Below are 64,525 nucleotides of genomic sequence, written 5' to 3'. Positions count from 1 at the left end.
GGTTAGTAGTAGCTAGTTACTAGTGGATGTCTTAAGGCTTTAAATTTCTTTCCGAAGTCTTCATCAAGATTTTGATAATACAATTTTTTTTTTAATATATACTTTTCATTTAGAAATCTCCTTTAAATTTGAACTTAATTTTTTTTTCGTTTTCTTAATATAGTGAAATAATGAAGCGCGGTGCTAAATCATCTCGTCGTCTATATTACGATGATGCACCGAATGAGAGAAATCAACGTGAACACTCTCCTGCTAACTCGTCCAGTGCGGCCCTTCCTAATCCGCCACACATCGATGCACGAGACATGTTAAGAATCTTAGTCCCCACACTACAAACATCACAAGAGCGTATCCAACAAGCTATCGATGATGCTCGTAGACAACATGCAAGGCCTCACCCAAATGATGGTGTGTTTCAATTTGGAACGCCACCGCGTGCGGCTTCAAATATTCCACGCACCGACCCTCATTTAACTCCATCTGCACACCTACAACCGAAAACAGATTCAAATAGTGGTGAAACAGAGATTATTAGTACTGCTCATTATCATGGAGACCAATATGCTGAAAGTGAGGGAGAAGTCTGTAGCATGACATCTAACAAGGCTGGAACTACAATCAATGAAGGTAGGGTTAAAGAAGAAGCTAGTGAAAGAGATTGGGACGAAAAAAATGGTTGGTCGTGGTGAACACATATAAATCAAGAGTCAATATTTTAGAAATAAGGTCAGTTTATGTTCACAAATTCAACTTAGGGTAGTGTATGCATTTTGTTTTCTTACTTTTTTGGTTCCTAACGTTGGGGGTAGTCTAAATCATGTTGTGAATATATATTCAAAAAAAAAAAAAAAAAATCATGTTGTGATTACATTTCCTTTGGCATCATGTTGATCAATCGACACTTAATAACCTGCAAAAGAGTCTATCATGCATCCTCATTTGGAATAACTCATAAAAAAAAAAATTTCCCGAAATAATTATAATAACTAGATTTGGTAAACGTACCAAAAACTTCATTACATTACACATTGTACACATTACACCAGCTTCATCAATGGACTGATATAAGGTGAAACTAATCGATGTCTACAAATTGAATCAGGCTCATTCAATATAAACAAAATGACACATAATTTTACAAGACATAAAGCACTTGGAAACTGGAAATTCATGGTTCACCTTCAGAACACATCTGGTCTTCGGCTGTCGGAATGTCTGTCATATCCCATCTTCCCTCTACTTCATCATCCTCCATCATTGAATTGTCCAACTCTTGTGGCGGTACTAGGTCATGATTTGTGGTCATCCCCATAGCAAAGAAATCTCTAGGCGTTGTATTCACCGCAATATGCCACTCTTTCTCAATTGGATCTTGCACATAAAACACCTACTGTGCTTGTCCACCAAAAACCAAAGTGTCCGGAGGTGGTAGCAACCGTTCAAAGCTTACCATGGTGAATCCAAAATCATCCTTCTTAATTCCACTTCGATGAAGCCTTCCGTTCACCCAATCACAATCAAATAAAACTACTTTACGGCCATTCCGATAGTTCAGTTCTATTATATCTTTTAATATGCCATAGTATTCCACCATATCAGACTTAGGATTAGGATCATTGACCGTAGCATAATTATCTGTCTCCATTTCGACAAACACGCCACTATTCTGTATTTTACCATCGTCAACAGATTTAACATGAAACCTATATCCATTCATAATATACTTGGTCCAACGCCTAGCCCACCGGGTAGGACCTCTAGCTAGGGCTAAAAAATCCTCACTAATATCACCAACTCCATTCATGTAATCGTCATCAATCTGTGTTAATAAATACTCCAATATTATTATGCGATACAAGAACTCATGAGGGATGATGTCTACTAACAATTAACTCGTGCTATATGTGAAAATTACTTACCAGGTCGCCAAAGTATGCAGGGAAAGAGCAATTTGCTTGATTAGCCGCAGCCATTGCACTCACACGTGGGCCTATATTGCTTGTCTCACGTTCAACATACTCCCTAGCAACCAAAATATTGTTTTTAGGAACTGAGATATAAAGGAAAGTGTTCACAATATGGAAACTAAACAAGCCAGGAAAGAACAACCCTATTCAAATAGTACAAGAACAACCCTATTCAAATAGTACATTAAGGAATGTAGATGCTCCTATAACAAAAGTATACGTCATATGCATGAGGGATGATTGGAATTCTACTTTAGATAGAAATAACATCAAACATTATAGACCATTATCACCAAAGTTTACGTGCTGTTTGGAGCCCATCTTGTAGTACATTCCTAATTGAAACACTTGAATACATATCCTCATATTTACAATACATTGGAACAATATTCAGCAGAGCCACAACTCTGTACCAAAAGCAAGCCTATTACTCAGCATCATTTCATAATTATGTAATTTAAAATTCATTTTGAAAAATCGCTGTACTATACCAAATTGAACTTCCAGTTAACAAAAATATATAACTTGGAATGGAAATAATTTTGAGGAATGATTTTTGTTATGTAATTCAGATATATCAAATACATTAATCTCACCGTTTATATGGCCAAACTTTAGGTGTATTGTCCAAGACATGACGATGTGCCCTATTCCATTCCGCATCATCTAGCTGGAATAATTTAAACTCACCAAGTGATCTTCCAGGATTTGCAAACACAGATAGCCCAACACGTTTTCCACTGTCAGTTAAATCAGCATTCCGCCCCGGCCGATTTATACGTCCCACTGTGGTATCACCAAGATACATGCCGCAAAATGATAGGCATTCTTCCACAATGTAGCTTCTGCAATGCTGCCCTCAGGCCTAGCTTTGTTTAGATCATATTTCTTGAGTGTTCCTAAAAATCTGCATTGTAATATTACATCAATATATTATGGTGAGACGGGTTAATGAGAAACCAATTATTAAGATGAGGGTCTTGGGATAGCCCAAACCAAATTTAATTCCTTGGAAGGCATAGAAAAGATGAAACAATGTCTCTGAGATATGAATAAGGAATATCTTTGCAGCTAATTCATGCAAACAGCGAGCTAGCATTTTCTGTGTGCTTTACTATAAGTTTGAAAAATCACCAGAGGCATTACATGACATAACAGAATACCTAATGAGATAAACATATTTATCTAGCTCCTTTATCTTCTACCATAAAGCAACGATTGATTTGCAGTTCTAGGAAAACCAAAATGGCAGGAGGCATTTAACTCTGATTCAAACAATAAGTTATGTAAGTCTAAAACAAGTGAACTATACTTGCAAATTAATTTAATGCAAATATAAAGCTAAGCTGAAAGTAGCATAATAGATCACCTCTCAATTGGGAACATCCATCTGAAATGTACTGGACCAGCAATGGCAGCTTCATCAGCTAGGTGGATTGGCAAGTGAACCATGACGTCAAAGAAGGCTGGAGGCATTAAATGCTCTAACAAGCACAAAACTATTGCAATCCGTTTTGACAAAGAATTGAAAGTGCCAACAGTTCCCACCTTAGTACACAAGATGCGAAAAAATGAGCTTAGCTCTATAAAGATCCTTGCAACATATTTAGGGAGAGCATACCGGATAGCCAGGGGAAGCAAATACTGCATTATAATATGGCTATCATGGCTTTTAAGGCCTATTAACTTTCTCTCTCCAACTCTAACACATCTAGCAATATTAGAGGCTATTCCATCAGGAAGCTTACTTGAAGCCAATACTTCACAAATCATGGTCATGTTCTCAGTCTTCATGTTGAAGGCTGCCTTCAGAGGTCTAGCCCCTTCACTCTCTGGATGCAATTTTTTTTTAATCCCAAGATTCACACAATCCATACGAGCATTATAGGTATCCTTGCTTTTTCCATCAATAGACAACAAGGTCCCCAACACACTATCCGTGACATTTTTCTCGATGTGCATCACATCAAGATTGTGTCTCAATAGTAGATCTTTCCAGTATGGCAGCTCATAAAATATACTTTGCTTTTTCCAGGGTCCATCATAGGGCTTTTCCACAGCTGATCGCTTGCGCTTTGGGTTTTTCTCTGATTGTTTTATGTTTTTGCCAAACTTAAATCTCAAACTGCTTAATTCTTGCAAACATTGTGCACCTGTCATGGTAATGGGGGGTAACTGATGTTCTTGGTGGCCGTCGAATGCTACTGTCCATCTCTGAAACCTATGCAGAATTGGAATCCATCTTCGATGTCCTAGGTAGCAACATTTTTGACTATTAGGTAACCAATAAGACTTGGTACTATGGCCACAATGAGGGCATGCTTTATATCCCTTAGTACCCCAACCGGAAAGCATAGCGTATGCTGGGAAGTCATTAATGGTCCACATAACAGCAGCCCGCATGTTGAATTTTTCCTTCTTAAATGCGTCATAGGTTGGTATCCCTTCTTCCCATAGAATTTTCAACTCATCCACCAAAGGCCGAAGGTAGACATCTATATTATTACCGGGGCTTGTAGGGCCAGGAATAAGCAAAGACAACATAAGGTATGGTTTCTAATGCAGAGCCAAGGTGGAAGGTTGTATCCTGACATTACAACTGGCCAAGTACTATGAGATTGACTCATTGTGCCAAATGGATTAAAACCATCACTAGCCAAACCAAGGCGAACATTGCGAGCTTCACTTCCAAATGTTGGGTCAATACTGTCAAGTTGCTCCCATGCCTTGGAATCTGCCGGGTGTCTCAAAACATCATCTTTCGGTCTATGTTCAGCATGCCAAATCATGGACTTAGCTGTATATCGTGACAGGTAAAGATGTTGAAGTCTTGGGCCCAATGGGAAGTACCGTAATACCTTTTGAGGAACTCGAGAACGACTTGGATTCTCAGAATCTGCAACTCTCTTGTAACGAGAAGATCCACAGACATGGCAGGATGTATCATTGGCATGTTCTTTGTAGTACAACATACAATCGTTCGGGCAAGTATCAATTTTTTTCATATGTCAAACCCAAGTCAGTAATGAACTTCTTCACCTTGTAAAAGGATTCAGGCAAATCCACATTTGGGAACCACTGTTTTATGAGGGTCAACATTGCATTCAAGCATGAATCACTCATACCAAACATAATTTTGACCTGGTACAAACGAACCAAAAATAATAGTTTTGATTTGCCACAACCTGGATACAATTCTGTTTGGGCCTCCTCGACCATTTTGAAGAACTTGGCAGCATAGGGAGTTGGCCCATGTGGAGGAGAGGACTATTCATCAACAACATCTGGTTCAGCCATATAATCATGCATCCCAAAGGCATCAGCCAACAAGCTGGACATATCCTCATTCTGAAACATATGGTGAATTTCATCAGTTACATTAGGGACTGTCTCGCCATGCTTGTTCCAGATACCATTAGCATAAATATCATCCATTCCACTTATCTGTAGATGATCTTCAACATCTGTAGCTGATCTCTGATGTCTATTACCACAAACTTTACACGGACACTTGATGTTTCCATCAATCCCAGCAATAGCCACTGCATGGGAGATGAAAGGTCGAAGGCCAAGCAAATATTCATCACTACGCCGGTGCAAAAATACCCATTCTTTATCCATAATACTGAAAATGAGGCAGCAGAAGAAAAGGGGCACCTTTCAGCTGCAATGGTTTTTAATAAGAATGATTGTACAACACCATCGTTGTCATAGCTCTAGATTGTAGTGTAAGGGACATCCACTCTTGAGAAGCCTGAGACCTTGAATTATATAGAGACAAAGTTGCCAATGAACCCACAAATCTACAACCTACAGAAAAGCAAAACTTTCAAACAATTTCCACAGTGACATAAGTGGAAGAAATTTCAACATAACAATTAAAAGCATTACTGAATATGAATCTAATCAAATCAGAAACATAAATGAGAAACAAACCAGCTCAACAACTGAAATGCCTTTCAAACTTAGGATGGAGAAATTTGTTGACAGCCTAATGCTGTAAATCATAATCACATTACCATAGCTTTATTCAACATTCAAATTTCATTGTACTGAACTCACATTTCAAATTCACAATAGTATTGAAAAACACAAATATCCTTCCAAAACAATTTTCAAACTTCAGAGGGAACAATGTATGAATTGACAATTGATAATAGAACCCAAATTTCGACCTAAAATAAGTATTCCACTCAGATTACAAGTCCAATTATAAATGAACAAGGGAACTATAACTTTCAGTGCACAACGTCAAAGAAACATTGATAAACTTAAATATAGAGTTGGTGGGCACAAAGAAGAGATATCAAGCTTTGGAAGAACTGAATCAAAATTTTGCTCTAAAATGTCCCAAACTATCAAATTTAATTAGTAATTTTCATTAATAACTGAAACCCAATAAACCCATTAAACATGAGAATTAACTTTTCTACTTTCAAACTGACGGTATCATTGAGGAATGAGAAGCACCTTTGAAGGCAAACAAGAAGAGGCTAGGGAAGTGAGGCTTGGTGCTCTTTGCATACCCACGAACAAATTGGTGAGATGGCAGTTTGGAACGGGATCGATTCCGGAGACTCAGATAACCTGGGAACTTGATAGAATACTAGAAACAAGGACACGTGGTGGTAGTTGCGATGAGTAAAACGTTGATTATTGATTAAGAAGAACAATTTGGGTGGAGGGAGAAGAATGAGAGAGAAATAGATCTGGGTAAGAATGAGAGAGAAATAGATCTGGGTAAGAATGAGATAGAAATGGAGGGAAGAGATGTGTGTGTTGGCGCGAAAGGTTGTGAAGAAGTGGAGAGAGTTGACCCGAATATATACTTCCTTTTCTCTGTCTTTTGATCAGAGACACAATACACAATGGAAGGGGAAAGAGACTGAGATAAAATAGGTATCTCAGTGCGTATGTGGTATTTGTATCACATAGGGACACTTCTTCTGTCCCTTTTCACAGAGGAGAGAGAATGTGGAGATTAGAATTACATATTTGCAATGTGTATGTGGTATTTTTATCAAATGGGAACACTTCATGTGTCCCTTTTCTAACAAAAGGCACACATATCTTCTTATGTACCTATTGCTCACTTAGAGGCACACATCTTTCAATTGTCCCTATATTATGTGTCCCCTTAGGGCCTTTTTGTAGTAGTGTCAGTTTTTCTCCTATAGCCCTTTTCCCCTTTACACACTATTACCTTGTGAACTTCAACAGTATACATACTGTCATGTCCAGATGATTTATAATACAAACCTGGAGCATCGCCTTGTTGTGCAATTAACACACGAAATCACATTCTTGTGACCCAACAATGCCGGCGTGGACACGGTAGCCCCAGACTGTTACTGACTTGAGATCTTAAGGAACCTGACATCAGATCAATATCGAAGCTTCCAACATCGATGTCTTGGTCTCTAAGGCACAACATCAGAGAAAGGAAAAAAAAAAAAACTCATGAATAATAGTGACCCTCCATTAGGATCATGTCAAAAGCCACAAAAGCCAAACAACTGTTGAAGTCTCCAATATGATCATGCCAACTTTCACAAATTCAAAAGAATGAAGAATAAAATAGCTCCATTCATGTCTTCTCAAGTCTTATAAAAAATAGAAATATCTTTTAGGTGTATTCACAAATAATTGTAACATTGTGGCCATAAACGCTTTGAGCTTGCATTGAATCATTGATCCTCATAAGCATCAAAACATAAGCTCATTTGCAGCATCCTGGTAAGAGACAAGGGAGAAGGCCACCAAAGTAAAATGCTGAATAGTCAATTAACCTCCTCAGAAGTCAAAACAGTTGTTACCCCTGCCCTGCCAAAGTAAATAGATGTACCAAACAAACTAAAATCCAATGTCACGGAATCTTTCACATTACTCAAAGTCTTGATATTTGTTTTTTGTCGGTAGCATTGTTGGGATAAAGTTTTTTGAAAAGGATAAGGAACAAATGTACATTCCTTGCAATCTGCCAGATATAGTATTTTGACAAAAAAAAAATTGCGGAATATAGGACTTGCATTCGCAGGGGAGATTTTCTTAAAATTGAGTACCAACTCGACCACCTTAAGCATACGTGGACTTTCCATTTCTATGATCTCTCAATGCACTTGGAGCCTTGTTCTTGATCTTTCCATTTCTAAAGTTACGGTTTGGGCCTGGCCCTGCTTTACAAAGTTGGAAAAGCCCATTTAGGACAGATATCCATGTATTATTGGACCTAATGTAAGGCTCAAAATCTCTACCATAGGATCAGATACACTGAATTTTTCCTCACTGAATCAATCTCAGCCATTTCTTCGCAAGAGTAGAGAGGCCGCCTCCTTCAGTCAATCAGTGCTCAATTGGCTACATGCTTTCACATTTTCCACTAGTAGAGAGGTCTTTAACCAGTACGCATTCCGTAAATTTCCTCTGCTTTTCCCACAAGTGAAACCGACTCTTGCGTTTGCCCTTGTTGATTTGTATGTATACTCAGCTCTCATTCCATTTGCAAAGGAGGACTAGGAACTTGGAGTAAACGGAGCAACATAGATCACAGGAAGCTTGCAAAGGCGATAGTATCTGAAGCTTGTTTTGATAGGTACTACTTACAGTCTTGAAAATATGTTAAATCTAGTTCAAAATGAATGTTGAGAATCATTACTAATTAACGAACCATATTGCTTTTCTGTCTAATCAGGAAATCATGGCTCTGCAAGTTGTGGGTGGAGCTTTTCTCTCTTCTTCTCTTGCTGTTCTGTTTGATAGGATGGCTTCCCGTCCAGTTGTTGACTTCATCCGAGGAAAGAAGACCGCCGCTGTGCTGCTCCACAAGTTGAAGATGAAGTTGTTGTCGGTTAATAAGTTGCTTGATGATGCAGAGGAGAAGCAACTCAGAAACTCTAGAGTCAGGGATTGGCTTACTGAGCTTAAAGATGTTCTCTATCATGCCGATGACCTGTTGGATGAAATCAAGACTGAAGCTCTGCGTTGTAAGATGGAACAAGAAGATTCTGGAAGCAGCAGCACATATCAGGTACTCAAGTTTAGTTCTACTTCCATTCATGAACTTGACGAAAGTCTGGAACCCAGGATTCTGGACATTCTTGACAGATTAGAAGTTATTGTCAACGAAAAAGATGTGCTTGATTTGAAAGAGGGTGTTAAAGATAGACCACAAGGAAGACTGCCCACAACTTCTTTGGTAGAAGAGTCTAGTGTATATGGAAGGGATGAAGAAAAGGAGGCCATTATCAAGTTATTGTTAGCGGATGGTATGACTGGAAATAAGATAGATGTGCTTCCAATTGTGGGCATGGGTGGGCTTGGAAAGACCACTCTTGCTCAACTCGTATACAACGATGACAGAGTCAAGCAACATTTTGTCCATCAATCATGGTCTTGTGTTTCAGAAGAATTTGATGTCATCAAAATAACACAGACAATTTACGGGGCGGTCACTTCACAAACTTGTAACATCACAGATCTAGACATGCTTCAAGTTAAACTAAAGGAGACGTTGTCAGGGAAGAAATTTATCTTTGTTCTTGATGATGTTTGGACTGTGACTAATGACGAGTGGGATCTCTTAAGCCGACCGTTTGAGAGTGGAGGTCATGGAAGTAAGATCATTGTCACAACACGTCATGAAGATGTTGCAGGCATTATAGGTACCCTTCAAAGTCAACATCTAATGCAACTATCTGAGGAAAACTGCTGGTCGTTGTTCTCAAAACATGCCTTCAAGAATGCAGGTGTTACTGCAGATCTGTCGCTTGAAGTGATTGGAAAACAGATTGCTCAAAAGTGTAAAGGACTCCCTTTAGCTGCAAAATCACTTGGGGGTCTTTTACGTTCTGAACCAAATATTGAGAAATGGGAAGAAGTGTTGAACAATGACATATGGGAGTTGCTAGATAAAAAGAATGGCATTTTGCCAGCTCTATGGTTGAGCTACCATTATCTACCTCCGCATCTGAAGCGTTGTTTTGCTTACTGTTCCATATTTCCTCAAGATTATCTGTTTCACAGACCGGATCTGGTGTTGCTGTGGATGGCTGAAGATCTCTTACTGTCGAAATCGAAGACTACATTAGAACAAGTCGGAGAGAACTACTTTGATGATCTAGTGTCAAGATCAATTTTTCAACATGTACCAAAGCAGTATTCTGTTGAGGCAGTTTTCACAATGCATGACCTTATCCATGACTTAGCAAACTTTGTCTCTGGAGAGTTCTGTGTTAGGTTGGAGAACAATGATGAGGTATTGGAAAATGTCAGCAAGAGTCGCCACTTTTGGTGTATGTATGCATCTGCCGCAATGGATCAATGGGACAGTTTGTGTGAAGCCAAGTATTTGCGAACCTTTCTAGTATCAAACTATCAGTACCCACGTCCCAACTTAGATTTTGATATATTCCTGAAGCTTCAGTGTTTAAGAGTGCTCAATTTATCAAGGTACAAAATTGGTGAGCTGCCTAGTTCAATTAGCAAGTTGAAGCATCTAAGGCACTTTGACTTGTCTGGCACATCAATTAAAAAGTTACCTGATGAAATGTGTACTTTATATAATTTACAGACGTTATGGTTGTCGTATTGTAGAGATCTAGTTGAGTTGCCGAATGACTTGGGAAGATTAATAAATTTGCGTCATCTCGATATTAGAGGCACAAAGATAGAAAAGATGCCACCAAGGATGGGCAAAATGAAAGATCTCCAAACAATAAGAGGTAAGTTTGTCCTAGACAAATACACTGGTGGTAACATTGTCGAGATTAAAGGGCTTCAGCAGTTGAGCGGAACACTATGCATCTCGGGGCTTCGTAATATTATGAGGGATGTCACAGATGCCTTGGAGACCAATATGAAGAAGAAGTATTTGGATGAATTAGTTTTGGAATGGGGAGGCAAGTCTGGTGACACCGACGATACGCAAAAAGATAGAGATGTGCTGGAGAACCTCCAACCTCATACAAACCTAAAAAAACTCGAGATTCGATCTTATGGCGGCACAAGATTTCCTGGTTGGTTGGAAGATCTTTCTAGTTTATCTAATCTGGTTCGTCTTCGACTTCTGGATTGCGGAAATTGTTTGTCCTTGCCATCAGTTGAGCAGCTACCCTCCCTCCAAGAGCTTGAGATTCAAGGATTAACTAATGGAGTGGTGACTGTGGGTTCTAAGCCTTTTCCTAATCTTCGTAAGCTGAGTCTGAAATCTTGTCCCGAGGTAACCGGGGCATTCATGTTAGCCTGCTTCCCAAAGCTTGAAAGCCTCACACTGGGCAATGTCAATGTAGAATCCCTTCATTCCACTACAGTACTCCTCTCCCTTGTCGGACTCACAATATCTTCATGCCCAAATTTTGTTTGTTTTCAAGATGGAGGGCTGAATGCGCCCAACTTGAAGACCATGAAAATCAAGAAATGTCCGAAACTGAGGTCATTGCCGCAACACATGCACAACCTTCTCCCATCTCTCAGGCAGTTGATCCTATCTGATTGTCCAGAATTGGAATCATTTCCCGAAGGGGGATTGCCGTCTAAGTTGGAACGCTTGTACATCTGGTGCTGCAAGAAACTCATTGGAAACCGTATACAGTGGGGTCTACCAACACTCACCTCTCTTGAAATCTTGTTGGTCGACTTGTGGGATGTGAACAAGTTGTAGATTCATTTCCAGACGAGGGGTTGCTGCCCCCCACTCTCTCAGAACTCCATATCTACGGTATTTCGAAGCTGGACGGCAAGGGGTTTACACAACTCACCTCTCTTAAACATTTGGAAATTCGCAATTGCCCTGAACTCCGGTGCTTGCCAGATGAAGGGCTACCCACTTCCCTTTCTTATCTGCACATCGAGGATTGTCCTTTACTAGAACAACGTTGCCAGAGAGAGACAGAGGAAGATTGGCCCAAGATTGCTCACATCAACAGAATTTGTCTCAATTTCAAAGATGCAAGATATGCAATGGTAATTATCCATTTCTCTGTTCTGTCACGGTTTAGTTAGTAAATTCCCCTCTCAACTGCTTCTTATAAACTCTATGCTTAGCCAATTACCATATCATTTCAGCATTTCTCAATGCATTTGTTCATTTCTGTACAATATCATTATTTTGACCTCTTCATTTGAATTCTTGTATAGGCTCCAGGTGCTTTGTAATTACCTAATCAGATGATTCCACTGCTGAGTCTCTGGATAGAAATTTCCTGTCGATGTTGGACAAGGTTACTTAAAACTTCCTTTTCATCTGAACCTATGCTGCGGTTTTTATGCTGCTAGACCTGTTGTGGTTTTATGCCGCTAAACAAAGCTTCCATCTCTTATGTGGTATCTCTCTCTCTCTCTCTCTCTCTGACTATTTACAAATGTTTGATCTAGTTCTCTTGGACGCTATAGAACTATGGCCATTGCTCCATGTTGCCAGACTACTGAGTAACTTGAGAAAATCTTCCCATTAATCTTCTCCTTATTCTGTTTCTCTTAGCTTTGTTCAATTTTTCTCAAAATTCCTTCTGGTGCTGCATCACTATGAACTTTCAGTTTTCACACATGCATGATGCGCATTGGTATGCTATTTATAGGTGCATGTAGATGCATGATGTCTTGCATGATGGCAAATCCTAAGGCCTTTCATTACTTTAAACTTGGCATGATCCTAATTTGGTTTGAATCTTTACATATCCCTATACTCCTGTAAGTTCAGAACTTCAGATTATAACATCTGACATTATAATATTCTCAGTGGAACAAATACATTATCCTTCATGATGCCTAATGACTACTTGTCATATGTATTGGATAGTTGAGCTGCTGTATCATATTCATAAGGTTGAATATGTCCTCAACATCCCTCTTACTTTGTATGGAAATGTTTTAATTAGTGACAACAGTATCCTCTATTTACTCATAGTAGTTCATAGACTGCAAGATTAGTCTTTACTGGTTTATTTTGATCATAATATGAAAAGTGAAAATTCTCTCTGAAAATGTTCCAGAGTGGTGAGAAGCTGTCAAGTTTTATCATGTGGGCAATTTCCAGTGCTGTAAAAGCAGACTCTGCAACCATGCTTCATTCCAATGAATCTCATCAATGTTTCACTACTATTCCAGAGGAAAAAGAGGTGTATAAGAATTCTTTGATCTCAAAACTATTGCGTTGGCTAACCGCAACTGTAATTCTTGGGAAGCTTGACCGGACATCCAGTGACGTGGATCCTGAGTTCTTGAAAAGTTTGCAGTCTTTAATAACTCATGCTGACAAGGCATGTGGCGAAAGGGGCCGAAACGGATATGGTTGTGAAGAGATCATGGCATCAGCAATTCTCTACCTTCAACAGCTCTCTGGAACAAGTTACGAAATGCTACCATCTGTCACTGCCGCCCTTAGTCTTCTCCTTTCCAATGCCTCCATTTATGCAGGTATCATACATTTGATTGATTATGCATTTGGCATCTGTTGGTTGAGTGTTTCGGTAGAACGTGGGGGAGTGGGGAGATGGGTCCAGCAATGATTAGTTCCCGTCTTTTTGTAAAAAACTATATTTTTATAAGGTCATGCACTTTACTTCAGAACCTAATGTTATCCAAATAGAAAAGATCAGGGAGTGTGGTCTCAGAGGCATGGTGTATGTTTTCTGTGGCTTTGTTGTAAATTTCCATGGAGAGAGTAGCAACTCAATTGCCTAGATGCTGAACAATTTGATATTAGGACTATTCTTTTTAAGTTTAAATGGCTGCAGCCATTGCTGCTCGCGTTTTGTTGGGATGCTGGGATGATTAATAAGAGAGATGGCTAATCTTTTAGGAACCATTTTCTTGACTGAATGTTTTACACGCACACACTCAGGTGCACGTGCATGACAACTAGATTTACACTTGACACTCTACATGATTTTCTGGTTCAGGTTTCTTGATAATGAAACTGTCCAATCGCTTTGGCTGAACATACATTGCCATAATGACGCTAATCCTACCTGGAGACGGTAATATATACTTTTGTCCATCTGTTTTATTTTTTGTCTTTTTGGTATGTGAACATGGTCTAGTCACGAGGTGTTTGCTTACAATTACAGATGTATATTTTTTTTTTTACATTTCTTACTGTCAAAGTTAAACAAGGCAGTACTTTTGTTGGACTTTTTCAGGACTCCTTGTAGGTCTAACTAACAGAGGAAAGTGAATTTGATGGGAAAAAAATAAAATTTGTTCGACCGAACTGACATTTGTTAAAGGGAATAGCAGATTCCTCAATGATTTTGGTGTCTGTAAACTGATGTTCTGGCCTATTTTGGTGTTTTGTAAAGTGTGTTTTATGTGCCTCCTGATAGCATTTATAAAAACTAATGGTCTGGTCACACAATCTGTGCAGGTCATTTGACCAGCCATGGAAGGATCCGATGTTGGAAGTCACTGATTCCCAGAAGATGGAAGAACTCCATGCTTGTGAATCACTTTTAGTTATATTTTCAAATCTGCTAGGAAAACAATCATCAGAATTTCATGTTTCGTCAACACAGGATATAGATAGATTTGGTGTATTTGAGTGGGAAAAAAGTATCATAACGTCTCAGAAATGCTCGACAGAAAGCAGCTGAGGGTTCATTTGACATATTCGGTCCAATGTAATCACCAATCATATATGTACAGCTAAAAAAGTTGTAGCAAACAATATGATTCTTTTGGAAAGCAATTGTCTTCAGTTTTTCTCCTATAGCCTTTTTCCCTTTTACACACTGTTACCTTGTGAACTTTAATAGTATACAGTACTGTAATGTCCAGATGATTTATAATACAAACCTGGAGCATCGCCTTGTTCTGTATGTAACACATGAAAGCACATTCCTGTGACCAACAATGCAGGCGTAAACGGCGTAGCCCCAGACAACATACTGATATGAGGTCTTAATATACCTGACATCAGATCGATATGGAAGCTTCCAGCATCTATTTCTTGGTCTCTAAGGCACAGCATTAGAGAACGGAAAACAAAAAAAAACAAAAAAACCTCATGAATAATAGTGACCCTCTATTAGGATCATGTCAAAAGCCACACAAGCCAAACAACAGTTGAAAAAGTCTCCAATATGATCATGTCAAATTTCACAAATTCAAAAGAAGCCATTCATGTCTTCTCAAATCTTTCAAAAAATCGAAATATTTTTCAAGTTTATTCGCAAATAATTGTAACGGTGTTATACTGTGGCTATAAAAGCCGTTCAATGTTTTTTTATTTTATTTTACTTTGTCAAGGGGAACTCAAAGCCTTCCTAAACTCAAGATAAAACCCTTCAGCGCATATGAAATGCTCCAACTGTGCATTGCAGCACAGTGTCTAGCCACTTTGACAGCTTCGAGGTTCGAACCGAACCTAAGTTGGAGAGCACACCCAATTAGGCAAAAATCATTAGGCCACTTGTAGTGTTCAAAGAGGTTCAATTTTGAGCTTGCATTGAATCATTGATCCTCGTAAGCATCAAAACATAAGCTCATTTGGAGCATCGTAAGAGACAAGGGAGAAGGCCACTTGGAGCAACCAAAGTAAATTGCTAAATAGTCAATTAACCTCCTCAAAAAAAGTCAAAACAGTTGTTACCCCTGCCCTGCCAAACAAACAAACTAAAATCCAATGTCACGGAATCTTTCACATTACTCAAAGTCTTGATATTTGTTTTTTGTCGGTAGCATTGTTGGGATAAAGTTCAAAACTTAAAAAAAAAAGTTGTCAGATTTAACTTCCAGATACACCCTCCCCAAGGAAGACCATGATTAAGATTTAGAGAAATAGGTTGTGAATCCGACATGGGTAATCTGGTCGTTCTACTACAACATTCCAAAAAGGAGCATTAATTAAGAAAGCAGAGGTTCAGGTACTCTCTCTCTCTCTCTCTCTCTCTCTCTCATAAATGATTTAGCTGGGAAAGAAACAATGGAATCGAAGCTCTTTTTGTTGTTAGTCACGGTGGGCTTCACAGTTATCGCAGGCGAGTATGTCCGGCCTCAGCCTCGCAAAGACCTCCAAGTGCCATGGGACGCAAAACCCTCTTCCCAATCTCAACAGGTGAGTTTACCTTTCACTGTTTCATTGTTCTGCTTCTTTTCACTTTCTGGGTATTTCATTTTCTGGGGAAACAAATATACAATAAGGTTTTTAACTTCATTTCTTGTGAACCCACAAAAATTTTGCTCTGTTTTATAGTTGGGTTATGCTGATTTTGCCATAAAGGAGCTTCCTTTGTGTCCTATCTTTGGTGGTCTTGATGTTTGGTTTAGAATATTGAGCAACTGGATTTTTATATGAGCAAGTTAAATTCCAGGAAATTAAAAAAAGGGGGTTCCTAATATCTGTTGTTATTCAATCTATTATTTGTGTATCGCTGTGGTGGATTCTGTATTGGTGTACGGTTAATAATTGGGAGGAAAGTTTTGGCAATGGGGATGAAGGCTTTATGTTGGTTTTCTCAGTGTAATGCTAGTTTTCCTTTGTGCTACTGTTGAATTTTGTGCTACTGTAGGCATAACAATCTTAAATTGTGTTTTCAGTCATGGAATGGATAGGTTCTTTGCGTGTTAAACTGAAGAACATGCGTGTATTTGAAGCTAATTTGTGCACAAAAGTAGTTTCTACAATTTGAATTTCAACAAATCATCTTTCATTGGAAGTTGTAATGGGCGTGGCGATTCCTGGATATTAATTTGATTAAAATTTGGACTTTCTGGATGTTATGAATGCCTTGTGAATGATGTCATTTTCTTATGTCAATGCAGTTATTTTTTTTGGTAATGACTTAATAATCTGTTTCGATTTTCACATGGAGCAAGTAAATGTTTAGGCACTTATTCTTTGGCTTGATAGTTCTTTTTCTTGCTTCCTTCTATTGTCCAGTTTTTCATTTGGTATAATACATTACTGCACAAATGCCTATTGCAGGTGCACATCTCTTTGGCAGGAGACAAGCACATGCGAGTGACGTGGGTCACTGGTGATAGATCTGCTCCTTCGATTGTTGAATATGGAACATCATCGGGGAAATACAGCTCCGTAGCTCAAGGAGAAAGCACTTCGTATAGTTATATGATCTATAAGTCTGGACTGATACACCACACTGTCATTGGTCCTCTTGAACATGATACAGTTTACTTCTACAAATGTGGAGGACAAGGTCCTGAGTTTCAGCTCAAGACCCCTGCAGCTCAGTTTCCAATTACTTTTTCTGTGGCAGGAGATCTTGGTCAAACTGGATGGACAAAGTCAACCCTAGAACACATCGAGCGCTGCAAGTATGATGTGCATCTCCTTCCTGGAGACCTTTCATATGCTGATTATTTGCAGCCTCGGTGGGATACCTTTGGTGAGCTGGTTCAGCCACTCGCAAGTGCAAGGCCATGGATGGTAACCCAGGGAAACCATGAGAAGGAGAGCATACCATTCTTGAAGGATGGGTTTGAATCCTATAATTCTAGGTGGAAAATGCCGTATAAAGAGAGTGGATCGAGCTCGAATCTTTATTACTCCTTTGAAGTTGCAGGTGCTCATATTATCATGCTTGGCTCGTATACTGATTATGATGAACATTCAGATCAATACAAGTGGTTGAAGGTTAGTTGCTTCTTCTTTCTTGTCAGAAGGAATCCTATTTATCTGCTACATTAATTTATAGACATTAATAAAAAAGTTCGATTCATATTCTTGCTTAGCATTCATCAATGATATCTTCTATATTATAGATGTTTAGGTTATGCCACATACTCATATAAATCCTGATCGCCCTGCTCTGCTTTTGGAGTGTAGTACCATTGCCTAGATCTGTTGATTGTGCTGGATAACACGTGCATATGGTGTACCCTTTCACATATAACCTATGTTGATCTTACCTTTCTGAAAACTCAAAGAAGTTCTAGACTTGGTAGTATGTATCCACATATACTAAAGCAATTAAACTCATTCCAATAAAGATAAGGATTAAGGTAGTGAAATGCTTTGCAGCCTGAACTGCAGAAATAATCAAACACATATAAACAAGGAAATATATGACCAGTATTCCATTTTGGGAGTTGGTCCAAGTGTAGCCCTTTAGCACAGCAGCTTCAACCTTATTTCCTTGGTTATAAGTAAGAAGTTCTCAATGTTAATCAGAGAGCAAGCCTTGAGAAATGAGAGTGCATATTTGAATATAACAGTGAGGAATGAGCTTCAACAGTAATATCTGAAGGGCATTCCTTAATGTTACGATCTATCTATGCTGTTTTCTTTTCATTTTTTGCTCACGCATCTTTGAGTTATTTTCTTCTTCATTTACCTCTCTTGACATCAATCCTTTCGTATCAATCAAGGGGTTGTTTAGGTACACATAACAGAAATTTTTGTCATTCTTCTTAAACTGCAGGCTGATCTGTCAAAGGTAGACCGACAAAAGACACCTTGGTTGCTTGTGGTATTTCATGTTCCCTGGTATAATAGTAACAAGGCTCATCAAGGTGAAGGGGACAGCATGATGGCAGCAATGGAGCCATTGCTTTATGCTGCTAGTGTTGATATAGTGTTTGCTGGTCATGTTCATGCTTATGAACGCTCGGTATAGCTATGCTCAAATCTCTAAACTATAAATTCATGGAAGTCAGTTTTTAATCCATAATGGTTTCTTTGACAGAACCGTGTTAACAGTGGAAAATCAAATACATGCGGTGCAGTCCACATTACCATTGGTGATGGAGGAAATAGAGAAGGCTTAGCTCAAAGGTATCACTGTGCTCAAAAGGTTATCCAATTTTCAATGTGGGATGATAAAACGTTTAGTAAGAATCGATTTGATTGTGAGAGTTATAGACATCTGGTTTTTAATTGTCCTTATCGTGGTGATTATTTTTCTATCTGCAAGAAGTACCATCTGCATTGAATAGTAACTGCATGAATTTTACAAGGGTATAATAATTTTGGTTGCTTGACACTATATGGATTCCATTCAAATGGGGTGGGTGCTTGTAACTGTTGTAAGAACTTGGAATACTTCCGCTCTTCATTTAAAATGAGGGTTTCCATTAGCCTTTTATTTTATTTTTTTCAATAATTACAGTATCTCAGCTAAAAACTTGTGCAAGGCTGTTTTATTTCTTGACCATTTATAATTACTTCTCATGAATTCACAGGTATGAGCACCCATCACCTGAGTGGTCAGTTTTCCGGGAAGCAAGTTTTGGTCACGGTGAGCTAGAGATAGTCAATTCAACCCATGCCTTTTGGACCTGGCATAGGAATGATGATGATGAGCCTGTAAGGTCTGATCAGGTATGGATGACCTCCTTGGTCAGTTCAGGATGTGTTGCTGAAAAGACACATGAGCTGAGGAAGATACTCATGTCACCATAGTACATCTGTTGCCTAGCTTCACCTGACTCACATGAAGGGGAACTTCTTGGTCAACACCATGATATCTTAATCGAATCATTCCTAGCAGCTTGAGATAGTAGAACGCGCTGATCTGCTATATGATCTCTGTCAACTAGTTGGTGTGAGGAACAGCTGTGTTTTTAGCAATTTGGATGTGCAAGCATTTCTTCATATTTTTGAACTTTATCTCTGGAACATACATATACTAATATTCCGCCTTTATATGTTAAATATAAATATATATGCACGAATATTAATATTCTTTTATCATCGTGGTAGCTATTGGCTATTGCTATGGCTTGTTTCATAAGATTCCAGTTCCTCGTGTATATGTCAATTAGTAATTGGATTGATTGCCATCTCAAAAAAATTAGGTTGCCCTTGGTATTTTAATTTGGAATACTTTTTATTTTATTTTTTGGGAAGCTAACTTTCACAGCTTCACTGGTTGGAGCTATGTGTGCTCATGAGTCGCTCCCCTCTTAAATTGAAGGAGATAAACTGAAAGTTCTATAGTGCTCTTGGGTACTGAAATTCTGTTACGGGTGACGCTGTACATGAATGGTACTTTTTTTCCTTCGCTACTTGGCCACAAATTTTAGGTTCAAGTATAGGGAACAAATGTACATCCCATGCAATCTGCCAAATATAGTATTTTGACACAAGAAAACTACAGGACTTGCATTCGCAGAGGAGATTTTCTTAAAATTGAGTACCAACTCGACCACCTTAAGCATACGCGGACTTTCCATTTCTATGATCTATCAACGCACTTGGGAGTCTTGTTCTTGATCTTGTTTCCCCCTCCACAGTATAATCTGCTCATCTTTGAACAAAAGGGGGATGCAAGGTGCAAGGTCCTGAGTACATGGAATACACAAAGATCAGAAAACATAAAAATGGAGTAGAACCCCAAAAAGAAAATTCGAAGTAAATTTCAATTACAAGCCATACCCTCAATTTTGCACCTATTCTTTTGCAATCACTGGTACCAACATGGGTGCAGTCTAGTCTCACTACCTCTTCAGTCTTGAAGGCCTCCTTTACTCTGTCCACAACATTCACATACACACCATTTCTAGCTGCAGAAATTAAGATGAATAGAAATGAGGATTCACAGAAAAGAACCATAAATAGTTGACATATCTTCTGCAAAAACAAAAAAGAAAGCAGTACACGGTCTGAAACTTCTAAAATTCAAATTCACTACCAAAGATTCTTTCTCTCTCAGATAAAACACTTACTAAGTTTCATGAGAGGGAGAGAATTTAGTCCTCTGTTTCGTAATTCCTTCGTCTCTTCAAATGTCAAGCCATCAGCAACATTCTTCACAAGCTTTGGATAAATCGGAGGATAGGGCTTCCAGAGCATTACAGGTATTACTGGCTGATTTTTCGGATCATAATTTCGACCACGGTATAAAATAAGGACATTAATATGCCGGTAGATAATTGCCCCTCCAGACTTGTCCTGCATAGACACTACTACTCCATCACCCAATAATCTCTAACCAACAAAACTCAAAACTCATTCAAGATACACTACGCCAGAGTTAAGTTCGAAACCTCAAGGTGGAAGCAAACATTGTCCATATCAAGAGTTGGCACCCCCAAACACTTGATCCTCACAGCTTCAGCCCGCTTCCAATGGTTGTGGATGTCATCTAACATGTTATGAGTAACTCCTCCCTTTCCTAGTACAAAATCAAACTATTTAGTCCCTTCTCACTCAATGAATTCAAAACCAAGCTAATACAAAAGTATCCATAAATTGTCGAAAATGCAATACATGATTAATCTCAGAATCAAGACTTAAAAGAAAGGGTCTTTAGGCATTACACTTATCTCTAGCTTAAAATGCCAACATAAACAAACCCAAATAACACAATGCAACACAGGGTCAATCTCAGAAAGATAAAGAACGGATTTTTAAGCATTACCCAAATTGATTTGGCGAGAGCAATCACTATGCCGATACCGTTCCACCAGCTCGGCCACTTCCTCCTCCGAAAGCGGGTCTCCGAGAACCCGTTTTCTCTCCTGGGCCAGCCGGTTCAAGTCCACTTCCTGTTGGGCCGGGGCGACCGTCCCGGTCCATTTCCTATCAAGCCGTCCCGGCCCGAAAGGAGAGAACTTTGGGGACTCCCGGAAAGAAATGGGTTCGGCCGACGGGGTCTCCGAGTAGGAGTAGCTGAAGTCGAAGGGAAGGTCCGATTTGAGAGGCTGGGTGGTCGGGTCTTTGTTCGGGTCAGCATTCTGGGTCTTTTTGTTTTTGGGGTTTTGGGGTTTGGAAGCTGGAGAAAACGGAGGGTCGTAATCGTAGGGATTGCTAGAGAGAGATTGGCTGAGGAGGCGAGAGAGGAAGAGGAATGGTTTGTTAGGGTTTAGGGTTTGGGTTTTATGAGGTGAAGAGAGAAGCTTGAGCATTTGGAACAGAGTGTTTAGTTTGGTTTGGTTTGGTTTGCTTAACATATGGACTTGGATTTTGAAAGTGAAAGCTGAGATGAACTGGAGGAGGGGTAAAATCGTAATTGGCGCCAGAGCCACATTCTGAACACTACAGAGGTTTTGGTTTAGTGTCTTCAGTTTTGATCAATTCATCAAAACAATGTGAAAATGTGATGGTTGTATTCATTGATAATGGCTTGCACAAACAGTTTCTGTAGAAACACAGACCCAGCTTCTACAATGGGATTGAGATGACAATTGTGCCAAAAGTGAAATTGAGTAGAAGACTTAGCCGGGCTGCGATACATTGCTCAATCTCTCTTCTTTACATCGTCTCTGGTCTCCAACCATGGACTCGAAAACATCCAAGAGATTGTCCAGCCCTTCCGGACTGTCCCCTACCGCCTTTAGTGCATACACAATGCTCTCAATGGTGGACAGAAACCCCGGCTTGGGCTGGACTCTCACTTCATTGTACAAGCTCAGCTTGTCCATATCCAACCTCAAGTGTGGCAATAGCTTCAACCAGGGGTTTTCCACATACATTCTCTTTGCCTTTGACCATGTTCCATCCAAGACAATCAAATTCTTGACCTTGATATCCATGGCTTCAAGGTCACTAGCACTAACTGCTTCTTTGGATGGAAACAAGAGAACAGACCCCGGAGGAACTTCTACTTCAAACTCTACAGCTTCATCTAACTCTACATCTCCTTTGGGTGGCTGCTTTTGCAACTTTTGTACAATGAATCCCTTTGCCAGAGCCTCACGCGCTTCTGTAATGTCTGAGATCGTATCAAATTGTGAATTCTTGTGATGGGTTTGTGGCATCCAAGTATGAGTAAGTGAGCTAATGACACCATTCTTGCCAATTGTAGCCGTTATAACAGGTCCAGCATTACTAACTTCAACACCTTCAACCAAATCAAAATCTGTACCAGAAAACTTGTGTTCATCGGATAGTGAATCCAATGTCACAGCAGTTGAAGCCTCATCCACATTGGATTGTCCATCCAAATGCTTATGACAAGCCTCCAAAGCAAACACACCTTCACTAGTGAATTCATGTTCTTGCTCTACAAGTAATGCATCACCGGTCGGTACACTACAACTTTCTGCAGAATCCACACCTCCTAATTGATTTTGAGCACTACTTATATCACCTACATCATTCCCAAAACTACATTGCTCATTACAATCAACCACACTACTACACCTTCTCTGTTTTGATGAATTTTCAAAACCCCCAATTTCCGACTCACAAAACCCAGAATCCACCTTCTGGGTCTCTCCAGTTTCCACAGCTCCATCAAAAGATGCACCCTTTGAACCATTCCGGTCCGAATCCGGGTCAAGCAACCGGATAACGAACCGGGCATCAAAATGTACATCAAAAACAGTAACCACTTTCAGATTCTTAAGCCCTAATCTGGCAATCCTAGCTGAATTAAGTGGGTGGTTCTTCTCAAAGCTGTGCTGAAGAATGGTCACACTTACAGAGTTGTGGAGCCCCGGGTTGTGGATCCGATTGCAGAGGCAGAGCCGGACGGGTTTGGAGCAGGAAGGGCAAATGGGTCTCTTGGAAATGGCCTGAGTAGGAGTCACCATTTTTGGGGTTTGGGGAAGAAAGTAGGGTTTATGGAGAAGTGGGCAGAAACGATTGTTTCGGGTCTGTGAGTGGATCGGAGTCACGAACCGAACCAACATTGTACAGGCTCCTCCTCTGTTTTCTATGTATTCAAACAACGGAGCTTCTTCCAACCACCTAGGTGGGTGCTCACCTGAGAACTTTAACGGTTTGTGCAATACACGCGCTGTTAGGATCTGTTAGGCTCCAGATCATGCGATTTCAGAGTCTTTAATCCCTTCTTCAACATTCTTCCAACTACCATAAGAAATCCATCTATTCACTCACAAAATTTGATCCACCATTTAATTCATAAACCCACATATTCTAAATCAAGCACGATCTAGCTTCACCATCAACTTCTAGAAGAGGATCACAGTCTTGATTGGCTTCAGAAACTTCAACGAGCAATGGCGGAGAAATGAAGATGAAAAATAGGACTGCAGGACCTCTGTCTTTGTTCCTTCATAGCCTCTATCAGCTTCCAATTTCACCTTTGTTCCACCATAGATTGTACAATTGCAATTGGTCAACATGGGAATATAGGAATTGGCCTCTTACTGAACCCAAAAGTGTTGTAGATATCGCAAAGGATGGCATTTGTTCATCAATCTTGATGTACTTTGAACCTGAAGTGACTGATTTTGAATCGAAAAACCCAGAGGATTCCAAAGAAGTTGAAATTGTAGAACTTGATTTGACAACAAAAGCATCTGAAAGGCGATTGTTGCCTTTGTCTCTGTATTCAATCTATCCAAAGTCATACCATACAAACACTTACAGATTGAGAACTTTAAAGGTGAATCTTGTAGATTGCACGAGGCTACAAGGCTGGTATTGCATTCAACTCGCCAGAACTTGTCCCGCCGTCCTCAACCCACCCAGGCAACGACCCCCTTCCATCGACTGCGCCGTCCGGCCTGAGAGAACTGGATATCAACATTGAGCCGCCAAACCTCGCTCAAGATCCAATCCAATGTCAATCAGCCCTCTTGTATGGATTTCCCGTCGTCGACATTGAAGATCAACCGCAGTTCTAATTTACCCATCCTGTGGAATTTTACTGGCCAACACTGTTTCCAAGACTGACGTTCTCCGTCTTTTTTAACTAACGGATTAATGGCTGATCTAAGGGTTCACACTGGTTAGTCGCTTCAGCATGCATGAATTTTTGCCACGTCATAGGGTGACCACCCACCAGGGTGGGTAGAAGAATTTGGTTATAGAGTTGTACTATACGACGAGTCGTCTAATAGTTTAAGACACAAAGCAATAAACCCAAAAGCCATTGTAATCTCTCGCAAAATTAACCGACAGTCTTCGCAATACTAAACCGTTAGTCTTCGCAACGTACAAGTCCTCGCGACACGTAATTTGAGTTCTCGCGACATTAAAAATCAGTTCACGAGACCTTAATTACTCACAACATTAAACAGAACCTGTGCTTGCCACATTAAACAGGGTGTTTAGTGTCCTTGTGACATTAAACAGAACTTATCCTCACCAATACTCTCTCCGGAGGCGAATTCTTTTGCAATTTGGAATAGAAGTTTCCTAGACCCTAGGAGAGCAACCCTCTCATCCCTAGCGATACTCTAGATCGGCCGGCGGCTGGAACTCACCTTCCCCGATCTTATGCTTGTTCGACAACAAAACCCTAGTCTTATCTTCCTCTCCGAAACATTGGCTTCTCCGGATTTGTTGACGGCAGTTCAACGCCGGATAGGCTTTGATGGTTTCTTTTGTGCCCCTAAGGAGGATGATTGTCGTGGCTTGGCTCTCTTCTGGCGCTATGAGATCCCGGTCAGTTTCAGAACTTCTTCAGCCAACCATATTGATGCTAAGGTTGGTGTTGTAGGTTCTATAGGAGTCTTTCGATTCACTGGTATTTATGGAGTGGCTACTACAGCGAATCGGGACATCACATGGAATCTCCTCTGGTTGTTAGCTTCTCAGTCCCATCTGGATTGGTTCGTTGTCGGCGATTTCAATGAGATACTATGTCATGCAGATAAGTCAGGAGGTCCTCCTCAGCCTGTAGCACAAATACACAGATTTAGACAAGCACTGGTGGATAGTGATTTGATCGATATGGGGTTTGTTGGATCGCGTTTTACGTGGTCTAATCGTTTCACTAAGGAGAGACTTGATCGGGCCTGCCAAACAGTGCAATGGAGAGACCTCTATCCTTTCTCCCGAGTTATCACCCTTCCTCTCAGTCAATCTGATCATTGCCCTATCTTGATCGAGGTGAATCCTAAACCAGCCTCATCGAACCGAAACCCTAAGGCTTTTCGTTTTGAGGAGATGTTGTTGGCTCATGCAGATTGTACTAATGTTGTTGAACAGGGTTGGATGCTCCCAACCATTGGTGATCCCATGCTACAAGTTGGCAGGAAGATCAAGCACACGGGACAACTATTCTTGAAATGGCATTCTGGAGTCTATCAACAGAGACAGGCCGAGATGCGATTCATTCAAGGCAAGTTAGATGACTTGATGAGGAAGAATTTTGAGTCGAGTCATTTTGACGAGCAAAAAGCTCTCCAATTCAGGTTGAATGAATTATCTACTGCTAATGAAACTTATTGGAAACAACATTCCAGGATTCAATGGTTAAAGGAAGGGGACTGTAATACTGCTTTTTTTCATCGACGGGCTTCGAATCGTAGATGCAGAAACTGTATTAAGGGTCTCACTAATGCATCGGGGCAATGGACTTCTACATCAGGAGAGGTCTCGGAGATATTGCTCCACTACTATGAATCTATATTTACGGCAGATACCTCGGAACCGGGGGCACTTAACGTTGTGTTGGATTGCTTGCAACCTAAAGTATCGGAAGAGATGAACTTTGGTCTTCTAGCCCCATACTCTGATGATGAGATCAAGAAGGCATTTTTTCAAATGCATCCCTCAAAATCACCAGGTCCTGACGGGATGTCCCCATGTTTCTTCTAGGAATTTTGGAACGTGGTAGGACATGACATCTGTTGTGCAGTTAGGGAAGTGTTGACTACGGGTAATGTCTCCTAGGAATCAAACTTTACACATCTTACTCTTATACTGAAGATCAAGGAACCGAAACTTCCTTCTGATTTGAGACCAATTGCGTTATGTAACGTGGTGTACAAGATAGCTTCCAAGATCCTGGCCAACAGACTCAAGACAATTCTGCCTCACATTATTTCCCCGTTGCAGAGTGCTTTTGTTCCAGGTAGATTAATTTCGGATAATACTTTGGTTGCTACGGAGATTGCTCACTTTATGAAAAAGCTTCGTAGGCAGGCTGAGGGTTTTATCTCTCTAAAACTGGACATTTCAAAAGCGTATGATCGTTTAGAGTGGCAGTATCTTGAAGCTGTCCTTCTCAGGTTGGGTTTTTGTAGAAGCTGGGTATCTATTGTTTTAGCCACTGTGAAATCTGTCAGTTACTCTATTTTGATAAATGGTGCTCCCACAGGTTTTATATTACCTACCAGGGGTATCCGACAGGGAGACCCCTTATCTCCATATTTGTTTATTTTGTGCGCAGAAGGACTCTCAGCCTTGATTTCATCTTCTTTTCATAATGGAACCATCAAAGGCTTAACCATGGCCCCTAGTGCTCCCACCATTCACCATCTACTTTTTGCAGATGATAGCTTTCTCTTTGGGGAAGCCTCAGTCCAGGAATGTCAAGCTTTTAAACAGATACTCTCAGTGTATGCTCGAGCCTCTGGACAACATATTAATTTGCAGAAATCTAGTGTGGTGTTTAGTGGTAATGTTAGTTTGCAGAACAGGAATAATCTTGCAGCTATTCTTGGGGTGCAGTGTGTTGAAGAACATGGTTTATACCTTGGCTTGCCTATTCATGTTGGGCACAACAAGAAAGGTATCTTTGCCTATCTAAAAGAGAGACTGTCAAAGAAGCTCATTAGTTGGCGATCCAAGATTCTGAGTTCTGGCGGTAAGGAATTGTTGATTAAGGCAGTTGCTCAAACTTTACCTAATTATGTCATGAACTGTTATGCTCTGCCTAAGTCTATGTGTGATGAGCTACAACAGCTGTGTTGCCAATTCTTTTGGGGTAGTACAGAGGAGAAAAAAAAGAATACATTGGAGATCATGGGAACGAATGTGCCTACCTAAAACTCAGGGAGCCATGGGATTCAAACATCTACATGCTCATAACTTGGCCATGCTTTCGAAACAGGGTTGGAGGATGCTCTCTAAACCTGAGTCACTTGTGGCCAGAGTGTTTAAAGCAGTTTATTATCCATTTGGATCCTTTCTCACAGCAGATCTGGGTGAGCGCCCTTCATATTCGTGGAGGAGTTTAATGGAGGCTCGACCGGTTTTATAAGCAGGGTTGTCCTGGAGGGTTGGTGATGGGCAGCTAGTTCACATTTGGGATGATGAGTGGATCCCAAATGTCTCTCATCATTCTTTATCTCGACCGGGAGACTGTGTTTTTGATAGAGTTTCTTATTTGATTAATGGTGATTCCTTGACTTGGGACCATGCAGCTGTTCATGCTTGCTTTGAGCCTCATATGGCAAACCAAGTTCTTTCTATTCCATTGAGTCCTCGATTTGGTAATGATCGCCTGTCGTGGAAGCTTGAGAAAAGAGGGCACTTCTCTGTCAAGTCCGCTTATAGGGTTGCTTGTGATTTCTCTATTGGCCATATCTATGCTTCTACATCTACTGGGGACCCATATGGTCCCATTTGGAAAGCCTTATGGAGGGCTAAAGTCCCTAGTAAAGTGGCGATCTTTGGGTGGAGAGCTGTTCACAATCTCCTCCCAACTCGAGCTGCTTTAACCTCCAAAGGATATTCTGGTCCACTGCAGTGTGTGGTTTGCTCTAGAGGTGTGGAAACCTTAGAACATCTATTTTGTGAGTGCAGCTTTGCGCGAGAGATTGTTGGAGCTCCTCCGTTCTCTATTCCTACGTCTATTCTATGTTGGAAAGATTGGCTACTAGCTCGGGTAACTTCTTTGGCACCTACATCTTTTGATCAACTCTTGATCCTCCTCTGGAGTATGTGGAAGCACAGGAACGACGTATTATGGAGAGAGCATAATAGAACTAGTGTCAATCTAGTGGCCACTGCTATGGCATGGCATGAGGAGTATATGCAAGCTAACTGGTCTGCTATTACTTCCCAACACGACCGTTTGAAACCTAAAAAGCAGTGGAGTCCTCCAGATGATGGTTTTGTAAAATTGAATGTGGATGGTTCTTTCCTGCCTTCGGTTCAGTATGGTGGTACGGGGGGTGTAATTAGAAACTCTCATGGTCAGTTTATTGCTGGCTTCTCAAGTAGAATGAAGTTTGTTAGCTTCCCGCTCCACGTCGAGTTACTTGCCTTGAAGAATGGATTGGAGTTGCTACAGGCTATGCAGATCACACGAGCTGTTGTGGAAAGTGACTGTTTGTTTGCAGTGCAGGCTATAAGCTCAATAGTTGTGGACCTCTCTCCTTTGAGTGCCTTGATCACAGACCTCAAGTCTCTACTAGCTACAAGTACGGAGTTTACGCTATGTTTTGTCCCTAGACAAGCTAATATTGTAGCACATAGACTCGCTAGTTTTAGTTATGAGACCAATGTCCATGTTGATTGGTTTGTTAATGCTCCAGAGATCATCTCGGATGCCCTCATGTACGATTCTATTCGTATCTAGTAATAAAACTTCCTCCTTTCTTAAAAAAAAAAACTTTCTCCGGAGGCGGTATAATACAAAAGTGTTCTTGGGGACATAAAACTGGTGGACTCATAAGCATAAAACATGTGTCCTCGCAGGCACACAAGGACTTTGTCTCATTCAAAAACCGTCACATTCACTCAAGAATCAGTGGTGTACGTTCAAGGCAAATTGGTTCTACCTTTGATACTTGCACCTCATGCAGAAAAGGAAAAATGGGGCACATAGGAGAATCATGTCAAGACGGATTGTGTTTAAGTAATTGTTGTTAAAGATCTTATCATGAGAATCATGCAAAGGCGAATCATGCGAAGGCAAGCAATATATAAAATCTAAAACAGCAGCTGGAGGAATTAAACACGAATAACGTTGGTGAAGGACCACACTTTAAAATTTGTACGGAAAGGAAAATGGAGCATTGTAGGGTAAAAATTTTGAGAATAAAAATAAGAAGATATCTTGTAGAGGAAAGGATATTTTGTTGAGAAGAAGATATCTCGTAGAGGAGAGGACATCTTGTTGAGGAGAGGATATTTAGTCAAGAAAAAGATATCTCATTGAGGAAGATATCAATAAGACAAAACCGTTCGAGGAGGATCTGAGTAAGGAGGAATTTCCTTAAGGAAAGATCCAAGTGAGGCAAAGTCCCTTCGAGGCGCAATCTCTATGAGGAAGATTTTTTTTTTTTTCGCTTAACCAACCAAATATATAGCTAAAAAAATTTGCATATTCCAAGTCATTGGCATTGCAATACAATTTGTAGACACTCAAGCGCAAGTTGTTCCTTACGGAGATGAGATAAATCAGTATAGACTCATGTGAAGACTATTCCATCTGAATTAGTAATGCCAAAGCAGGTCAAAATCTTGTTTATGAAAGATTCAGACTAGCCTTTGCCATGGCCAGAGCACCCTCTATGAGGAAGAATCTTCTCGAAGTGAATCATGATAAGATGAAATCAGTCAACATAGTTAGTCAACTCATCCGAATCTGTAGCAAGTGGTCGAAAGCACTTTCCCACGTTGTCTTGAGAGTGGTGTCACGAATCTATTAACGCATGACTTCCAGACCAAGCACGCCATTATGTGCACTAGTCTAGATATTCACTCGAGCTCGCCTATAAATACTTGGTAAAGTGAAGTTTTATGGTATGCAACACATCCCATCTACACATTATACTACTCAAATTATTATTGACTTAGGCATCAGAGTATCTTGTGCAAGTACTCCCCCTTCTTCTTTTGAATTGACTTGCTTGCACCGATCCGAATTCAGAGGACGAGCTAGCGTGAGGAAAATGACCACGAAAGTTTCACTCTCACTCCAATAAAGAAAAAGTAAGTGAAAAATCTTCTCCCGAATTTTTCCCGCACTAAATTGTAATTTTTTATAAGATATTGTCCTTTATTATAATTTTATGACAATAATTGTACTATTTATTTATTTGTCTTTTTTTGTCACCAGGGAACAGGGACTTTCGTCGCCATGTAAGCTGTTGAAGTCTTTTTATTTATTTAATTTTTTTTTTTTTGGGGGTGGGGGTATATATTTGTTGTAGATGCCTTAATGATTGTAGATTTTTGTAGTATCTCAATTTAATATATGTAAGAGGTTTGTTTTCATTTGGTGAAATATATGTACGAAGTTGGTCTTCATTTCGGTGAAATATGTATCTGAGGTATATGATTGGCACTTGGCAATTGGGAGTTGGTCATGTTGCCCTTGAGCCTTTCTTTCCCAGACTCCCATTTATACTCAACTGTCACTCCTTTCAATCTACAAAGGTTTGCAAACTCTCTCTCTCTCAAACAAAGCCTCACAAAGCCATGATGACTACTCTTTTCACAATTTTCCTCTTCCTCATTCCCATATACCTTCTCCTAAAGAGCAGAAAAAAATCATTAGAAAGGCTTCCTCCAGGCTCATTAGGACTGCCCCTAATAGGCCAGAGCCTTGATTTTCTCCGAGCAATGCGTGCCAACACTGCAGAGGATTGGCTTGAACAAAGGATCAGAAAGTATGGTCCAGTTTCAAAGCTAAGTCTCTTTGGCAAGCCAACAGTCTTCATCCATGGACAAGCTGCAAATAAGTTTATATTCACCAGTGATGGGAGCACCATTTCAGCCCAACAAACCGAGTCTATTCGTAGGATTTTGGGGGAACGGAGTATATCCGAGTTAAGTGCTGAGGATCACAAACGTGTCAGAAGTGCACTTATGCTATTCATGAAGCCCGAGTCACTGAAGCAATATGTGGCGAAAATGGATGAAGAAATCAAGAAGCACCTTGAGATGCATTGGCATGGCAAACAACAAGTTACAGTAAGTTACTTCCTTACCACTCTACACTAGCCATATTATGTAGATTGTGGCAGCACTAGAAATAATAGAATGTGTGGAAAATTAATCAGCCAGCAGCAAAAAGCCCCAAATTCTCCAACTTCTTTTTTCTCCAGTGATCTCAAAACATGAGCAGAACTGAAGAAAACAAAAGAAATCAATGTCAATTAACAGCATTTTTCTATTGTTGACAGGTCTTGCCCCGGATGAAGAACCTCACATTTAACATAATATGCTCTCTTCTTTTTGGGCTTGAACGAGGAACTCGCAGAGATGAACTCCTGGAGTGTTTCCAAAAAATGATGCAAGGAATGTGGTCACTGCCGATCAACTTGCCCTTCACGCGTTACAACAGCAGCCTCAAGGCAAGCAAGAGGGTTCAAACCATGCTCAAAGATCTTATACGCGAAAAGAGGGTACAGCTTGAGGAAAAAAGGGCTTCTCCACAACAAGACCTTATCACTTGCTTCCTTAGCATCCGAAATGATGAAGGTAGAGAAGAATTAACAGAATTGGAGATGGTGCACAATGTCATGGTAGTCCTGGTTGCAGGACATGACACTTCATCTGTTTTGATTACGTTCCTTTTGCGGCTTCTAGCTAATGAACCAGCTGTGTATGCTGCCCTTCTTCAAGGTACGCCTAAACAAGTAAATGGTTTGTTCACATTTCTTGCCTAAAAAGGATTTATTCGACCATTGATGCCTGTTGACTTTTGGTTTACAGAGCAGGAAGAAATAGCTAGAAGCAAATCGGCAGGAGAGTTTCTGACATGGGAAGACCTTGCCAAAATGAAATACACATGGAGAGTAGCACAGGAAACTCTAAGGATGACTCCTCCTGTCTTTGGTGGCTTCAGGAATGCTACCAAAGATTTTGAGTTCGGTGGATTCCTCATTCCTAAAGGGTGGCAGGTAAGTTCAAATTTGCACAAAGCATAATATTGCATTGTCATTATTTTCCATTGTTGTTCTCCTCCAAACAAATCCTATATATGGATATAGTGCTTTTGCTCATAGCAATGTTGTCTTTTGGTTACATAATCAGATGAAGTCCTAAAACAACATAGTTTTGGACAAGAGCACAGTTCAAGTACATAAAAGATCAGCAAAACATTTTGATATTTTATCGTAAAATAGAGAATTGATCAAGTCATAACTTCCAATGGTAGATATTCTGGGCTGCTCCTATGACCCACATGGATGATAACATATTCCCAGAGCCATCGAAGTTTGATCCAAGTAGGTTCGACAAGCAAGCAATTGTTCCACCCTACTGCTTTGTACCATTTGGAGGGGGACCTCGAATATGTCCAGGATATGAGTTTGCCAGGATCGAAACCCTAATTGCAATACACCATATGGTAACTCAATTCACCTGGAAGCTATGTGCAGACAATCACTTCAGTAGGGATCTAATGCCTGTACCTACTCAAGGACTGCCCATTGAAATCACGCCTAGAATACTACTGTGAACACAAATGCTTTACCAAATCAAAATATTTGTCGTGGTTGTTCAGAAAATGTTCCAACAGTATTGTAACTTATTGATTAGTTCATTACAATTACAGAACTTCTCGAAAATTTCAATGTACCATGTGGACACATTTCTCGATGTAATATTTTATAACCTATCCATTATTTTGTAAGTTGTGAATTTTATAAAACCAACGCTTAGAAGTTTGTATAAACATGCATACATACACACATTTGAAGAGAGAAGTTTCCTCAAATTTGAAATTTGCAAATTCTCTAATTTTCATTATCAAGTACTTTAAATAATTGGAACCGTTTATTTGATTAACATCATTTTCATTCGAATTTACTCCATTATTAAATTTACTTGTATATGAAACTTAAACAGGGTTATCGACCCGATCCGAATCCTAACTCGTTTCAGATTCTATCTTGTATATGTCTGCTTTCATTTTTTGCTCACTGTGATCTTGATGCTCAATCTATAGAAACATTGTTTTAAGGGTTATTATCACAAATGGTACCTGAACTACACCTCAATTTTATTGATGGTACCTGAACTTCAATTTTGATCACAACCAGTACCCGAACTTTTCAATTTCATTTTAAATGGTACCTAGAGCCACCTCCGGTCACTATTCTGACTAAAAACGGCATGGGAGGCGATCAAAGTGATGATTTTTGATGATTTCAAGGGTTGTGATCATATATAGTGATGACTTGAACTTGTTTTTTTATTTTTTATTTTTTTAGATTTGGGTTTTTTAGCCGGAATAGTAACCAAATGTGGCCTTAGGTACCATTTAAAATAAAATCGAAAAGTTCAGGTACTGGTTGTGATCAAAATTGAAGTTCAGGTACCATCGATAAAATAGAGGAAAAGTTCAGGTACCATTTGTGATAATAACCCTTGTTTTAAACTTATTTATATTCCTATTAACAGTTTGTACAGCCACACTAGAATAGCTCATGGGACAATGCCACATGCAAACTTCTGCCGGTGTTGTTGCTGCTGGTATCAAGCAAGTCAGATTCAATTGACCTTTTGATGTATCTCTGCTGCTTGATTTGCTGGATACGTATATATCCTTTAGTGATTACCAGAGTAATGCATCTGAATTATGAATGTCATTCCTCAGCTCTTGGTCTGCTGGATATTTGTTAATCATTCAGTGATTGCCGTATAGTACTGCATCAAAATTATGAATGTCATGTTGGAGAGGAAAGATCCCACATTGGAAAAGTGACAAATAAAATATAACTTATAAGTGGATGGATCTCACCCAATTGTACCAAGGCCTTTTGTGATTAAAATCTAACACCTAATGGGTGGTTAAGTTGAGACAGTATCGGTACAATAGTGGGCCACGGGCCACGCTTGTCACTGTTTAACATGGTATCAAAGCCCCTGTTGTCTCCAATTATCATGGGCCCGAATTTGGGTTCCTTATATTGTCATCGGAAAAATTCTGATCGGATTGTTACTAAGTGTCCGATGTGGGCCTTTAGGTGATAGACCTGAACTTTTGTTCTGTTTTATATTTTCCGGCATAAACTTTTATGGGAAATGCCTTCAGGGCAGAAGTAACCCTGTTTTCTCATAAACTAAAGTGTAGAAATGCTTGTTTGGAAACATAAATCAGATGCATGGGATCTTATTTTAATGGGACATTGAAATAATTAAGTTCAGCATTTTCCTATCCCAAGAATAACTCATACTTTACTGAACTTCTATGAAGGAGTTGTCTTTTTGTCCAGACTCTCCAGGGAATCCAACACCTTGTTTAAGCCTAGTGAGTTGGCAGCACTAGTTACTTGACTCACTTCTGACTAAGTGGATAATTATTAACCTTGGGATTTGGATCAACGGATGAAAACAAAAGTCAAAGACAGCCAATGAAGAAGACTAGCCAAGGATAGGAACTGAATATATTCTTGTTTTTTTTTTTAGACGGGGAACACGGACTTTGGTAGCCAACATGCAAACTGTACGTTGAAGTCTTTGTTTATTTTTTATTGTTGGAAAGCATCTATTTGTTGTAGATGCCTTAATAATTGTAGTATCTCAATTTAATATACTACAATTGTAATTGTGATTTATGATTGTAGTATATTAACTGGAGATACTAAATTGTGATTTATTAATTATAAACATGAATGGTTCATATTTGACATATTCGGTTCGTCTATTGATTTGATATAGTTCGGTACCTTAAAGATTATCAATTTAGAAAAATATTTTCAGAAGTGATCTACTCATACATATATAAACATTAATTTAACGGTTGATTTGCTCTAATGTAATCGAAAAGTTGGTCTCTTAAACAGTTTATTAGAAAGTTCTCAGCTAATCCTCATTATAGCGGTCTTCATTAAAATGGCTCCCTATGTGGGAGTTGGTTTTCATATGGTGAAATATATGTACGAGGTTGGTTTTCATTTAATGAATATATGTCCGAGGTTTGTTTTCATTTGGTGATATATGATTGGCATTTGTCAATTGGGGGTTGGTCATGTTCTTGAGCTTTCTTTCCTAGAATCTCCCATTTATACTCAACTCTCACTCCTTTCAATCTACAAAGGTTTGCAAACTCTCTCTCTCTCTCACAAACAAAGCCTCACAAAACCATGATGACTACTCTTTTCACAATTATCCTCTTCCTCATTCCCATATACCTTCTCCTAAAGAGCAGAGAAAAATCATCAGAAAGGCTTCCTCCAGGCTCATTAGGACTGCCCCTAATAGGCCAGAGCCTTGATTTTCTCCGAGCGATGCGTGCCAACACTGCAGAGGATTGGCTTGAACAAAGGATCAGAAAGTATGGTCCAGTTTCAAAGCTAAGTCTCTTTGGCAAGCCAACAGTCTTCATCCATGGACAAGCTGCAAACAAGTTTATATTCACCAGTGATGGGAGCACCATTTCAGCCCAACAAACCGAGTCTATTCGTAGGATTTTGGGGGAACGGAGTATATCTGAGTTAAGTGCTGAGGATCACAAACGTGTCAGAAGTGCACTTATGCTATTCTTGAGGCCTGAGTCACTGAAGCAATATGTGTGGAAAATGGATGAAGAAATCAGGAAGCACCTTGAGATGCACTGGCATGGCAAACAACAAGTAACAGTGAGTTACCTCTTTTTCACTCTCCACTAGTTATATTATGTAAATTGTGGCAGCACTAGAAATAATAAAATTTGTGGAAAGCTAATTAGCCAGCTACAGAAAACCTCCAAATTATCCAACTTTGTTGTTTCTGAGTGATCTCAAAGCATAATTGCGGAATTGAAGAAAAGAAACAGAAATCAATGTCAATTAACAACATTTTTCTATTGTTGACAGGTTATGCCCCTGATGAAGAACCTCACATTTAACATAATATCCTCTCTACTTTTTGGGCTTGAACGAGGAACTCGGAGAGATGAATTTTGGAGTGTTTTGAAAAGATGATGCAAGGATTGTGGTCAGTGCCGGTCAACTTGCCCTTCAAGCGTTACAACAGCAGCCTCAAGGCAAGCAAGAGGGTTCAAAAAATGCTCAAAGAACTTATACGCGAAAGGAGGGTACAACTTGATCAAAAAAGGGCTTCTCCACAACAAGACCTCATCACTTGCTTCCTTAGCATCCGGAATGATGAAGGTCAAGAAGAATTAACAGAGTTGGAGATGGTGCACAATGTCATGGTAGTCATGGACTCATGGTTGCAGGGCATGATACTTCGGCTATTCTTATTACGTTCCTTTTGCGGATTCTAGCTAATGAACCAGCAGTGTATGCTGCCCTTCATCAAGGTACGCCTAAACAAGTAGATGGTTTGTGTTCACATTTGTTGCCTAAAATAGATTTTTTTGACGTTTGATGCTTGTTGACTTTTGGTTTACAGAGCAGGAAGAAATAGCTAGAAGCAAATTGGCGGGAGAATTTTTAACATGGGAAGATCTTGCCAAAATGAAATACACATGGAGTGTAGCACTGGAAACTCTGAGAATGATTCCTCCTTCCTTTGGTAGCTTTAGGACAGCTGTCAAAGATATTGAGTTCGGTGGATTCCACATTCCTAAAGGGTGGCAGGTAAGTTCAAATTTTCGCCGCTCATAATATTGCATTCCCATTATTTTCCATTGTCATTCTCCTCCAAAGCATAATAGTGCTTATGTTCACAGCAATGTTGTTTTTCGGTTACGTAATCAAGTGTAGTCCAGAAACAACATAGTTTTGGACAAGAGCACTGTTCAAGTGCAGAAAAGATCAGCAAAACATCTAGATGTTAATCGTAAAATCGAGAACTGATCAAGTCATAACATCCAATGCTAGATATTCTGGGCACTCCTATGACCCACATGGATGATAGAATATATTTCCAGAGCCATCGAAGTTTGATCCAAGTAGGTTCAACAACCAAGCAACCGTTCCACCCTACTGCTTTGTACCATTTGGAGGGGGACCTAGAATATGTCCAGGATATGAGTTTGCCAGGATCGAAACCCTAATTGCAATGCACCATATGGTAACTCAATTCACCTGGAAGCTATGTGCAGACAATCACTTCAGTAGGGATCTATTGCCTGTACCTACTCAAGGACTGCCCATTGAAATCATGCCGAGAATACTACTGTGAATCCAAATGCATTGCCAACTCAAAATATTTTTCATGGTTGTTTGGAAAATGTTCCAACAGTACTGTAACTTATTGATTAGATCAACTTTTCGAAAATTTCAATGTAGCCTGTGAACACATTTCTCAATGTAATATTTTATAAGCTATCCATCATTTTATTTGTGAATTATATAAAAGCAACGCTTAGAAGTTGTATAAACATGCACACACATATAACATATTTGAAATTTGCGAACTCTCTGATTTCAATATCAAGTAATTCAATAAAATGGAACTTGTTTAAGTAAAATAGATTCTAGAGAGAATTGATGAGAGAATTGTGTATTATTATTGAGAATAGGAGCCCTATATATAGGGATTACAAAGTACTAGTTCTAATGTTATAAAGAATACCAATCCGTGTAGGATTGGGAAATCTAGAACCTTCTCTCCTATTACTACTCCTAGTTTGATAAGGCACACTAAGTCGATTTTCCTTCAACACTCCCCCTTGTGCCGCTTCAAACTTGGTGGTGACGCTTCATTTGTTGCCTTGTTAAAAACCTTGCCAGGTAACAAAAATAACCCTGGTCGAAGGACAAAAAAGAGCACAACACGTCCTTCACTCTTCGAGATCGAACATGTAGACATCATAATTCCCCCTGATGTCGATATCTCCCCCTGATTGCTACAATCGTGGGAGTTCGGATAACTTTCTTAATCTGATGCTCTTCACATGTTTCTCGAAGGTGGATTTAGGTAACGACTTAGTGAATAAGTCCGCTACATTATCCTCTGATCGGATTTGATTCACTTCAATCTTTAGAAGTGATTGTTGTTGCTGATTATAAAAGAACTTAGGCGATATATGCTTGGTGTTGTCGCCCTTGATGAAACCTAACTTCATTTGTTCAATACAAGCTGCATTATCCTCATAAATGCATGTAGGTTCATCTGTGGTAGACTTCAAACCACAACTTCCTTGAATATGTCTAATTACAGACCTTAGCCATATACATTCACGAACGGCTTTATGTAAAGCAATAATCTCTGCATGATTCGAGGAAGTAGCAACAAGGGTCTGTTTCGTAGACCTCCAAGATATCGCAGTGCTTCCCATGGAAAATACATAACCCGTTTGGGAGCGACCTTTGTGAGGGTCAGAGAGGTACCCTGCATCAGCAAAACCCATCAAAACATTGTTATCGTTTTGATGGAGGGGAATAGGGTGAGGCCGGCCACCATGGGCGGCGGCGGCGCTGGCGGTGACAACATGGCCGACGGTCATGTTATGGACGGCGGCTTCATACCTAATGGGGTTTGATCCCATTCTTCCGTCATTCCTCTTCTCTTTGTAGGGATAAAATAGATCTATATCAATCGTACCTCTTAGGTATCGAAAGATTGTCTTTACACTAATCCAATGGCGGCGTGTTGGCGTAGAGCTATGTCGAGCTAACAAGTTCACTGCGAATGAGATGTCTGGTCTTGTGCATTGAGCTAAGTATAATAATGCGCCTATTGCACTCAAATAGGGCACTTCAGCCTCTAATGGTTCTTCGTCCTCATCCTTTGGACGAAACGGATCTTTTCCTGGCTCAAGACTACGACCAATCATGGGAGTACTCACAGGCTTTGCTTTATCTTCATGAAAGCGCCTTAGAATTTTCTGAGTATATGCAGACTGATGGATCAAAATCCCATCACTACGGTGCTCGAGTTCTAAACCGAGACAAAACCGTGTTTTCCCAAAATCTTTCATCTCAAATTCGGATTTCAAATATTTAGCAGTTTCCTTTAACTCATCTAGAGTTCCAATTAGGTTCATGTCATCGACATAAACTGCTACGATTGCAAATCCGGAACTTGTTCTTTTAATGAACACGCATGGGCATATTTCATTGTTAATATATCCCTTCCCAATCAAGTAGTCATTTAGACGGTTATACCACATCCATCCAGATTGTTTTAATCCATATAGTGAGCGTTTTAATCTTATTGAAAACGCGCTCCGTGGTTTAGAGCCACTTGATTTGGGTAATTGAAGTCCATCTAGAACCTTCATATATATCTCTGAATCTAGATCCCCATAGAGATATGCTATAACCACATCCATAAGCTGCATGTCAAGTTTTTCGGAAACTACCAAACTGACAAGGTAGCAGAACGTTATAACGTCCATTACGGGGGAATATGTCTCCTCGTAGCCGATTCCAGGGCGTTGTGAGAAACCTTGCGCCACAAGGCGGGCTTTATATCTTACCACCTCATTTTTCTCATTACGCTTTCTAATAAAGACCCATTTATGGCCAACAGGCTTTACATTTGGGGGTGTCTGCGTTACAGGCCCAAATACCTGTCTCTTTGTTAGTGAATCCAATTCAGCCTGGATCGCATCTTTCCATTTAGGCCAATCTGCTCTTCGTTGACATTCTTCAACAGAGCAAGGTTCGATATCATCATATTCTATGATTCCTTTTGCAATATGATATGCAAATGCATCATCAATCGCCATAGAATTTCTATCCATCATCTCATGTACACTAGTGTAATTTATGAAGATCTCTCTATTCTCTGGAGTTGGTTCTGACATTGGACCGTCCCCCAATGATGTCTCTTGGACATAACCATAATCCGAAATATTCTCATGAGATGGATTATTCACATCGATGATTAATGGATTATTCTGTGCCAAACTCGCTTTCTTTCTTGGGCGAGAATCCATCGAACCTATGGGCCTCCCGCGCTTCTTGGCAGGGGCCATGGGCCTAGCCACAACGTCATCATCACTGTGAGAGGGGACGTTGGCGCCATGCTCAATTGCCCTTGAGATGGCATCATGTCCTCTATTTTTAGGGACATCAATTCTTGCAGGCACGTTTGCAGCAGGTATGTATGATCTCGTCACTTTAGCGATATCAGAAAACGCATCAGGCATCGATTCTGCTACGTTCTGAAGATTGAGAATTCTCTGCACTTCAATTTCGGACTGTGCGGTTCGGGGATCAAGATGAGACAGAGTGGGGACAGACCACCACAATTCATGTTGTTCCTGTTGAACATTGATGTTCTTATCTCCCCCTAACGACGGGAAGACTGTCTCATCGAAGTGACAATCCGCAAATCTAGCGGTAAAGAGATCGCCTGTCAAGGGTTCTAAGTAGTGGACAATCGTTGGAGAATCATATCCAACGTAAATGCCTAATCGTCGTTGAGGACCCATTTTGGTGCGCTGTGGCGGCGCAGTTGGCACATAAACTGCACACCCAAATATGTGTAAGTGTGAGACATTAGGCTCATACCCAGTCACCATCTGGGACGCAGAAAAAGGTTGAGTGGCAGTGGGCCTCAGACGAATAAGCACAGCTGCATGCAATATTGCATAGCCCCAAGCAGAAATAGGGAGATTGGTGCGCATTACCAATGCCCGAGCGACCATTTGTAGTCGTTTAATGGCGGCTTCTGCGAGACCATTTTGGGTGTGAACATGAGGAACTGGATGTTCAACATCAATCTCAATGGACATGCAATAATCATCAAAAGTTTTTGATGTAAACTCCCCAGCATTGTCTAATCTTATAGACTTAATAGAATGATCAGGGTGGTGAGCCCTTAACTTAATAATCTGTGCTAGGAGTTTAGCAAATGCAGCGTTCCTAGTGGACAATAGCATGACATGTGACCAGCGTGTCAATGCATCAACCAACACCATAAAATATCTAAATGGTCCGCAAGATGGTTGAATAGGTCCACAAATATCACCTTGGATTCTTTGTAAGAATGGTATATTTTCTTTAGTGTCCTTTGCATAGGATGGTATCGATCCTAATTTTGCTAAAGAGCAGGCTTTGCAGAACGAATGATGGGCTTTAGAAACAACCAATGAGGATTCTGGTGTAGCCACGAAGTCACAATTGACTTTAGAAGTAGAAGGAGGAGTCAAACAATGATCCATGGCGTCAATGCCATGTTGTTACCATAAGGGGTAGACAGCGCCGGCCCTAAGTGGCCGGTCTTGCACAGTCTTGGAGCCGTGAGGCGCAGGTGCATCTCCTCGAACCAATTTTTGGTTTATACTTCTCTTCGTTCTGAAGAATGGATGTCCGTGTGAAGTCTTTAATATACGGATCATCATATCACGACCTGGGTGTCCCAGACGGTCATGCCAAAGCCTATATGTGTCAGAATCCCATAAATCATCTCTCATAACATGATTGGATTCAATTACTCGAATAGTGGTTGCATACAACCCACTAGATCGACACATAAGTTTCTCTAATACTCGTTTATGTCCGTAGTCATTAGAGGTGATGCAAAGGAACTCTTGTCCATTCTCACAATGTGTTTCCACATGAAAACCATTGGCTCTTATATCTTTGAAGCTCAATAGGGTTCTTCCTGCCCTAGGAGCGTAGAGAGCTTCAGTGACATTAATGATTGTGCCATGTGGCAACAAGAATTGAGCTGGTCCTTGACCATGAATCAATTTAGATGACCCTGCCATCGTAGTCACTGAAGATCAAGTAGGCGTCATCTCAAGAAATAACTGCCTATTTTGAAGTATGGTGTGCGTAGTAGCACTATCCACGAGGCATTCTAGCTCTCCGGGAAACATACTTGAATGAATAAAGTTCGAATAAAAAATGACACTTTATTTCAATGAAAGCCAATGATTACGTCAAAGTTTCTAAATTTAATCCAAAAAGGATAATCAAGCTTTAGACAAGTAGTAGTTACTCAATCCGTTTGGTAATTCCAATTTGGTTGTGACCAGGTAAGGTAAGGCGAGATTTTGGTGGAGCGTTGCTCACTTTTAAAACTGTTCTCTCAGTTCAAACCTTTCCTAGATATCACAATTACTCTTGAGTATGCCTAGTGAGAAAAAGTTATAACCACTATCTATGTTGATAGTTTCCAAATTTTTTGGATTTGGATTGAAACCAATGACGTTTATATGGTCAAATTTTTTATGCTTACGAACGCTCTTAGTCCGTAGCCTACGATCACTCTTAGTTCGTAAAAATCGATGCTTACAGACACTCTTAGTCTGAAGATCATGAACGCTCTTAGTTCGTATATAGCGTGAATCCCCACTATTCCGCTTTTAGCAAATCGAACCCACGTTACAGAAAAGTGGGATGTAGAAGAAGGGATTTTGTAAGTCCCCGGAGAAAAATAAAAATAAATTTAAATTTCAACAATGGGAACAACTTACTAGTGAAAACTTACTCATGAATTTCGGAATTTGAAATTCTCAATACACGCGCGTGTTGATGCAGGCGTGTAGGATTGTAGGCGTGCTATCGATCCTGGTTCGGGGATTGCAAACAATCTTTCAATCCCTGCTGTGTGACCGATATAGGTCTGACCGAGGTAAGCCGAGGAGCTGGCCGACAGATGCGTGCGCAGGGGCGCGTAGGCGCTGCAGGGGCAGGCACACAGATGAGGTTAGAGTGGGGTAGGAGCTTCTGCAGTGATGCTTGAAGGTGGCAGCAGCGGTTTTCAAGGATTTTTTTTTTTGTTGAAATTCAGAGAAGAATTGCCTCTGAATAGCTTTCACTTCGATTGGTCTACAAGTCTCAAAACAACTCCGATAAGGCTGAAATTCAGAGGTCAGATAGAAGAGACAGAGATGAACAACTTTGATGAAGGAAGAATTTTGATCTGAGGTCCCTATCAAGACTTTTCGGGGCTTGCAAGCAGAATGATCTGCACAGGAACGAGCGTCCTGTTGTGCTGCAGGGGCAGCAGGCGTGCGGCAATGCTGCAAGGGAAGTAGGCGGCACACGGGTGCGTAAGGGTTGCAGGGGCAGCGTGTAGTGCAGGGTGGCTAGTCTAGCATGGGCTAGGTGCAATGGTGAAAAGGTGATGTTGAAGAATTTTCTGGTTTTGGATTTTTTGATCTTAAGGTTAGGGCTCGTGCTGATAACGTGTTTAAGTAAAATAGATTCTAGAGAGAATTGATGAGAGAATTGTGTATTATTATTGAGAATAGGAGCCCTATATATAGGGATTACAAAGTACTAGTTCTAATGTTACAAGGAATACCAATCTGTGTAGGATTGTGAAATCTAGAACCTTCTCTCCTATTACTACTCCTAGTTTGATAAGGCACACTAAGTCGATTTTCCTTCAACAGAACTGTTTATTTCATTACCATCATCTTCATTCGAATTTACTCCATTTTGAAATTTACTTGTATGTGAAACTTAAACCAGGTTATTGACCCAACCCGAATCCTAACTCGTTTCAGATTCTATGTTGTATTACTGCTTTCATTTTTTGCTCACTGTGATCTTGATGCTCAGTATAGGTCATGGGAGTATGGGACAATGCCACATTCAAACTTCTGCTGGTGTTGTTGCTGGTATGAGGCAAGTCAGATTCAATCGATCTTTTGATGTATCTCTGCTCCTTGATTTCCTGGATACATACATATCCTTTAGTGATTACCATAGTATTGCATCTGAATTATGAATGTTTTTCCTCAGCTCTTTGTCTACTGGATATTTGTTAATCATTCGGTGATTGTCGTATGGTACTGCATTGAAATTATGAGCGTCATTTTTCAGCAGTTGGCTAGTAAACATCAGAACTAGTTTATATACCTAGTGCATTTGATTCTATATTCTGTTGCTGCATTATGAGCTTTCTCCCCCCTATCTTTTGCATAGAATTTTTGCGGACAAATGTAATCTCAAATAATGTCTTTTATGAGTCCGTTTGTGTACTTTAGGTGATAGACCTGAACTTTTGTTCTGTTTTGTATTTTCAGGCATAAACTTTTATGAGAAATGCCTTCAGGGCAGAAGTAACCCTGTTTTCTCATAAATAAAAGTGTCGAAAACTAGAAATGCTTGTTTGGAAACATAAATTAGATGCATGGAATCTTATTTTAATAGGACATTGAAATAAGTTCAGCATTTTCCTATTTCAAGAATGACTCATACTTTGCTGAACTTTTGTGAAGGAATTGTCATTTTGTCCATACTCTCCAGGGAATCTAACACCTTTGTTTAAGCCTAGTGAGTTGGCAGCACTGGTCACTTCTGACTAAATAAGTTAATTTAAATTCTTTTTTAATAAAGTTAATTTAATTTGTTTTCATACAAAATTAATGACAAACATGTGTCTTACTGTATTTGACACTTTAATCAATTAACCTTTTTTTCTTTTTTTGACTTTGTTAAGGGGAACTCAAAGGCTTCCTAGGCCCAAGATAAACCCCTTCGGCGCATGTGCAATGCTCCAACTGTGCATTCCAGCACAGTGTCTGGCCACTTTGACAGCTTTGGGGTTCGAACCTAGGTTGGGGAGCACACCCACACTACACCAATAATATGATCAGATGACAGTTTTTCACTGTCGTCTGATACCCCTCTTTGCTGTTGACTGAGTGACAGCCGTCTGATGGAGGTATCAGAAACAGCGAGATTCTATCGTCTGAAGAAAATTTGGACAAGAGCAAGAACTAACAAGGCTGTTGTCTGAACACCAGAAAAGACAACAGACCTCCTAAATAGCTGTTGTCGAAAGTGAATAAAGTCATCAAAATGTAAAGAAAATGACCGGACAACATTTTTCTCATAATAAAATGTTGTTTGTAGTCGACTCAAACAACATCTTTCTAGATTTTGCAGTTATTGAAGTTTATTTTCAACCATGGTTTTGCTACTATGATGTACTGCTTATTGAAGTGAGACAATGTTTAATTTGTACTCTATGTTGTTTTGCTTTTGGTCAAACAACAACATATTTGTAGTTTGGGCACTATGATGTAGTGGTGAATGAAGTGAGACAACAGAATATGTACCTTTAACATTGGGTTTTACAATGTTGGGCAATAGAACCAGTGTAAAAGATGTTGTTATGTTGTACAGACAACAGTTTTTTCACTTGAATTTTTTGTGCTCAATTGTCAGACAATGGTTTTCTGGTGAAATTGAATTGTCTGAGATTGGATAAGAAGACATACATTCTGGATATTGCATCTAACAAAAACCTATCAATCAACGCATTTACGAACACATCCAATATTGATACCAAAAACTTTCCATTGATTCCAACAAGATCTACAATATTCCATTAGTTCGATTCATCCCAACATCGATCAACATAGTAATCAACACCCTGATGCCTACACATATACATTAAAACCAAAAACATGTGCTTGTATAACTCTGTCCAATGCACATTCACCATAATATGCCTATACATAAAGGACAAAAATGGCAACTAGCTAGGGTGATCAAAATACCAAAAACATTATCCCATGCATTTACCAGCTATGTGTGATACTTCATGACAAACTTAGCCCACTCTGTCCTCACAGCATCAAGATCCTTTTGGGTGTAAACCAGTTCCTTGGATGATCGCCGCTGCCACTGAAACAAATATAGTACTATCTCAACATCACAAATCACATGCAACAAGAAAATGAAGTTACAAAGCAGTTTAGGCCTAAATTTCAGGCTTTACCTTTGATGCAAATTCCAGATTCCTATCCTCAACTATTTCTTTCATGAACCGCATGATGAATATGGCACAATCCTTGTAAGTTTGCTGCACCGGAATACCCTAAAAACAGTACATTACAAGAGCTCAGCAGTGCACTAACCATCATATGTACCAACCAAAGTAGAAAGTGTAAACCAACAAATGAATACTAGCTAGACATACTGCCATGTTTTGCCACAATATTGATTTGCGGCTAGATCTATTCCTGTGAGCATTGTAAATTTTGATACCACTAACAAATAAACATAAGAAAGCAATAAGTGAAAATCGATCAATTACAAAGAAACAAACACAGAAATCATCAGTCCATCATTTAATCAAAATGAAAGATGCTCCAAACTTACTTCTCCACAACCTTCTCCATTTAAAACTATAAACCTATATATATGCTTCACTAGCTAGTACATATCGAATAAGAGAATATTTGCTAAGACATACTCACTTCAGTTTATAGTACTCCTCCACCAGCAATAAGCTTATATATACTCCTCCAACAACAATAAGATCAAATCTCAGTTCATCTGCCCATATTGCAAACCAAAAGTTACATTTTCACAACCATGCATGCATGCATTGTCATCGAAATCAACAGCAAACAACTTCAAAGTCACACAAACCAATAAGCTCAATTCATCTACCCATATTGCAAACCAAAAGTTACATTTTGACCACCATGCATTGTCATTGAAATCACAGCAAACAAGTTCAAAATCATGCAAAGCAATATGCTAGTAGTCTAGTACTCCATGCTTCAGTATATATGATTCTGCTTTTTATGGAGATGATCAGTTGAGTACAGCAGATACATAACAAAAACAATAGACACCGTACCAGAAAACCAGATAATTGAGACCCACAAAATCGTGATTCCAATTGTTCAAAGAATATATTGTATGAGGTACTTCAATCCAAAGGTACGAATACTAGCTAAAGATCTTTAAAATCAGGAGATTCTGAAAAAAGGGGAAAGAATGGTTACTCGAAACAGATTGCTGTAAGAACCTGTTACCACTCCAACTCCATCTCCACTTGTACAACACTTAATTTTATCAAAGATAAAATAGTTTTCATACAAATCACACAACTTATTATGTGGGCACGAAAGAAACACAGGTCATTCTACCTGTACCAATCATAAATTTAAAAAGAAACAAGAAAATTGAAACCCAGAAGCTATTAAAAGCAAAACCCAGTACAACGAAATTTCACAGAAAACAAAATTTCACAACCCCAAAATTGAAATTAACAAAAAAACCCAAATTTAAGAGGCAATTTCCCCAAATTTGACAACCCCCAAATCGAAATTAACAACAAACCATAAACCCAATTCGAGTTCTACCCCAATCCCCAAATCCATGTTATCCAGAAAATACTCAACTCAAAAATCGATTTGAATTTGAAACTCTACTCCCAAATTCAAATCCAAATCAACCCCGAAACCCTAACAAACTTGTAAAGTACAGTTCGTACCTAGCTCGAAAGAGGGAGCAGTCTACAGTCAAGAACCTCCAAAGCTGACTTCGATTGAAGGAGACGACTACAAAGCTTCGATTGAGAGAGACAGTGAGAGCTGAGGGACGAGTGAGAGAGATGGCTGAGAATGTGATGGCTGAGGGTTGAGTGAGAGAGAGGTGATGAGGGCTTCGGAGAGGTCGAGCTGAGGGTTGAGACAGAGAGAGGTAAGATTGTCAGGGAAAGCGATTTTGGGAGAGAGATCGAGGTCGAGCTGAGGGCGGGCTCGAATGTTTTGGGAGCGCAAAAGTAGAGGGAAGTTTTAATTTTTAATTTTGTCTAAGTGTTGAGAGGTGCGCATGTATAGTCAGCGAGCTAGGGTAGAATAAATTTTAACCCTAAAAACAGACAACATAAATTAAGGACCAATTGTATGTAACAATGTCACACAACAGACAACAAAAGATGTTGTCTGAACTGAAAATATCAGACAACATAAAAATATGGTGATTGTCTTATTATTAATTGCACAATAGCAATGTAAAAAAGAGTTGTCTGATTGAATTTATTCAGACGACATCAATATTCAATCATTGTCTGAATAACTATGAAACAACATCATCATTTATTATGTTGTCTGAAACTAGATATTTGGAGAACAGCAATCTAAAAATCTGTTGTCTCTTAAAGAAATGCAGACAACATCACACCTATTCTACAATAACTGTTGTATGATTGAATCATACACAATAGAATAATTCTTGTTGTCGTCTGATTTTTTCAGACGACAGAAAAAATGTGCGCAGTTGTCTGATGCGTGTTGTCTGATTCAAATATTGGCGTAGTGCCAACTAGGCAAGAACCACTAGGCCACTTGCAGTGGTTACTTTAATCAATTAACCTAAACCATCGAAATAACCTGTCTTCTGTTGTCTGAGTAGACAAATGCAAACAAATGAGAACACCAGCAAGTAGTAACCAACAGCAACATATTGAGCTTCATAACTTTGGGAATTCCTCCTAACCCCATTGATAATCGAGTTTACCCTCTTGAATCATCATTCTGCAAAGCAAGCCTCACATATCATGAACACCCTTTTCGCAATAATCCTATTTCTGATTCCCATATATATCCTAACAAGCAGAAAAAAAATCATCAGAAAGGCTTCCTCCAGGCTCATTTGGACTGCCCCTAATAGGCCAGAGCCTTGGTCTTCTCCCCCCCATGCGTGCCAACACTGTAGATGAATGGCTTCAACTAAGGATAAAAAAGTATGGTCCAGTTTCTGTAGTGTAGAAAATCCAATTTTGAGGTAATTAACAGTGAGATGCTGACGTGGATAATTAGTAACTTTGGGATTTTGGAGGAAACAGATATCCGGAGAGGATCTGAAATCTTTTTTTTTTTTTTTCCTCCTTTCTTACAGGGGAACATGGACTTTGGTCGCCAACATGTAAGCTGTTGAAGTCTTTGTTTATTTTTTTTTCCTCCAGGCTCATTAGATGCCTTAATGATTGTACTATCTCAATGTAATATATGATGAACCAAGTCTTCATTCCTTGCAGATCAAGTCCAAATCTTCTAGTTGATTCTAGGCTTGGAGGCAAAGTCTACTTGCTGCCTACGTTTAGTTCTTTGTAAATCTGTTTGTAAATCTTTATGTTTAATACTTACCTTATAGCTTGTGTATGATGTAATATAAATACGGCAATACAATGGATCCTCTGTGTGTGAGGTTTTCCCAGACTTCTCTCTGTTATTTATCTATCTTTCATGGTATCAAAGCCACAACGCTAAACAACAATCGATCCTTTGTTTTCTTTTTCTTTTCAACCTTTCCCCTCAGTAACCCAACACTACCACCATGGCTTCCTTATCCTCTTCTTCACCTGCTATTCCCACAATCACTAATCTTCTCTCTGTCAAACTCGACCGTACCAACTACTCTCTTTGGTTGGCTCAGATTATCCCTATTTTTCAGAGTCGCAATCTTCTTGGTTTTGTTGATGGCACCAACAAATGTCCTTCCCAATTCAAAACTACTACTGATGGAAAACCCACTAAAGAAGTGAACCCAGACTATGCTGATTGGATCTTGAATGATCAACTAGTCCTCAGTTGGATTAATGGCTCTCTCACGCCTTCCGTCTTGCAACCGTGGCTCGTTCTACATCATCCCGTGCCACCTGGTCATCATTGGAGAAACGTTATGCTTCTCAATCTCATACTTGAATTCTTCAATTACGAAGTGAACTCCTTTGCACTACTCGAGGTGACTTGTCTATTTCTGATTATCTTGATAAGATCAATAGTGTTGCTGATAATCTTGCTCTTGCTGGCCATCATGTCTCTGATGATGATCTTGTTGCCATTATCATGAATAACTTGGGCCCTTTATATGAGAATACTGTTAGTTCTGCTCAAGCAAGGGATACACCTATCACATATGATACTCTTGAAGCTTTGTTGCTCAGTGCTGAACGCAGGCTTAATGCTCAAACCTCTCTAGTTGATTCTAGTGCAACTGCCTTGGTTGCTTCCCGTCCTTGTGGTGGTGGACGTGGTTTTCAGTTTGGAGGAACTCATGGTTCTTTCTCAGGCCGTGGCACTTCTCATATGTTGCCGTCTATGCCTACAGTTGGTGGATGTGGTTTTTCTTCCCGCACTAGTTCTATTCTTGGAGTTGCTCCCTCACATGGAAACTCTTCTCAAGGCGGTCCATTTAATCAACCTCAAGGTGCTCCCAATTCATCTTCTCAGTCTCAACGCATCACTTGTCAAATTTGTGGTCGTGGTGGTCATTTAGCCTTAGATTGCTTCAACCGTTTGAATCTTTCCTATGAAGGACGTGTTCCCACTAGTCGCCTCAGTGCTATGGCAGCTCAAAATTCCTCCCGATTTTCGCCTGGAACTTGGCTATTGGATAGTGGGGCCAATGCTCATATAACTCCATATTTGAGTAATCCTCGTGAGTATCATGGCAATGAGAACATTGGTGGTGGTGTTCATGGCTCAGGTTTGCCCATTAAACATATTGGTTCTTCTACCTTTTCTTCTCCATTAGCTTCCTTTAAACTCAATGATATTCTTCATCCAAAGATACTATTTAATTGATTACCGAAAAGAAATTTTTTTTTTGGAATCAATTTTTATTAAATAAAATAACTATCAGATTGAGAAAAGAATTTAATTAAAACTAATGCAACCTAGCTAACATCTACAAAAGAATGCAGGCCCAAAAATAAAATAAAAAATACAAACTTAAATACCAAATAGATCCAAATCCACACACAATGAAGGCCTTAAGACCAAATAGATCCAAAGCCACACACAAAGGAGGCCCAATGTCCAACTTCAAGCCCAGTATGCATTAGGAGAAAGAAGAAGCTAGTATGCATTGGGAGAAAAGAAGAAGAAGAAGAAAAAAAAAAGGTTTAAAGAAATTAAGCCAAAAGATTGCTCTAGTCCTTTACATATCTAAATTTTACATATGCTGAGTTATTTATTCTAGAAATCTCGGGTGGGCTTGAGCCCATACAAGCTTATGTGTAGATCTGTCCCTGGTGATATATGATTGGCATTTGGCAATTAGGGGCTGGTCATGTTAGCCTTGAGTCTTTCTTTCCTAGACACTCCCATTTATACTCAACTCTCAGTCCTTTCGATCTTCAAAGGTTTGCAAACTCTTTCTCTCACAAACAAAGCCTCACAAAACCATGATGACTACCCTTTTCACAAATTTTCCTCTTCCTCATTATCATATTCCCTCTCCTAAAGAGAAGAAAAAAAAATCATTAAAAAGGCTTCTTCTAGGCTCATTAGGACTACCCCTGATAGACTAGAGCATCGGTCTTCTCCGAGCCATTCGTGCCAACACTGCTGAAAATGGCTAGAGCAAAGTGTCAAAAAATATGGTCCAGTTTCGAAGCTAATAATTGTAAGTCTCTTTGGCAAGCTAACAGTCTTCATCCATAGACAAGCTGCAAACAAGTTTGTATTCATCACTGATGGGAGCACCATTTCCAGCCAACAAACTAAGTCTATTCATAGGATTTTGAGGGAACGTAGTACATTTGAGCAGGCCCGGCCTTGCTGCTGGGCAGCATTGGGGATAGCCCAGGGCCGCAGATCGAAGAGGGCACCAAATTTAAAATTCCAATTTATTTTAGTATATATGTATGTGATATGATGCCATTTTTGCAATGATAGAGACAGGAAAGAAAAAAAACTGATCAAGAACCAAGGAGATTCTAATTAAATAGAATTCAAATAGGTTCTCTCTTCTAGGCATTTTTCTCTTTCTTTACAACCTCTTTCTCTCTTTCATAAAACAAGAAAACACTTTCTCTTTTCTCAAATTTTCCCTCCATATCTCTCTCAATCCCTCTTCCCTCACAAGTTCATCGAGTCATTGCCTCATCATATTTTCTTCCCTATTGTTTTTTCTTCTGCTTTTTTTATATTCTCTCTTTGTTGTAATCTCCAAAAATTAGGGTTTTTAAAATAATAATATAATAATAAGAGGTATGTCTTCTACTTTTCTAGACTAATACAGAATGAGAAAGAGATTATGTTTTTTTTTTTTTTTTTTTTGGGATGAGTTTGGTTAACCCTCCATACTAATATGCACGTTTTGTTTATAATTTTGCTGCGTTTTGTAGTAGAGGTTTTTTTGGTTGCTAAAATTTTGCAGTAGAGTTTGACACTTCCATTGAAATATATTTTTTTATTTATATATAGTTGTGTTAATCCTCAATAAATTTTGAATCATGAATTTATATAGATCTTATTGCACTCGATCTCTGACAAGCCTTGTGAACCAAAGACTATTTGCAAGACTTATATTAATATGCAAGTTAGCGGCCCCAAGATAATTCTCGTCCGGGATCTTGAAAGATCGACTTAGGACTGGCCCTGCATTTGAGCTGAGTACCGAGGATTACAATCGTGTAAGGAGTGCTCTTATGCTGTTTTTAAAGCCAGAGTCACTGAAGCAATATGTGGGAAAAATGGATGAAGAAATCACGGAGCACCTTAAAATGCAGTGCCATGGAAAACAACAAGTAACAGTAAGTTACCTCTTTGTCACTCTACAATAGTCATATTAATTATGTTGAATGTGGCAACAGTAGAAATAAAACAAATTGTGAAAAATTAATCAGCAGGGGCAAAACCTATCAATAGTCCAAAAGGTTTGTCAACGAACGATCATCACTATATGTTTTTGTACAGTTAAGCATTTTTGTTTTGAAATTACATGAGAAAAAATGGGTTTTATAAGCAATATTATTGGATAAATTGGGAGATTTCTTGGGCTGGCTGATTCATGTTTCACAAGTTTATTAATTTCAATTAGCTGCCTATATTTACAGAAAATGATTAGCTGATGAAAAGGTAGCTAACTTACTGTTACTTGTTGTTTTCCATGGCAATGCATTTCAAGGTGCTCTGTGATTTCTTCATCCATTTTGCCCACATATTGCTTCAGTGACTTCGGCTTTAAAAACAACATATATAAGAGCACTCCTTATTACGCGCTTATGATCCGCAGTGCTCAGCTCAAATATACTCTGTTCCCCTAAAATCCTACTAATAGACCCAGTCTGTTGGCTGGAAATGGTGCTCCCATCAGTGATGAATACAAACTTGTTTGCATCTTATCCGTGGATGAAGACTGTTGGCTTGCCATTGAGACTTAGCTTCGAAACTGGACCGTATTTTTTGATCCTTTGTTCAAGCCATTTCTCAGCAGTATTGGCATGCATGGCTCGGAGAAGACCAAGGCTCTGGCCTATTAGGGGTAGTCCTAATGAGCCCGGAGGAAGTCTTTCTGATGACTTTTTTCTTCTTGTAAGGAGAAGGAATATGGGAATGAGGAAGAGAAAAACTGCGAAAAGGGAGTTCCTGATTTGGAGGCTTCTTTTGTATTTATGGATATGGTGCTTGTTTTAATAGCAATGTTGTTTTTCAGCTAAATAATCAAATGGATTTCTAAAACAACATAGTTTTAGAGAACAACAATTCAAGAACAGAAAAGATCAGCAAACCATCTAGATGTTAATAGTAAAGTAGAGAATTGATCAAGTCATAACAACTAATACTAGATATTCCAGGTTGCTCATATATATGACCCACATGGACGATAGCATATTCCCAGAGCCATCGAAGTTTGATCCAAGTAGGTTTTTACAAGCAAGCAACAGTTCCACCCTACTGCTTTGTACCATTTGGATGGGGACCTAGAATAGGTCCTGGATACTAGTTTTCCTGGATGCAAACCCTGATCACTGCAATGCACAAGATGGTAACTCAATTCACTTGGAAGCTATGTGCAGACAATCACTTCAGTAGGGGTCTAATGTCTGTTCCTACCCAAGGATTGCCCATTGAAGTCATGCCTAGGACACCATTGTAAACATAAATGCTTTACCAACTCAACTAATTGTCATGGTCTTTTACATTTGTTCTAACAGTATTGTGATTTATTGATTGGATCATTGCAATTATAGAGTTGTTCAAAAATTTCAATGTAGCTTGCGGACACATTTCTCAATGTTATATTCTATAAGCTATCTATCATTTTAAAAGTTGTAAGTTCTATAAAGTGAACCATTAAAAGAAGGGCTACAATTAACAAGATTGAGCCATCCTCAGGAAGCCCTTTAGCTAAAACCAAATGAAACAATATAATTATGGCAACCTAAAATGCAACATCATCCTAACATTAAGATCAAAGCCAGTAACCTAACACTACTAGAGAAGGCACGGGGACGGAACCAAGCACCAACCCTAATTTATTTCTTAAAATCCTGGGAGGCAACTCTAGAGAACAATGCTAGCTTAAAAAACCTAAACAATGCTAGATTAAAAAAAGGGCTAAATACAAATTACTACCCTGTGGTTTAGGTCCAAAATCAATTCAGTCCCTGAACTTCTAATTTCATCAAAAACACCCCTGCACTTTCAATTTTGATCTAATAGGTCCAATTTGTTAGTTTTCCGACAATTGAGTTATTTAACTTGTTAATGTGGCTCATATATGACCTATGTTTTATGATGTGGTGTCGATGTGGTCTGCATAGTCAATTTAGGAGTGAGTCCTACTATTAAAAATAAATAATTTTTCAACAAATAATCCAACTATAACTTGAACCCATAATAGAATATTAACGAATTAGACCTATTAGATCAAAATTGAAAGTGCAGGGGTGTTTTTGATGAAATTAGAAGTCCAGGGACTGAATTGATTTTGGACCTAAACCATAGGGTACTAACTAGTATTTAGCCCTTAAAAAAAAACCTTATATAGGCTAAGCCCAAAATAGGCCCAGCCTCTAGCCAGCCTAACAAGATGGAGGCCCAAACTACCCAGCATCTACCATCGAGCACCACCCAAATCAAGCCACTTGGACGCCACCACCTTCCACTACCGTCTGCACCAATTGGGTTCCTACCGCCACTGACTCCCATCTCATATAAGCCCCGCGCTCGATCCAGACCAAACACCCACCGAGCAGTTGCCGCCGCCAGCTAACTGAAGCAAACCTCATCAGTGCAGCCATGATAGATCACGACAGCCCAACCTGCCAATCTCCCTCATCCACCAAGCAAAACCCATCATGCTTAACCTGGCAAAACCCATCATGCTTAACCTCGCTGAAACTACCATCTCACGAGCTTCAACCAAGATAAACCAGATCGGAGATCTAGCCACCAAGCCATGGCGCTGAGGCGCTTATTTATCCCCATTCCCCACGATCACCTCCTACCGCGGTAAGAAAGCAAATCAACATAAAGATCAAGAAGACCCATCGTGATGATGCGTCGTCGGACAAAGCAGAAGAATAGATGGTAGCGGCCACCCTAGGGCCAATACCTTCTCTCTCTCGAGAGAGAGAACTCTAACTTAAAGAACATAAGTTAACCTTTAAAAGTTGTATAAACATGCATACACATTCATAAAGGACTTTCCTTAAATATGATATTTACGAATTTTCTCGTTTCAGCAAGTAATTCAATAATTGAAAAGAAAAATCATCTGTACCATATGTAGTGTTTCATCCATTCAAAATTTTCATACTTTAACTTTCAGAAATATCAGAATGGTATCTGAGGTTCTGACCCCGACCGAAGATTGGTACGTGGAGCCGTTACCTCTGTTACGAAAACTAACAACTGGCATATTTTGATCATTAAATGACCAAGTCACCCTTTATTTTTTATTTTCCTTAGTTTTTTTTTCATATAATAAAAAAAGCAAAAAAAAAACTTTTTTACGGGAATGGCAGACGTACTCCTACCTCCGGCACCCCCAGTCAAATGCGTTGATGGGCCATCGGCGGCGCATGGCAAGCCTCATTTCTACTCTGAAGGTGTCACCACCCCAGGCCCAAGGTGACCACCCGGAATATAGCGAGAACCATGCCATCGTCCCTTCCCCTCTCCGGAAGCACTTGATTTTCCAGGATCTCAAATTCGATCAAGTCGACTTGGAACCCACCTCAACAATGATGGCATCCTTGTTTTTGGAGAAGAAGGTTGGAATTCCAAAATTAGGGGTGAGGAAGATGAAACAAGGGAGGAAGCACAAAGTGAAAGGGTCAGGATGGTCATAGGTGACCCATCGGGTTTGGGCCATGAATACGGAGTGGGTGGCGGAGGAATTGGGAAGCCATCATCCATCAACCACAACTACACGACCCCGTCCCCAAACACTGTGATTCAAACAACACCCATAGAAAATTTCAACCCGAAACGCCACCAAAGTGGTTAAAGGAAAACAAACTAAGAAGAGTTTGTTGATTGAGGTTAGAGACCCCGACATGATCCATGTCGATCATTTCAATTTCCTGAAACTGAGAGAAAGTTGCCGAGTCCTTGAGCAATTCACAATCCATGAGCATGTCCTTATGTTTACTCCTTGGCTGACAATATTTCCAAGTCGGAGAAAGAGGTTGTTGAGGTCTCTCGATCAGCTCTGTTGGAGCGTAGACTCCACCATTGTTGATTGCTACCTCTCTTGGGTGTCTGTGTGTGATTTTTGCTATTAATTCACAATTGTTAATGGGTTTATGGGTAGACTCCACTATTGTTGATGACATTTTTCCTCTACCATTGTTGATGGCATGTTTCTGGGTTTGCTGGTTTGAATGTGGACGAGAGAGAGAGAGAGAGTAGAAAAAAAATGCTTGGATAAAAAAAGTAATTAATTAAGACATGAAAAGACTAAAATATCCTTTAACTGGCAGTTTTTGTAACGGAGCTTACGGCTGGTGCTGGGCATTTCTCACCTGAAATCTGGTCGACTGAACCCTTCGAACCGAAAAAACCGGTTCTGTCCCCAAATAGGTTGAAAAGAGAGAAAGAAAACGGGCTTGGCCTACCGAACCGTACGTATCCAGGTCAGAACCGGTCCGCACCCCTAAACCCCCCGAATACAACTAAACCAGACCGCTTTAATATTTCATAGTTTTTTTCTTAATTATTAAATAGGTGTCAAACACTCATTGGAAGAAATCTGAACCTATGTGAACACGACTACACCTAAGTCCTAATATCAAACCTTAACGGCCTAACCCTTATGACCTCACCACATTCTCTCATTTCCAAATTTCCTACTCTGCTCATTCACGCCGCTCTCTATTATCTCTCGAAACCCAGAAAAATCGACGTCCTTCTCAAACAGTCAAACTCAAAAAAATCGACCTCGTACTCAAAGCCTCAAACCCAGGGTTACCCAGCTATCTCTTCTCTTCTCGATCAGGCACTTTCCTTTTTTGATTTGAACATGAGCCCTAATTTTAATTAGGGTTTTCACTTTTTTGATTTGAAGTTTGGATTAGGTTTTTCATTGAAATTAGGGTTGTTTATACTCGTATCTTTAAATTAGGATTTCAAACTATAAATGGGGTTGTCACTCAAAATTAGGGTTTATGACTGATTCAATTTGGGATTATGTTCGTAGATTATGGAAGGGACATTGGAGACTCCGACTGGTGATTCGAGCATTAGAACCACTCTGACACCCATTCTTCTCAATCAGACGGTTGATCAAGCACTTCCACCCCTTCCACCACTTCCAGAAGAGCTTGAAGGAGCAAACATGTATAATGACAAACTACAAGTGGACATTGTGATTATATAAACTGTGGATGCAAGTGGATGTTGTGAAACTATCTGCTACTTTGTGATTTGTTTATGACTTTATGCAATTGAACAGGTTTAGTGGTAGGAAGAACAAGTCAAAGGCCTGGGATCACTTTGAGAGGGTGAAGAATCCGGATGGGATGTTCAAGGTGCCAGCTCGATCTACATGCAAGTACTGCCCCCAAACATAAGCGTGCGACTCCAGATCAAATGGGACTACTTCAATGAGGAACCACATGCTGTTCCAGTGCAAGAAGTGTTTGATGTTGTCCCCAACAAAAACAAAGGTACCTTACTTTTGAATATGGCAAAAAGGGTGGGAATCTTATTGTTGTGGGTCTTGATGACACTGTCTCTAGGTTAGCTTGTGCGAAAATGGTAATGAGGGATGAACTTGCATTCAGTTTTTTTAGGGTCAGGGCTTTATTGATTTTATGAAAGTCACACAGCCCCTATTTAAGTGCCCCTCTTGGAGGACACTAGCTAGAGATATTTGAAAACTTTATCTAGCTGAGAAGGAGAGGATTAAGGGTTTTCTGTCTAGTTGTGAGCAAAGACTGTCATTAACAACTGACACTTGGACTTCGACCCAAAACATCAACTACATGGTCTTAACAACCCATTTTATAGATTCAAAGTAGGTTTTGCATAAGAGAATTTTAAATTTCTGTGCGATTCCCAATCATAAGGGCAAGACCATAGGAAAATTAGTCAAGAGTTGTTTGATTAAGTGGGGTATTGAGAAGGTTTTTTGCATTGTTGTTGATAATGCCTCTCCGAATCAAGTTGCCCTTGATTATATGAGAGAGAAAATAGGAAATTGGCATGAATTGTTCTTGAGGGGTAGTTTCTTACCCTTGTGTTGCTGCTGCCACATTCTGAACTTCATTGTGAGGGATGGAATGGAGGAGCTAGATCAGTCAATTGAGGGAATTAGGAATTGTGTGAAATATATTATATCATCCCTGACAAGGCTTGATAAGTTTAGGAAGTGTGCACTGGATGAGAAGGTGGAACACCAGGGAGGAATTGTCCATTTGGATGTCTACACAAGGTGGAATTCCACCTATTTCATGTTAGATGTTGCAGTTAAGTACAAGAAGGCTTTCAAGGGGTTAGAGGATGAAGATCAGCAGTTTGAGGGATATTTTCAAGAGAGAATTGGTGGAAAAAAAGAGAGGGACTTCCAAGGGGTGCTGATTGGGAGAAAGCAACTAGGCTAGTTAAATCTCTGAATTTTTTTTATGATGCTATATTGAAATTTAGTGCTGTTAAGTCTGTGACTGCAAATGAACCATTCTTGTGGATGTGTACTATTATCCAAGAGCTGGATAAGTGCATAAAATAAGCACTCATGGTGAGCATTGAGACATCTATGAAAAAAGGTTTTGAGAAGTACTGGGGGTAGCTTGAAGACCTCAATAAGATTTTGGTCATTGCTGTTCTCTTAGATCCAAGACACAAGTTACTGTATCTTGAGTATTTTTTTCCCAAAGTTGCAGTCAGACAAGGCACTAATTGATGTGATGATTGAAGAAGTGAATAGCATCTTCATGCAGTTGTACACTCATTATGAAAAAGAGGATCCAGTGGCTGCAGAGGCTTCAATGAATGCTATTCAGCCAAGGATGGAGGCTTTAAGTGCTGGTCTCGGTGATGAGGACAGCATGCACAGAATCTGCGTCAATTCAAGTTGTTGAGGCAAGAAAAAGATGTCGTTGAGATAAAAAAATGAGGTTGACAAGCACTTACTGGAAGCATTAGGAGATCTGTGCAATGACAAGTTTGATGTTCTTGGCTGGTGAAAGGAGAATGCTCTGAGGTACCCTACGCTTTCCCAAGTTGCCAAAGATGTCTTCGCTGTCCCAACATCAACAGTTGCTAGTGAATATGCATTTAGCCTCGGCAAAAGGGTAGTTGACCCTTTCAGGTCATTTCTCACTCTAAGAATGGTTGAAGCTTGGTCTGCATGAGCGACTGGTTAAGGGCTGCAGGCCTTAATGCTTACAAGGAGCCTAGTAAGGATGAATTGGAACTGTACAATGAGTTGGAAAAGATGGAGAGTGGTAATCTGCTTACTATGAGTTTCAGTTTTTGTTTTTATACTTTATATTTACATACTTAACTATCTGTTTTAATCTGCATTTTTCTCACTTTTCTGCGTTCTAACCAGGGGTTGCTCAAGCATCTAATGATGAGGATTGAGCTGGTTTCGTTGTGGAAGAAAGCAAGCATTGAAGAGGTTCTGAACTTGAAGACTTGCAGAGTTACAGATTTGAACTGGCTTGTGTTTTCTTTATTTTACTTTGCTGTTGGTTTAATTTGCTGCTGTGGAACTTTGGTTAAACTTTGTTGTTTGTTTAATTTGCTGGAACTTTGCTTAATTTGTTGTTGACTTGTTGGTTTGTAAATTAAGTAATTAACTGTTTGAATCAAGTTGAGACTTTGCTTAATTAACTGTTTACACTTTACGGTTTATAGGTTTGGTGTTTGATAGAGTTCAAACTTTGAGTAGTTTCAAAATTTGCTAGCAGTTTTGCATAGTCTGGAACTGCACTTTAGTTTTGCAGCTAGTTTGAGAGTTTCTGTGTATTGCATCTACTTTGGGCCTGAAAAAAATAAGGATTAAATACTGCTTACTCCCTATACTTATAGGGTTTCGTCGTTTCAGTCACTGACCTTCGAATTTCACCTAAAAAGTCCATGAACTCTCAATTTCGTCCCTGCCGTCAAGCTCCGTCCAAATTGTCCGTTAAATTGCTGACATGGCATTTCTCACACGCTGAAGTGTCTAATTTACCCTCACTTACTTTTTAAAAAAAAATTTATTTATTTTCTTCTCTCTCTCTCTCTTTTGTTTTTCTTTTTTTCTTTTTGGGAGAGGATCCTCTCCTAAGCATATTAAACACTTGAGCTACCTGAGCTTTCAACGAGATGACGACACGTGTCCAAGCTCACATCCAATGGCCTACAACTCCTCTTTTTTTGTTTTTTTTGATGACAACAACTCCTCTTTTCGTTCCCCCTATCTCTACTGTTCTTCACTCTCACGACCCAAAACTTGCCGCTTAGACCGTCGCACAATTTTCAACTACAATAAGTTCACCGTCGGCACCTTGGTTGATTTTGGTTTGGGTGATTTCCAGTGTAAGATTCGTGATCCTTCAATTTGTTTGATTACTTTTGGTTGATTTTATTCTTCTTATCTGCGCTTGTTTTTCATCCCTCGAATTTAGGGATCTGCATTTTAGATTGATTTGTTCAATAGGAGTGGATTGAGTTGTTTGGACTTTTGGAGCCAGAGTAGCGGATTTTGGAGTAGCTAAAGTGGTTGATGCAACTGGAGAAGGGGCTAAATCCATGTCAGTCATTGGTGGTTCTTGTGGTTACATTGCTCCAGGTTAGTGATTGAATTGCTCATTGGCCTACTTAAATTTCTGTTTTTAACATCACTTTTATTCAAATATGGGATTGCCTTCAATTAAGTTCATGTTATGTACCCATGTTCTTGTAGAAAGTTTAGTTTTTGAACCTGAAATTGTAGTTCTTTATTCTCCATAATGATCATTTATGTGCGCACAACTTTCAGATTACAAACTCTACTTTAAAGGTTGTTGTATCGTTCTGAACCAGTAAATTAACGAACTTGCTGAATATGCATACACACTGAGGGTCAAGGAGAAGAGTGACATCTAGAGTTTTGGTACGGTGATTCTGGAATTGGTTACTGGGAAACTTCCAGTTGACCCAGAATTCGGAGAAAAGGACCTGGTTAAGTGGGTCTGTACCACCTTGGATCAGAAATGAGTGGACCATGTCATTGACCCCAAACTCTATTCTTGTTACAAGGAAGAAGTATGCAAGGTCCTCAATATCGGGCTCCTCTGCCCCAGTCCTCTCCCAAAGCATTGTGTTGAAATTTTGTTTTTCAAATAAGCTATTTTGGATTGGTGGACTCAAAACAGTTTGTATTGAATAGCAGGGTTAGATATGAGTGCTGCAGTTCTGAAGAATTTGGAAGCATCATAAGTTACTGGTGGAGCCAAGGAAGTATGCAGACAAGCCAGCCAAGTTTGTGAGTCCAAAATGCAGGCCTCACTTCATCCAGCAGCCTCGTTGATTTTGAATTAGCTTACCTCTTATGTAGTTTAGACAATGGCAAAACCAAAGTACTTGTCATGTATAGTTCCTTGGTGGAGTAAAAGAGATGTTAGCCGTGATCTTTTCATGGCTGGTACTTAGAATTTTCTTTGTTTTTGTTTGTTTCTATAGGATACTCAACAAACCTTACTTTTATGTAAGGAAAAATGTAATTAATCATGTTGAAGATAAATAAATTTTCTTTTCACCATTCTCAGTTCATTTAATCTTGTTTATAGTCAGCAAGTCTTCAATATGAACAAAAGCAATGAGAAGAGTGCCAAATCAGACATAAACCAGTTTGGAAGTCATTTTGGTATTCATACATGTAACCTAGAAATTGGTAACAGAATGACTAATAGGAGTCAATAGCAAGTACAAGGCTGCACATTTGCCCTCTCTTAAAAAAGCAAAACAGTAAGCTGCAGAATTGCCTTCTCCATTTCTTACAAAAAATATACAGAAGCCTGCACTGCACAATTGCCTTCTCCATGAAGCCTGCACTGCACAATTGCCCTTTCCATTTCTTATAAGAACAAAACATAAGCCTGCAACTCTTCTATTACAAAAACAAAACAGAATGATGCACAACCTGCTAAAAACAAACCAAATAGACCATATTTCAATTTTGGGTTTTATTATTATTATTTTTGCTCTTATCCAACTCCCTCTGTGTTTCCTTGTTCAGTTCACTGAGTCCCTCCCCGAGTCCAGAGCCTTATCCTAGCCTAGCCTCCTTCGATCATCATATTTGTAACAGCTACTCGAAAACCTTATCTTGGGTCCACTCTCCCATACCCAAACCCAAAAGCTAAAAAGTTATTCGCCTTCTAGAAGGCTAACCTGGATTCATATCCAGCATTCCTTTGGCTTCGTGAAAGAGTAATTGATTTCCAATTCACATTTTCCATCATCTCTCTCTGGTTCTATAAATATCCAAACTTTCATGGCCTCCAGCAACCCACGCCCGAAAAAAATACACCCTCTGTTGCATAAAAATCAATTCTTGGCTGAAATGGAGATTCCTAAAGTCCCCGAGTGGATTCCTGGCCTGCCGGAAGAGCTCCGACTCGAGTGCCTGACCCGGCTGCCTTACTTGGCCCACTCGACCGCTTCCCGGGTCTGCCGTCCGTGGAACAGAGGAAAAGAGGAGTTGTTGTCATCAAAAAAGAAAAAGAAAAAGAGGAGCTGTAGGCCATTAGATGTGAGCTTGGACACGTGTCGTCATCTCGTTGAAAGCTCAGGTAGCTCAGGTGTTTAATATGCTCAGGAGAGGATCCTCTCCCTTTCTTTTTACCTCTTCTTCTTCCATGTCTCTCCTCCTCTGTTTATCCGGGTCGCGTAGGTCTTTAAGGGGGAGGTGGAGAGAGCCGACTAAGGGTTTAGGAGTGTCAGAGGGTTTGGAGTGGAAGATTTCGAGGGTGAGGAAGGGAGAGTGAAGCGCTCATTCCAGACGGGTCGGGTGGAGCCGGAGTCGTCGAATTTGGTGGCGAGGCAGAGGTCGGGGTCGACCCAGAAGACGGCGTTGGGCTTGAGGTCGTCGTTCTTCCAGTTAACGTTCTTCAGGTGCTTGGCGGAGACGATCGTGAGGTCGAGATCGGGATGGTGATTTTCAGAGGATGGCGATGCCCGGTTTTAGAGAGCTGGAAGAAATGATATTTCAGATTCTCTCCTCCCCTTAATAGCTAAAATTTCAGTTGAAAAAGGAAGAGAGCGAGCGAGAGAGAGCGAGTCAGAGAGGGAGAGCTAACTCACTGAGTCAACTCGGAAGGAGAAGAAGAAAGATGTTCCGACCCAACAACAACAACAACCAGGTGAGTCGTCACTCTCAAATTTCTCTTCACTCTGCGAAAATGTGAGAACAAATTGATTAGGTTTATGTAATTCTCACTGTTTCTGTTCTTGAAGAATTTGAAAGAATCGTAGCATTGGGAACTTGATAATTCAAATGCATGTTGTTAATCTCGTCGCCATTGGTTTTTGGCGGGTTGAAATTCGTAGAAGATGAACTTGAATTGTTGTAATCGTTGTTGTAATCTGTAATTTTGTGAATTCTGAGTGGTTTTTTGTGACTGGGTTTTCATGAATTTCCTCTCTTTTGAGCTCTGGAATTTGATTTTTGAGTCGGTTTTTGTTTCGAAGGAAATGGTAGAAAGATTGATTATTGAAGGATTGACATGCAAGAATTGATTTTTATGTATTGGTCAGAATGTGAGGTTTGGAAATTGGACTAGGGTTTTGGGATGATGAAGTTATGCATTTTCACTCTTGGAAGAAGTATTACGAATTTGGTGCAGTGCAATTTTCTGTCGAAGTTGTAATTGCTAGATTTAGGTTATGCTTGGTTGACTCTGTATTTTTCGGTAGACACCGCCACTGTGATAGGAAAAAAAACGGTTATAGATGAGTTGATACTTGACAGTTGATTTCTTTTGCAGTGAGTGGAGATTGTTTAGAACTTTGCTTGCTTTTCTATTTGGTTTGAAACCACTTGTTACCCATGAGCAAAGATTTTTGAAAGTCCTTTTCTTTTGGAAACTTATGTGTACTTTTAGGGGCTTGTTAAACGATATATATATATATATATATAGTAGAATAGTCAAGAAGAAAAGCAAAGTTTATGTACATGCATTCGGGTTTTTATTTGTGTCATTTGGGCATCCTTTTGCAGCTTCCAATTAAGTCATTACCTATTCAAGATCCATCAGCACTGATGCAAGTGGATAAAAAAGAAAATAAATAAATTTTAAA

General features: G+C 39.7%; 5 protein-coding genes and 1 pseudogene across 6 annotated transcripts; 4 read left to right on the top strand and 2 right to left on the bottom strand.

Moving 5' to 3' along the window:
* The first annotated feature begins 8,246 nt into the window (after nucleotides 1-8,246).
* LOC112203678 (putative disease resistance RPP13-like protein 1) lies at nucleotides 8,247-14,672 on the top strand. 2 transcript variants are annotated; one of them, XM_040506663.1, is made up of 6 exons: nucleotides 8,247-8,559; nucleotides 8,659-11,927; nucleotides 12,102-12,287; nucleotides 12,956-13,379; nucleotides 13,865-13,942; nucleotides 14,329-14,672. In XM_040506663.1, the coding sequence occupies exon 2, from the start codon at nucleotides 8,665-8,667 to the stop codon at nucleotides 11,623-11,625; it is 2,961 nt and encodes a 986-aa protein (XP_040362597.1). In that variant the 5' UTR covers nucleotides 8,247-8,559; nucleotides 8,659-8,664; the 3' UTR covers nucleotides 11,626-11,927; nucleotides 12,102-12,287; nucleotides 12,956-13,379; nucleotides 13,865-13,942; nucleotides 14,329-14,672. The 2 variants fall into 2 exon arrangements, with proteins under 2 accessions (XP_040362597.1, XP_040362598.1); XM_040506664.1 differs by lacking the exon at nucleotides 13,865-13,942.
* A 1,157-nt stretch (nucleotides 14,673-15,829) lies between these two features.
* Nucleotides 15,830-19,654, top strand: LOC112167761 (purple acid phosphatase 18). Its single transcript, XM_024304832.2, has 5 exons — nucleotides 15,830-16,017; nucleotides 16,888-17,556; nucleotides 18,344-18,532; nucleotides 18,608-18,696; nucleotides 19,104-19,654. The coding sequence occupies exons 1-5, from the start codon at nucleotides 15,886-15,888 to the stop codon at nucleotides 19,321-19,323; spliced, it is 1,299 nt and encodes a 432-aa protein (XP_024160600.1). The 5' UTR covers nucleotides 15,830-15,885; the 3' UTR covers nucleotides 19,324-19,654.
* Nucleotides 19,655-19,795: 141 nt separating this feature from the next.
* On the bottom strand, nucleotides 19,796-22,002 carry LOC112167762 (CRS2-associated factor 2, mitochondrial). Its single transcript, XM_024304833.2, has 5 exons — nucleotides 21,284-22,002; nucleotides 20,910-21,037; nucleotides 20,589-20,814; nucleotides 20,299-20,426; nucleotides 19,796-20,204 (listed from the first exon to the last, which is right to left on the bottom strand). The coding sequence occupies exons 1-5, from the start codon at nucleotides 21,813-21,815 to the stop codon at nucleotides 20,109-20,111; spliced, it is 1,110 nt and encodes a 369-aa protein (XP_024160601.1). The 5' UTR covers nucleotides 21,816-22,002; the 3' UTR covers nucleotides 19,796-20,108.
* Nucleotides 22,003-22,041: 39 nt separating this feature from the next.
* LOC112167760 lies at nucleotides 22,042-24,476 on the bottom strand. Its single transcript, XM_024304831.2, has one exon. The coding sequence runs from the start codon at nucleotides 23,496-23,498 to the stop codon at nucleotides 22,080-22,082; it is 1,419 nt and encodes a 472-aa protein (XP_024160599.1). The 5' UTR covers nucleotides 23,499-24,476; the 3' UTR covers nucleotides 22,042-22,079.
* Nucleotides 24,477-30,831: 6,355 nt separating this feature from the next.
* Nucleotides 30,832-33,113, top strand: LOC112167594 (cytochrome P450 716B1). The gene is made up of 4 exons (XM_024304633.2): nucleotides 30,832-31,431; nucleotides 31,644-32,085; nucleotides 32,176-32,363; nucleotides 32,621-33,113. Exons 1-4 carry the CDS (start codon nucleotides 30,937-30,939, stop codon nucleotides 32,921-32,923), a joined length of 1,428 nt encoding a protein of 475 aa, XP_024160401.1. The 5' UTR covers nucleotides 30,832-30,936; the 3' UTR covers nucleotides 32,924-33,113.
* Nucleotides 33,114-35,555: 2,442 nt separating this feature from the next.
* On the top strand, nucleotides 35,556-37,539 carry LOC112167296 (annotated as a pseudogene).
* The last annotated feature ends 26,986 nt before the right edge of the window (nucleotides 37,540-64,525 follow it).

The sequence above is a fragment of the Rosa chinensis genome, chromosome 5 (assembly GCF_002994745.2).
Source record: "Rosa chinensis cultivar Old Blush chromosome 5, RchiOBHm-V2, whole genome shotgun sequence".
In the NCBI taxonomy this organism is placed as follows: domain Eukaryota; kingdom Viridiplantae; phylum Streptophyta; class Magnoliopsida; order Rosales; family Rosaceae; genus Rosa; species Rosa chinensis.
Note: the sequence above shows the minus strand (reverse complement) of the source record. Positions and strands in the feature narration are given on the sequence as shown.

Coding starts and splice junctions, on each gene's coding strand:
- LOC112203678 (XM_040506664.1), top strand. CDS start 8,665: ATGGCTCTGCAAGTTGTGGGTGGAGCTTTTCTCTCTTCTTCTCTTGCT.
- LOC112167761 (XM_024304832.2), top strand. CDS start 15,886: ATGGAATCGAAGCTCTTTTTGTTGTTAGTCACGGTGGGCTTCACAGTT. Junction 16,018..16,887: donor CCTCTTCCCAATCTCAACAG/GTGAGTTTACCT, acceptor TGCCTATTGCAG/GTGCACATCTCTTTGGCAGG. Junction 17,557..18,343: donor ATCAATACAAGTGGTTGAAG/GTTAGTTGCTTC, acceptor CTTAAACTGCAG/GCTGATCTGTCAAAGGTAGA.
- LOC112167762 (XM_024304833.2), bottom strand. CDS start 21,815: ATGTTAAGCAAACCAAACCAAACCAAACTAAACACTCTGTTCCAAATG. Junction 21,038..21,283: donor CTCTCGCCAAATCAATTTGG/GTAATGCTTAAA, acceptor ATTTTGTACTAG/GAAAGGGAGGAGTTACTCAT. Junction 20,427..20,588: donor TCTCCCTCTCATGAAACTTA/GTAAGTGTTTTA, acceptor TAATTTCTGCAG/CTAGAAATGGTGTGTATGTG.
- LOC112167760 (XM_024304831.2), bottom strand. CDS start 23,498: ATGTTGGTTCGGTTCGTGACTCCGATCCACTCACAGACCCGAAACAAT.
- LOC112167594 (XM_024304633.2), top strand. CDS start 30,937: ATGATGACTACTCTTTTCACAATTTTCCTCTTCCTCATTCCCATATAC. Junction 31,432..31,643: donor ATGGCAAACAACAAGTTACA/GTAAGTTACTTC, acceptor TATTGTTGACAG/GTCTTGCCCCGGATGAAGAA. Junction 32,364..32,620: donor TCATTCCTAAAGGGTGGCAG/GTAAGTTCAAAT, acceptor TTCCAATGGTAG/ATATTCTGGGCTGCTCCTAT.